We start from the raw sequence: 60,948 nt of genomic DNA, 5'->3' as shown, positions 1-60,948 counted from the left end.
GAACGAGATTTTAAAAATCTAACGAAAAAAACTTAGGCGAATACGGAAATAAACTGTTTTGATATATCACTTTGGAAATATGCTTTTTAGGAAATCTGGGCAATTAAGGTAAGTTTCAATTGATAATTTCGCTTTGAACAGCTTATCCAAGACAATGAAAATTATCCGTCACTAACAAAAACGTTAAAAAAGTGATCTCATTTGTGACAAACAAGTGACAAAATATACATCCATCATTTCATACAAAATTGGCTTAACATCCACTTCCGGTTCAAGACGCAGGACTTACAACCCTATCAGCCTCGTGTAGCCTAAACAGATAACTTAGTTGCTCCATTTAATGACACACACCCCTATACAAATATGTGTCTGAATTGTTACTTGACCTATCACTGTGATTGATTTGGCTTCTTTAATCCATTGAGACATAATTATTAGGAATGAGGAAAACTGTTACATAAGGCAGTTATTCTACATGGATTGATCGAGGATTAGAGATTTATTGTCTGGAAATGCTTGGATTAATCCTGCAAGCTTTGCCAGGACGCAACTGGTCAATGGAAAGTAGATTACCGTATAATGACAATCCGTTTTCTGTTTGTCTGTTACTATAACATATTATTATGTTAGTAGCATTATTGGGTTTTAAAATAACTTATTAAAATATCGCGATTAATTTCTGAATCATGTGTGGAATTCATTGTAAAGAATTCTAGTTAAGACAATTCAAGAAAAATACACTTTTGTAAGAGGAAATAACATCGTCGCAAAAAACAACAACGAATGATGCGGACAGAGTGTTCATTTGTGTTATAACACAATCAACACTTCTTCATTATTAACAGTTATGATCTATAGTTTCTCATTAATTCAAAGCACGATCGGTGACGCAAGATATAGAATAAAAAAATGAGATAATATTACATTTTGTTTGTGTTTTACCTTTCTTATGTTCATCATATATAAATAACGCCCAATTAATACCCATGTCATCTGCGACAGCTATACTTAACTGCGTTTATAGGTGTGATGAATCCAGTGACGTCCGAAATAATTATTTCCTGCTTAATATCGAAAATTACGTTAATTAGGAAATAAGGTCATTAAGACTATAAGTGTCGGTATTTTATCTTTATTATAAATGATAATTGCTTATATTTTTGGCGTGATCAAACTAAATGTGGATAAACAAGTAACTTTGTCATATAATGAAACAGTTGTTTATTATACAGTCGACTAGGGTGCAAGTGAAAATGATCTGATATCACCGACTGAAAAAAACAAACATAATGCCTTTCTACCAGTGGTTATCAAGTCATATCAAATGGATCTCTAGGGGAGTAGATAACCTGATAGACATTTTGAGACGATCGTCAAAACCACTTAGCACGTTTCAAAACAAATTGATTTCTCTGCGTAGGTCATAAATAATGGTGGATTAAAAGACAGAAATGCTGAACACGAAACGAATAGGATAAAACTATGTATTCAATTATATTTCAATGCGAAATTAATCTCTTTCAATACCTCTTTATAATCTTTTCTATTCCTATTTCAACTTTTTCATCAATCAGTGATCAAACCCGTTCCCTAGCGGACAACCGCGAATACGACGATGAATTCAAATTGTATTTTTTGTCGAAGTTTCGATGCCCATTTAACAGTATACTACAACCATAAACACCAATCAACCAACATGACACTTGTCTGTATCCTGACCGACCTAAGGATGAAATGACACACATTGTTAAGCACCGAAGTTTATTTTATTCAGGCGAAGGTTTATAGATTTCGTTTGATATTTATACCCCCGCATGTCGATAAGTTTAACCGTATTTTTATCAAAGAAGCCATTAAGATTAAATCAGATTTGCAACATAAAATAAATGCTATCCGATAAGTTGTATTACTTGTCTGCAATACTATTTGTAACATTATTTTTAGCATGATATGTCTGCAAACAAATTGCAACATTATATGTCTGCAGTAAGATGTGTAACATATGTCTGCATAAAATATTTGGAGTAAGATTTGTAAACAAACTTGAGTTTGCAGTTAAGGGAGTTATAAGGGTTACATTAAAATATGAAGATACCAAACACAGTATGATCTTTTGGAGCGTAATTACATTTAGACTGCTAACAGAAAACTAATACAAATCTAGCCTGTCCACCTACACATATTTTGGTCATATTTAAAGTGTACAAGTTACTATATTAATTATTGTCAGTGCGACCTTCTAGTTTATAAATCGTGGTTAATGTCAAATACGTCAAACCGTTTTTATTGCAGCGCATCGATCAGCGATAACATCGACAGATATCAACGCGCCATAAGTGTTTTTTCTTTTGTAGATCGTTTTCTGATCATTAATTGCCACTTGTCTTCAAATTTCTAACAATAACATTTGTCTGTGCACACTTTTATAACTATAAAATGCGTTTTCGTGTTTCAACATATTTTTTTGAAAAGTATGCTTTATTTGACTACTCAAATCGATAATTACACAAACTGTTCGTGAACTAAAAAGGTATACACCTTATTAAATATTATCAAAAGGTTTCTTATTGTATTATTTATGGCTTAAAAACACTTAAGTTACTGCAATACACATCATGTGCCGTTTTAAATAAGTGTACTAGGGTTTAGACAAAGTTGCAGGGTGCGTCATTATTTCACGAACCAATAGCCCCCCCCCCCTCAATTATCATAAGCAATAAGGGGGAAAACATACCTATATAATCTCAAAATGCTATTGAATATAATGGTGTTGCCATCGGGGTTATTCAAAGCGACGCAACGTTCCTTTAAAACAATTGGTCCATTGTTCAGAGCTTTGTTCAAGTAAAAAAAAACCTTGCTTACGTCAAGTTTATAATCACATAAATCCCTGGTCAACATAAGCTCACAAAATATAGACTTGGATAAACAGTCAATCAGCAGCACAGATGCATGCATATACAAGTAGGAATAAGTATAATTTCGGAATATTGTCACGGAAGAAAAAAAATGTTCGGAGGGGATAGAAATATTCGCAAAGTCCATATTCCGATCAACAGCAGGCACACTGATCCGTTATGACCTAGTTTAAATTTTTTGAGTAATCTGACCCCCGTTTTCATTTTAATGAAGATTTGCCAATAAACAATACAAAGGAAATTAAGAAGGACTCTCCTATGACACCAGAGCAAAACACAGAGACTGCCCAGCTGGGGATTAACAAGCCGGTAATCCGTTAGCCAGACCTTCACGTCACTAGCGGCATGCCGCGGAATAAAGCTGTATTGCAGCAGTCTAACGTTTGTGCTTAATCTCACACCGGAGTCTGATTGGCTACAGTTATATGAAACTATAATACATACACACTTCTGTTCATATGTTAATATGATTGACTTTCAGTATGAGGGAAAACACCAACGTTTAACAGACAAACAAAGTGCAAATCCCTTGCAGGAACATTTAATAATAACAGATCATTCCTTTGTCCAGACAAAGTCGTTTATCAAGAGTGAAAAGTCCTTGCTAAATCAAGCCTTGCTACTTTGATTGACGTTTTTGGGCTTCGACGATAGAAAGGAGATGAATAGCATCACAATAAACTTTAACCATCTTTCAAATTTAAAAAGTTACAATTAAAATGGCATAAATGGAGGATGAGAAGTTTTACCGAGTTGCAGAAAGAATGCCTTAAAGGTTATGATACGCACGGTTACATTTAATGATTTGTAAAAGCATTCCATTAAGTTTGTTTCCTTAAATAGAATCCGTAGTAAATTTTAGGTCATATAGGCTTGAAGCGAAAATGATTTATTCCATACATGTGTATGCAGTCCAGGAAAAGCCAAATAACCAAAGAAAATCCAACAAGAAAAATTTACGTTGATATTATCGATTATTAATGTGTGTTTGGAAATTGGCCTGCGAACGGTCACCAAAAACAGAGTTTGGGGAACGGTTGAGGTACTCAATCGATTGTGGAGCATTTAACGCAATAGTTATCTAAAAACGAATCATCAGACGAAAATATATCTACTAGTATAAAAATTATGTAGGTCGGTATGATTATTTACAAAAGTAACAAAAGTAAAATGAGTTTAATGAGTCATTTCGTATAAGATATATCATTGCAAAGTTTAAACACTCAGTTCAAATAGAGCACTAATAATCCAATATTGTTACTTACGTAAGAATATGTTACAGCTACAGACATACAGATAATGGATTGTCATTATAGGGTATTCTACATTCCATTGACCAGCCGCATTTTAGCGGCATTGCAAGATTAACCCAAACGTTTCCAGACGAGAAATCTCTAACCGTATATTAATAATATAACAAATACATACTTACTTACTCTAATTGCCTTATATAACAGTTTATTCAAGTGTAATACTCTAATAATTGAAACGACGTCGATCGTCAGTCAAATAGGCCATTCTATTCCGTGGGTTAACTTATTTACTGATGAAGACATAACGCCCAAACGGTAAAATAAAAATAAATAGATTAATAAACAAAATGTGTTGAGGTAATTTATATATATATTATTGTTATTTAGAGGTTAATACACGGCAAAGCCAGGCCGTTGAGAGTGGTAATTGGCCCGAGTGACTCATAATGGCCCGAGACGTAGTCGAGGGACATTATGAGCACGATGGCCAATTTTCAATCAACCGCCCGGCTACGCCCATTTTCAATCAACCGCCCGGCTACGCCGTTATTAATACATATATTTGTTTTTCTTATTTTGAAAGTTTAAAGTTTGCCTTTTAAAGTTTACCTGCAATCCAGTTGTGCATTCTCATTTCGCTCTGGATTGACTACGATGAGATAACTCACTCTCAAATTAAATTTACTTACTATTTATTACAGTTTTTGAGAGTGGGCAAAATAGGCAAACAACATTTTGTTGTCACATTTATGTTCCCATTCCAATTTCAATTGATCAATTTGAAAATTCTACAACACGTCTATCCGATCTTTTCTGTACGAATCACTGACATCTGTATGTTCATGTCCTGAATAACTGATTTCAATTCAATAAACATGAACAACGACGGTTTGTTCTTAAATAAACCAATACCTCGTATTAATGATGTCAACATGTATGCTGTTTTTCAAGTAAATTCTATTTTACGGCTTCCTTTTTTTTAATGTCAACGCAGAATAAAAAATGCCGCACTAACGATCCACACTTGTTATCAAACATTAGCTCATCTTCATAAACCGTGTTCGCGTTTGCCTCCCTTTAGGATTTTAATAATAAATATGTTCAAGCAGATCAATACAATTTTGATTAATTAGTCAAGACATTATTTTGCAGTCGCCAAATTGATTTTAGGCGAAAATGAATACACGTGCGAACGTTCTACGAAAATCGGCCCGGGCCGCAAAACAGATAATCGCTGAGTCATGCAAATAATCGCGAAATACCTGTACAAAAGTATTACTATATAAAGTAACATATGTATTAATAAATAATAACATATAATCCAATGGATTACATAGATCACCTCTTACAAACACACTTTGAACTTGCGGCGGAAAGCACTCAGTCATGTCATCTAAATTGATGTTCGCGTCACCCTAATTGACGACTGTTTAGGTTATATAAATGAATTTAAACATGAAGAAGATACGGCTATATTAAAGTCAGAATTATGTCCCTTTTAAAGACAATGAATATTCATAGTAATGATCTTGTAAATTGTTTGTGTGCACCTATAACAACTATATAAACGGTAACAAATTCAATCATGTAAATATTTTTATATATAACTCATTTTCTTGCAAATTCAATTGCATACTTATTACAGAATCGTTGTTATCATGTAGGTATGAATAATACTATCTGTCATGTGTAATAAATGATAAATGTATTATCTCAACGGCTAGATGAAGGGAAAAGATATGACATTTTAACACGCAACTTCATGGGTAATATCAATAATTTCTTGCCAAGCTTATCGTCTAGAAATAGAATATTAAGCTTTTTTGTATCGTTCCATCTATATTTTGAATCTTAATCAGAAGTAATGCGCTTGAAACCCAGACATAAAAATATACTTATTTCCATGTTAATCATCTTTGATACACTTTGGTCCAATCTGTTTCAATAAGGATGTTTACTTGGCTTTTTGTTTGCCTGATCTTAAACAAGTACAGGAATGCAGAAAAGATATGTTTGTAGTACATTTTACTACAACCGTAAATACCGTTTTGACTGGTATGTAACTGTTAATAGTAGGCCAACAACACTAAAACAAATTTTATTTCAACTTATGTCTGTTTGCCAGTAGTCGCTGGGCAAAAAGATTTATTTTCATTAAATCGCCCAAAAGTAACAGGTGGATTCAACTCGATGCCATAATAAATTGTTGAATTTCCGACGGTTGTTATAATACGCGAAAAGTTGCTCTGATACTTATGTCTCAAACACAATAAGTCTTTCAACAAGTGGAAGTCATTTTCTTTGAAAACTGCAATCAACGTTACCGGTTCATTATTTCATTAAATCTTTGACGTGCAGTGGTGACTATTTCTATAGCGTTTTTTTTTATTCTGCGTTATTGCAGTTTACTTGTAAATGCAATATTTACTAACTCCTTTGCATTGTTAATATATTCCTTACTTTATAACCGGTATTCAACTCGCCCAGGAATCCTTTAAGTGGAGAACATATGGGAGTAGTGTGATAAATCAACAGAGATCTTGAGCCCTTTTACATGAACCGTGTGTTTAGTACTATAAATGAACGGATTGCGTTTGGAAACTCGATACAAACACTGGTTAAATGCACGTCATATTGTTTAACACGCACATTTATATTCTAGTATTTAAGTTCACACTGCCATTGAGCCTAGTCAAGGATTGGCTCCAACAAAACAAATATGTTGCAGGGCGAATGTGAATAGCCACATATATTCAATATTGTATTCTATTCGACCTTTTAGACAACAAGCAATGAAACACACACACGCACGCACGCACGCACGCACGCACGCACGCACGCACACACACACACACACACACACACACACACTGATTCGCAGTGAACTTTGAAATGCGGAAAAATGCTCGAATTGTTTCCTGGAATGGGACTAGACACCACATTCCTCAAAACAAGCCTAGAAATGTCAATGCGAGCTAGTAGCAGCCCGATGATACATCAGTTAACATGATTAACGAATGGACGCAACAATCATGTCTCTCTCTCTCAGTTCAGTTTCCCCTTTTAAAAATAAGGCATAATGGTTTCCCAGTTTTAAAAAGCATGGAATGTTTTTTCCCCGAAAAAAACGTGCATGTTATGTAATGGTTTCACCCTCTAAACTGCGAAAAAGGATTTTAGCTATTGTTTGTCTTTTTTTCAGCCGAGTTAATAACATAATTTAAAGAAGTGACAGTACATTAATTGATATCGGGAAGTTCATAGGATGCAGATTAAGTGCTTATCAAATTGTGCTGATGAAAGCGTTATGAAAGTTGTAAAAAACACGGCTAACTAACGCTCTTATGCGAAAACTTTTATTTAGTCAATGTGAGATTGAATAATGTATACTTCGATGTTGTATGCATATGCTTGTAAAAGTAAAGGCATGTTTTGGATTTACACGCCAGAAAACAAATGCCACTTTAATGTGAAAATCAACTTTTTATCATAATTTGGAAATCAGTGATTCGCGCGAGGGTACGTCATGTAGGTACCGGTTATAATTATATTGATAAAATATAAAATGCTGATAAAAACTTATCAAATTTTTCAAGTATTCAACATTAATAATAAATCACATCAAAAGTGGCTTTCATAACACCAGCTAATTCAACCACGGGTCGTGACTGATCATAGATAACATTTGTTTCAAATCTTTCGTTAGTGGCGAGGAGTAATTGTATAGAGGACAGTGTTTACCTATTATATTAAGGAGCATCAAATGTCTGTTCAATGTTTTATTACTAGTGTTAAGCTTTAACGTACCGTGTACTATGAGCGCAATTGTAACCAGCCTCCGATTTATTATCTTTAATGTATAAGTGATAACTGCCGATAAGCTAATAAACACGGGCTTTTGTGACATTGTGAATGTATGCTAAGGGCGTTTAAAACTATGAATAGTGCATACTTGAAGTTGTTTACTTTTGAATTATTTATTTGTTTACTGGTTTTACAAATGAGGCCGTGGAGTTGATATGTAAATAAGTGCAGGTATACTTGCAAATCACCTGTGCAAAATTTACAGGCAAGCGTTAGGTGTACGGTGGAACATTTATTCAACAATGGATTATATATTTATATCTTTTTGATAGTGAAGCTTTAGAAAATTGTATCTAAATCAACAAACATGAACCGGTATGAAACAAATAGATGTACGTTTTTACGCGTTTCATCGCTAGTTCAAATGAAAACAAAGCACGGGTTATACAAACAAGATTATTCTTAAAGAACAATTTAAATATATATTGGATGTATTTTGTGGATCTGTACTGAACTGTTGGAAAAGGCATTGGGCTCATGAAGTGAATTTTCAAAGCTATTTCAAAAAAAGTAATTTTTAGATTGTGCTGATAGAGAATGGAGTTAGAGTATACAGACGGAATGTGCAGGGACAGGCTTTTTGAGCTACCAGTGAATATATTTAATGTATTTTCATGTTCAATGTGTTATAAATATCTTTTTCACACGGAGAAAAAATTAACTCCTCAAATTGAAAAACCGTGGATGCTTGTTCCAGCGGAAAGTGCGCGGACACATTACTCTGAAAACTTTTCCGTTTTAGCTGACGTTAAAGATGCCAATTATCGTGACGTCATATGCAACTCACTTAACCGTGACGACTGCACGCGCTGGGTGGACTGTTGCCAGGCAGCAATTAGATGCTGTCAAAAACAGTTAAGCACCCCGCTAAGTAACCTCACTTCCGGTGTGTTCTGTCCACGCACGTGGGACGGATACAGTTGCTTTGACGACGTCCTGCCCTCTACTCGAGTACAACTGTCCTGTCCAAGCTACATAGAACATGGATCAACAGCCGGTATGCTTCAGTTAATTTTTGTTTCTTTGCTAATTGTAAAGGTGTCTTTACCCTAAAACCTTCATACAATTGTATTTGGAAAATGCCTTATACCATGGTTTTCATAGCATTACATATTTGTAATTATAACTTCAAGTATTTTACACTTTAATAAAAATGGCTGTGTTTTATACCCTAAAATGTGTGTGCAATAATAACATGGTATAAACTTTATCAAGGTATATTTTTGACGAGTATGTATTCGCAATCACAACATTTAAATTAGCGTATAAGGTTCTTAATCATGACTGTATTACCAATATAATACTTACTGTCTGTAGTTCTGCTATTTTTCTCAAAGAGTACCTTTTGTAATAATATTACTGTCAATGTGTATAAGTGGCAATGGGTACAAATTGGTTTGCTTGACTAGTGATGTAAATATATTAAAGGGTAAGCAGAGGCTAAACAAAATTAGCATCAATAATGAAACAATGTTTAAATAAAATTTAGAAACAGATTTCATTAAAATATGAATCTGAACGATTTAATGAAGTTTTACAATTTGTGTTAAAAATATCAACTGAATAATAATTTGACCTGACCTAAATACTAATCTCTGATAATTATCGGACTATCAACCTTGAAACCTTGACCGCTGGCTACTGTGTCTGTATTATTAAATATTTAAATATTCGATACAACAATTGAACTGCATGAATATTTGTATCCGGTCAGAAGCGGTTAAATGTGTTGGGGCTCAAGCTTTAGTCAGTATTTCGGAAAAATACTCATACCTCTGGAATTTGAACCGAATACCGGCTATAAAAGTGGCAAATAAATCCAGACTGTAACATGTTAACTTTGTACCATACACCGATTAACAAACTTGAACGATGTTATTCTGGTCACGTATTTGAAACACTCTAAAATAACTTCAATAAAATATTTTGATGTAACCGCTAATTGAAAAGGCATGCCTCCTAGATTCTAATTGACAAGTTACTGTTTTAATTAGATATCGAAACAAGTTGCAGGAAGGCAGTTCAACAATATATACTTTATAAATAGAACCTGTTTAGTCAGACAAAATTGATATAAATTGGTCCATGGGTTAGTATCAGGCGCATTCAAATGGTGGCTCATTACATACTTACTGTTTATAATACGAGGTGTTCTCATATCAGTGTACTTATGATTAAAGAATAACTCTGCCAGCGACCTTTTGCGTGTAAAAAAGTTGCGACACCAATCTTTTAAACTATTTGTTTTTAAATGAGGATGTCTTCTTTGACTTTTGTGGATCCTTTTTCAAATTGATACTTAGTGTGTTTTTTTCTCTTGATAAAGAACGACCTGCTATCGTATTCGCATCAGCCCTTCAATTAAATACATCAACGCTTTATATCCTAGTAGATATGTGTATTCTTAAAGGAAAAATAAACAGCCTGTCATGATCTAACCAATTGAAATTTATCACAACAACATTAACATTATTATTATTTTAGGTTAAACAAATAAAAGTTGCATACATTTTAAACATTTTTTTTCCTGATTTCGTATTAAAATCATAATAATTCAAAAAACTTCTGCTTCATGTTGAACCTTAATAACATTTTTCTGTTTAATCGATGGCAGCACATGTCAGAGACAACATTTAATATGGCAAAATTGAACTAATATGTATAATAACCAATGTATAAATACAGGTTAAATTGCGATGAAGGCAGTAAAACAACCAGTGCATTCCATTGTTAAATTGATATACATGATAAAGCAATGTCAACTAAAAGCATTACAAGATGGTTACGCTAACTTCAATTATTAGCATTTCCTACAAGTGTTTGTATTAATTGTTATCTGTTTTCGTCTCATATTCAAAATGCTTTCCAATCCCTTATGTAAATTTCTTGATGAAATATGAATAGTCTACTTGTCCTTATTATTAATCTGAAATGTAAACCATCCTTCAGTAACAAAATATTAGCTAAACAGCCTAGTTTTTTTTTAAATCGGTGCTTTGCATTTTGATCGATACCACTATTGTGTATTTTGTCCGTTTTAGTCAAAACTTTTTCGTTTCATTTTAACTATACATACGTATGTAACATATCAGCACTGAGTACCATTATTTTCAAACCACTACCACACTTAATGTAAGAAATGTTTGATAAAAGCGCTGAAAGGATTGAAAGGCGCGAAAAGAGTGGTTGAACCTTTTTACAGTTTTGTTCACAATCGATTCCAAAACATATTTTCAGTGACCCCAAACTCTATTCGATAAGCGTCTTTTATTACCATGAATATTTAATACAATTAACTAGTTTTATAACAGTCATTGATGAACCTTAATGTACTTGGATATATGGACATTGCTTCCGTCTTTAGTTTCCTGTGTAAAGTTACTAAAATGAAACCTGGTATTGGCTGAAGACATTTTGACTATTTGCAAGTTAATAAAGGCAAGATCTTTAAGTCAGCGCATTTCAATGTTATGCGTTATTATCTTAAGGTATCTATTCACCGCGGTTCCTCACCAACATGCATGTAAGATTCGTCAAGCGATTCGTCGGCTTGCTTTCAAATTCACATTAACGTTGGATATTAATTTTATGAAATAACCAATTCCCTGAATAACAATATTGATTTAAATCGATATGGTTACACTGTAACCTATTCATGAACCAATTGTAAACTGCATAAAATGAGAGAACGTTCCACTATACTCGACAGAAACATAAACAAACATGTCGCGTGAAAATCGACCGGTGGACCATGGTCATATATAACTTTATTTCTTCAACTTTGCATTGGATTAAGCGGAAAAAGACGTTGTTTTCATGACGCAGTAAAATATCATTATCAATGGTTATTTAGAAGAAGTATTTTAGACAAATACATGATTGACATACTATAAACGATATGTTACATGTTTTATTAATTTCGCTACCTTCGTGTGTAGGAAATACGTCTATCTTATATTTTTGAAAAAGTTCTTGGTTCTTGCTATTGAAAACCGAAAATGGCGACATGAAAATTCAAAATATGCGTAACTGTTGGTAAAAGAAATTGCTATATTATAAGTATGTCCAGAAGGATTACGAATAAGCATATACGTAAAAAATGCATATGAAGATCTACATAACATCAACTGAAACAAAATGCCGAACTTTTTCATGAGACATGGGGAATCTTCTTATTCAAAGGAAACTAACAATGAATCGATTGTTTGTTGAAATTGTGTCTTTTATATATAAATCAGATGATTGAAAGGCTAAAAAGATCATAAATACCAATGAACAGCATGAATCTGCTTTTCTCTATACGGACGTCATTACATATCTATACAATCGGCTAGTGATATTTCAATAATGGTTTCTGAACATTTATGAAGCGTAACAAAAGTATAAAACTTTACGACACAAACTCAAGTTTTATAAATAGTTCAATGTTCAGCTATGAGAGCAGACATACGAGTCTTTTAACGTATGATGTTTGTGGAGTTTTGTGTTGTTCTTCCATGTTTCTTGTTTGTGATTTCTTTCTGATTTGTAATTTATATATTTTAGCACCAAAAAACCCCATTTCCAAACAAATACTTTTTCCGGGAGTTTGGTGGGTAAATGCGTAGGAGTTAAAGAAAATGGTTGATTGCTGTTAAATCCTCACCTTTAAGAATATCCAAACTAGCTGGAGACTCCACTAGAGTCGTGTTCCAGTGAACTTGTGTTTCATTGACAGCACCACGGCGGTAATACCATCATTTATTTTGTAAAGCTATTATGATGTATGTGTGGTCTCTTGGTGAGTTGGTGAGTTTTTTTGTCTGTATTTGTTAAACGTTTGTGTCTCGAGTTTAATGTTCTTTGGGTCCAATGCCATTTGACTCAGGAATTTCAAAAAGACGCAGTTTGATGGCCGGTTTATGTTTGTCCTTTTACTGCACGGATGAATCGATTCTTTCTTGAGTTTTGTACCAAATTGTTATATAACCGACTAGAAAGGTATACCTGTGTTTGTAGATAAAAGTCTATGAAGGTGATAGTATTTAATACATTTTGATAAGATTTTACGTAATTACAACCGAAATAGAATGGTCTAATAAACTTTGAAAAGGTTTATTCATGTTCCATTCATTTTCCTTAAAAGTTTATTCCTTAGTTGTTCTTTCACCAATAAAGCCCGTTATGTAATTTGTGTTTGTATACATCAACAATGGACACATATTTGAACAAAACACGTAATATTTGAGTTGTATTTGATACAATTACTCCATCCAAGTCTCTGAGAGTTCGTTGATTATTTTTCAGATAATCATAAAGTCCTTCACTACACAACTTTTCTCACCAAACGTTCTTGATGAAATACGGATATGCTATAAAATTATTTTAAACATTAAGCTATCACGCAGATATTGACCTTTCTTAAAGTTTATAACAATAACATTATTTGAAACAAAAGGGTTAATGATTCTGTAAATTTGATGAAAATTATAACAAAACACTATATAATTCAGTATGGGTAAATTTGATGAAAACACGCTTTAAAATCGAAATTGCATGTGATTCAGTTTGTATTTTTCGATATGATGTCTAATATACATCTACATATATATCATGGTTGTTTAAATTCCAACCACTATTTATCATTTATTTGATAAAATCTAAGCTGAGTTGAACACTATATGAAATAAACTACTGTAATTACTGTTTTTATTTATTGACTCCATTTCATTAATAGTCAATGCATTTATCAACAGTCTATGTCGTGTGCAATGTCGTTTTATAATATGACTAAGAGTAAAACAGACTTCAAGGATACAACAAAGACTATAATAACATGGTTTGATGAAAAACCACGGGGACACTGGGCTGAACGGTTAAACGACATATCATATGACACTTACTGTACAAAGAATGCTTAATTTCTTATCACAATTTTTTTATTAACCACATATGACATCGTATGAGCTATTGATTACGCAATGATCTCAATTAAATGTCATTTTATTATTCATATCGAACATAAAACGTCGAAAAGAAATGGATATGATTAAAATGTTTTAGCATGTCAAGAAACATAGTGCCACAAAACTACCAGAAGAATAAAAACTGACGTGAATGCGGTTCAAGTTTGTTCAACTTCTTTCATCGGTCAGACGCGTAATACAATAAGTTTATGTTTGATGCTTCAATGACTATAATATAACCATAACCTTTAAATAAGTTACGCTAATTAGACATATTTTATAATACCTCATATGACATTGTCGTTGTAAAATGACATACACAGTCATGGCTATGTGTTCCGTTATGTCTAATGCGACAATTTCTAATTGCAACCTCGCTTGCAGTCTATACATATAGCTGTAATTTTTCATGATCTTATGCTTACCAACATGTACTGATCAACAAATATCAGAGGCGTAATACAACTTAATGATCTAGATGCGCATGCATATTGCAAATTATATAAATAAATATCATAAAAATAAAAAACTCCCAATATTCTGTTAAATATATACTATTTATCATAAAAATGAATTTTCTCTCATATTATACTTAACGAAAAGGGTATTATGTTAATAAAGCTAACCTCGAACAAACAATGTTATTTTGTATATTTCTAGATCAATATTTCTTTTTTCTTTTGAACAGACGAAAATATATGACAAAATTAAAACTGTATTTGAATGTCGGGTTATAGTACAGCTTGCAATATGTGTAGACAAAGTGTCAGCCCAACTTCTTTGCAAAAGTATTGCGATTTTATGCTATTACTATCATTGAGAGGTAATTTTAATATATACTAATATATTTACCATGCAGACTTAGTTATACACTGTCTTTAAATGTTCAATAATAATTCAACGAGTTTTATCCAATCAGTTCTAAACGAACACAAACGCTGTAGGTACACATTACGCCTCTTACCTTATAAAGATGAAGATAAGACATCGTTGTTTTATCGGCGCACAGATGGGAAACTTTCTGGTATTGCAAGAAAAAATGTTATATATCAATGCTGTAACGTTTATGTAATAGAGAGTAAATATTATTTTTAATTGTGTTGTAGTGAATACAAAAAATAGTTTTAAATACTTCGGAAATATATATCATCAATCTTTTAAAGACATGTCAACAAACAAATACTTCAAAACTGAATAATTGTAAAAAAAACACCCATAAAATAATCTATGAAGTTAATAAATATCACAGTCATGTCTAAATAAAAAAAATGAATAATACAAATAAAAAAGGATAAAAAAATCAATGATGTTTTGTGATTTTTAGAACAATTATTGTTTATTTGTAATAATGTGTACATTCACTGCATGCTATATCAGGTAAGGAATGGGTGATAAAGTTTGTGTCCCTGATATAACCATCAACATAATTATAATCTAAATACCCTTTGGAAGACAGTTTATAATAAAGCAAGCATCTGAAGACTTTAAGGATGTTTTGTTTTCAATTGTAATCTGTATTTCTTCTAGAAATGGTTAATTTATATGCGCCCTTAAAATATGTACACTATGTACAGCAGTCTGCATTTCTTATGCAACAAGGAACATACATCGCTCCGCCTGAAATAATAACTAATTACCCATAAGACCAATATCTGATTTCGCTCTAGTCAACGAGACTATAATAGTTAACAATCCCTTGGAGATATCTTTTCATGGGACAAGACCATATTTCTCTGTCTGTCGTTAACATATTTTGTTTCCGTATTCGTTCGTTTTCTTATAAGGACAGCGATTGCCACGGACGTTCATAATTGCAGCAACGATACATTTTTAACATGATTCGCTGTCTTTGAATGTCTGATATGTATTGTACACGCTGTCCTCCCGCGTGAACCCATTCAAACACGTTGCTGTCATTATCTTGGTTGCATTTTCACTTTACAATTTGAACTTATAGGCTTGACCATTCTCGAATAAATCACATTTGCCTTGCTTTCATTCATGTCATTCTAAATTTGTAAAACAACGTACCTCGGTTACGACGTGCACAAAGTATCCCACACGCGCACCTATCTGAAGTATAGTTTCGCAACATTTCTAATGATCATACAAATCTGCAACTTAATACAAATTTTCCGTTGGCTGAATTCATTCGTTTGCAGTTTGTGTCTGGTCGTTGAAACTGAATGTTTAAATGCCATGTTAACTTTTCTATTGTTTGACAATGCTGGGACACGTGTCAAGTTGAATATCTTGAATCTAGTTCTTAAAACGAGCCAAATCTTGTTTGGCTGTCTGTCCCAAGTCGGTATTATAGTCATATATGTTGATGCATGCGTTGTCTGTCTGTGTCTTTTCAACGTTGTATGTTTCTCCTTCGGTTGTTGCTAGGTCTTAGCCTTGATCCTTGATCCTTTAAACATGTTTTTTTTTGTAAATTGTTGTGTACCGAGGTTGTCCGTGTAGTTCCATTGTAGTTTGATTGAGCGACGACCAGATTTAAACCTTTCCGGGACATTTTCGAAATTCAATCCATCAGTGCAAACTTACCCAAAAATGAACTTGATTAATCTTGTAATGATGTTTTCAAACAGTTAACGCCCCTGTACATTGGTTAAACCCGTATTGTGTTTAAGCGTACAATACTTCTGTATTATTAGATAATACGTAACTACAGTGTGGACAATAACAAGGGCGACTTTTAAAGCCACTCAACATCAATTAACGCTAATTGAAGAAAAATAAAAGTACATTCTTAAACAAAACATGTTTAATTGTTTATTGGATACATTTTAAAAGCCTGCCCTGGAACCATCGTATTAAGTGTTCCGACAGACATTACTTTCATTGTATGATAACCATTTCGATGCTTATGGCATCATACTTTAGATGACCTGCAAACAATATCGACCTGATTGATATATTCAATACAAACAATGTATATGAACGCAGAAACTTTCCATTAGCACCAATTGTTGTTAAACAGTAAACCCAATTAAGTTGCAGGTACCATGCCTGTAGCTTTGTCACAAAGTCCTATCCTCAGAGAATTGTCGTTTTGTTTGTGTTTTCATGTCAAGATACACTTATAACACTGTCACTGAATTGGCGCTTTTACTGCGTGACATATTACGTCGGAATTTCATGCCTTATAAAACATGGAAAACAGTTTGTGGCACGCACATGTCAGTAGCATCTTGCAGTTATATCGTCATGGCTATTTGAAATATATTGCACTACTTAATTGGAAGCCAAAATAACACTTTGGTGTCCTGGTCACTTAAATTTCACCGAAAATATTTGAAACTTGTTTGATGTCACTTGTTTAATAGCCAGTTACTGTAAAATTACTGGGACTGTTTATCATACCCGATCAAATGCCCTAATTGACATTTGACGCGTGTATAGTGTATTGTCATCACATTCACGCCTCTGGCATTAGGAGCAAAGTGTTGTGAAAACAAGACAAACGAATGTTAAACACAACAACAAAGGTGTAGGCAAAAGTGTATTAATTTATTTTTTCAACAATAAACAACAAATATTCCAATAACGATTTTGACAATCGAATACTAAACGTTCGATGGAATATTCGAATATCCGTTTGTTATCATACACCTTCTCTCGAGATTGAACATGTTGAAGTTCGGAAGGCAGTAGCAACGCTCGCAACACGAGACGCTTCAAATACAGCGGGTACAAAATTCTTCTTAAGGTGTATACACGGTCATGGCTAGTGTGAATTCATCGTCTACAACATTTCTATGGCGTGAACGATTAGGTAGTCGACATCCGATTAATAACCCTACAATACACATAGGAATCACGTAATCACAAATCACTGGCACACCTTCCATACCGCTTGTCGACAACCGAGCCAGGTCGGCGGCAACAACCAAACTGATATGAACTTGTTATATATATAAACTCCTGCGCGGAGCATCATGAGCGAGTTTGGAAGAGTCCAATATGTGGGGTCATTTCGATAGACTATATATATATTTAATCATTTAAATCAGTTAAATAAAACTACATGATGTGCAATTCTTCATATTTCAAATCATCAACGTACACAAGTATTTCGTAAGGAATTGTTATATTTTTCAGCATACGCGTACAAAGACTGTACAGAAAATGGTACATGGTGGGTGAACCCGTTAACAGGCTCGGAATGGACAAACTACACTACATGTGTACCGAAACAGGTATTGCCTTAGCTTTTACTATTGATCAAGCACTATGTTTACCAAAACAACTATTGCCTTAGCTTCTACTATTGATTAAGCACTATGTTTACGAAAACAGGTATTGCCTTATCTTCTTCTATGTATTAAGCACTATATGTACCGAAACAGGTATTGCCTTTGCCTCTACTTATGATTATGCACTATGTGTACCGAAACAAGTATTGCCTTATCTTCTTCTATGTATTAAGACTATGTGTACCGAAAAAAGTATTACCTTATCTTCTACTATGTATTAAGCACTATGTGTACCGAAACAGGTATTGCCTTTTCCTCTACTAATAGTTATGCTCTATGTGTACCGAAACAAGTATTGCCTTATCTTCTACTATGTATTAAGCACTATGTGAACCGAAACAGATATTGCCTTTTCCTCTACTAGTAGTTATGCTCTATGTGTACCGAAACAAGTATTGCCTTAACTTATACTATGTATTAAGCACTATGTGTACCAAAACAAGTGTTGGCTATTGACTCTACAATTGATTAAGCGCCATGTGTACCGGACCAGGTATTTCATTAACTTCTACTATTGATTAAGCACTATATTTACCGAAAAGGGTATTGCAATAGCTTCTACAATTGATTAAGCACTATGTGTACCGAAACAGGTATTGCCTTAGCTTCTGCTATTGATAAAGCACTATGTGTACCGAAACAAGTATCGCCTTTGTCTCTACAATTGATTACGCACTATGTTTACCAAAAACACAAGTATTGCCTGTGTCTCTACTATTGATTAAGCACTTTGTGTACCGAAACAAGTACTGCCTTTGTCTCTACAATTGATTACGCACTATTTGTACCGACACAGTTATTGTTTTAGTTTACAAAAATTTTTTTAGCACTATTTGTCCTGCGGACTCCACACACTTTAACCAGCCCAATTGCGTTCACACCCCCAAAAAGACATCAACCCCGCTACATGCTACATTAAGGACGTCTTTATAATACATTTGGACACCATATCTTTTATCAAAGCTAATATACTAGAATATACATTTTAACAGGACTACAATACGGTGGTTTATGTGGCGCTGGCGTGTAACATACTCAGTCTTCTTCTCCTCATACCAGCATGCGCCATCTTCCTCGGCATCAGGTATGTTATTATCCAAACCAGTTGCTGATGTATGTTGCATGAGCATGTCAAATGCTCTCAGACTGCTGTTCTTTATACCTGAATATGTTATCTTTCTCGACACTAGGTACATTAAGGTACATTAACACCCTTGATAAAATCCTGTTACAAACATTTACAGGGTATAGTTCGACAGCATGTTAACCAGCGTCAATGCATTTACCTGTATTATGTATTTAATAAATTTAACATCCGAAATTCTCGCTCCCCCAACCCTTGTTAAATGTATTACTGATCGCACGCTCGAAGGTGATAATAATAGTTTTTTTTCTTAAAATTCGAGTGATTTTCTCCAATATGCAGTATGCAAGAATTCCTGTATGCGCAGTGTTTGTTGTACTCGGTAAAATAAATTTTGTTTATGTTTACTATTGGACTCGAATATGTGCTATATTTTTTTTATTGAATTTGTTATCTAATTGGATATCAAATTTATAAAATTTACCCTCACAAGATCTGTCTATGACAAACAAGAGTATCAGCTGTATCATGCAAACGTTGTTGTATGCTTGTATCGTGTTTTGTTATGAATGAAGTACAGTTGCTCCGGTTTAGAGCTATTCTGGTACATGTTTTGTATGTTTGTATCGTTCTTTTGATGTGTAAAGTACTGTTGCTCCGGTTAAAAGCTATTCTGATACATGTGTTGTATGCTTGTATCGTGTTTTGGATTAGTGAAGTACTGTTTCTCCGGTTCAAAGCTATTCTGATACATGTGTTGTATGCTTGTAGTGTTTGTACTTTGCATGTTTTATTCGGAAAGTCTCTCGGTCATTGTATTTTTCGTGCATCTCAATATATACTTTAATTGTTACCACTAAGCTTGTCCCTGTAGATTAATTGATTCATTTGCAGGTGATTATGTTTCTTGCAGTTTGAAATCAATTTATGTGTATATTTACTTTATTTTACTTATCTTTGGAAGGAATATGTCAACGAAGACGCCTTGTCATTTACCCTTTTCTAGAAACATCTTGTGCCTCGATATATCAGCATTTTAATAACTGTTTGTGTAATAATCACGGCCCATCTATATTACAATTGGAATGTGCAAAATCAAATGTCATTGATCTAATCATCGCGTTTCTGTTTAATAAGTTTGTTGTTGATTCATTACCCAACATATTGCCCAGACATAAACGATTATTTTAGTTATTAGCAAAGATAACCGGAATCCAAGCGCTTATCGGAAGAAACAATATCAAATTGGAAAACTGTAATTGCCATTCAATAAACAGCGTTAAGGCTGAAAGGTGTAAATGCCATTTGTATGAAAGCTATCAAACACAAAGACGGCAAACTCAAACTGTTCTCGGATATATCCCAAATGCAAAATTATTTCACATTGGTTGACCGTGTTTGTTGTTCGAATGGGCAATTATACAAAAAAGGCACTGTCGTATAACTTCACTATTTTAAAGGATGGTCGACCAATTCAGTAAAAATGGGTTTTCACCTTGATATAAAAAGATATAAAGACAATTAAGAAATATTGACATATTACAACAGCTTAACCTGACATTTAAGGTTATTTAAATACAAACATGATTGAAAAACCAAACAATAATGTTATTTCCTATGATGATCGCACCCTTCTCTCAACTTCTAGGAGCTATTTTACGACAGCTAAACCTGACTTTTATGAGAAGTTACTACTAGGGTGATGCCATTATATACAGATTGATGGAATCATAGCACGTATTGGAGACGGATGAAACGTATTTAAAAGGAATTATTATATCAAAGTTCAAAGTTCAAAGTTTATTGGCAAAGATCGGCAAACACATGCCTATGGCCATTAAACACATAGTCATGGTGATAATATACACAAATAGAAACACACAAAGATTCAGTAGTACAGTACCGCTCATAATACAAAAAAGACACAAAAAACATAAAGCAAATAACAAACAAACAAACAAAAAAACATATAATAATACTTGATTTATACTTAACTATTTCAGTAAAGTTTAGAAACAGTTAAAGTTCCAGGGTAGATTTTCTTAATTCCATTGCAAATTTGATAAATCTTACAGTATTAAGTAACTTACTAGTTGATTTGTTTAGTAAAACAGATTTTAACATATTTATAGAAGGCCAGGAGGTGTTGCCTAAGTAAGTCTGACTCAATCTATTGTATAGTGTACAACATAACATAAAATGATACTCGTCTTCTATCATATTTGAAGAACAACATTTACATTTTCTGTCAGCTCTGGCAGTACCAATATATCTACCAGTTTCAATTTCAAGATTATGTGCTGATAATCTAAAACACGTCATATATTTTCTTAGCCTATCATTTTTAATTTGTAAAGGATAATTTTCAAAAGAAATTTTTTCTTTAAGTTTACAATACAATGAAAGTTTTGGCATACTATTTATAGAAGCATTCCATTCTTGAATAAACTGATCACGAATTCTACATTTAAGTAAAGGAAGATAATTGATGTTTACATCGAAGTTTAGTCTTATATCCATAAAACCAAGATGATCAATAATGGAATTTATTCTCTTTGCCCAAGAAGAATTATTTATATTAGCATTCAAATCATTATATACCATATGTATTGGTGAATTAACATTTTTCTTTACTTTTAACCAAAATTTAACAGATCGTTCCTTGCATAAAATGGATAAAGGAAATCTGCCAAGCTCACCATATACAGCAGCGTTAGGGGTTTGTTGCTTTACACCTAAAATATACTTAAGAAATCTAATGTGTAGCTTGTCAACTTCCTTAAAGTTATATACCCCCCATACCTCTGAACCGTACAGTAAGATTGGAACAACCATAGCGTCAAACAAAGACAATTTGGTTTTAATATCGAGATGAACTTTGTCAAACAATGACAAGAAACTATGGTAGGCCTTTAGAGCTTGATCATTTAGCATTTTTACTGCATGTGACATATTGCCTCTATAATGAAAGTTAACACCTAAATAAGTAAAGTTATCTACTATACTTACCAATTCATTGTTAATATAGAATTGTACATTTCTAGCTTGCTTCCGTTTTTCAAAAATACAAATTTTAGTTTTATTTACATTGATTTTTAAACCCCATTTAACAGAATAATGGTAAATAGCATCCATCTGGGCTTGTAAACTTGCTGGATCTGTGGTAAATAATACAATATCATCAGCGAATAAAATCATATACATTGATAAAAGTTCTAAATCCTTAGTAGTAAATGCTTGAAAATTTAAATTCTCAAAGATATCATTTATAAACAATATAAATAAAAGAGGAGAAAGAGGTTCTCCTTGTTTCAGACCGACTGTTACGTCGAAAAATTGGGAAAATTCCAACTCGCCAGCAGAGCATAGTTTAACACAGGACTGTACGTCAATATCTCAATAACTGCAGCGCGTTCCCCCACTGAAAAGAAGCAGCCTTGGTTTAATTGTACTGCTTAAACAATGAGCGAGAAGTATCTACCATGACTTATATCAGATATTTAGTCCAAAAAGTATGTTATTGTTTCCGGTCTTCTCGCAGAGGAAAATATAAAGGTATTCCAAATGATGTTTAAATACCTCAATGGTTTACGTTTTCTTATTATTGTACCGACAAAAGCATAATTATGTCTAATTTGCGTTCAAAACCCCATATAGAGAAAATAATCAACCTATTATATTATCTATTCTGATGCTCTCGAATGTTAAAATGCTATTATGTTTGGACTTGATAAATATGCAAATACGCGGAGCACGACATAAAGAGACGCACATGTAATTACTTGTATATTCCTGAGTTAAGCAATTATCGTGAATCTCTTTCTACTTGTAGACAACTGAGGGTGCAAAAAAGAATCAAGCTACATATCTGTCTCTTCCTGTCCTTTATATTCGCTTCATTGGTAACTGTCACGTGGGATGTCGCTGTTTACCTTGATCGATTGCAGAACGAACGGGCAAATACTGTTATGCACCGCAATTCTGTAAGTTATGTTTAGCTTAGTCTTTTCTGACCTATCATATATGCTTTCTTTAAATAATGGAACAATTTTGTCAACAAAACTCTAGAGATGAACTACAAAATTGTTGATGTCAAACAATTAAAGATAACTAATGTACCCTTTTACGACCTTAGGATGCCTGCTTTGAAAGAGTAAACTATATTAGGAAATACAATTCTGCATATCTAAATGCAAAAATGATAAGTTAAAGTCTATGTTGATCATGTAGAAATATGACGTCCAAAATCTTATGAGCTGCAAAATCATTGTATCGATATTTCTTTATTCTATCAAAAAGCGGTTAACAATCACCCTATTTCGTCATGGTTGTTAAAAATCCTCACCAGAGCAAGCATAATATTTAGGAGAGTGAAGAATGAAGTAAAAATAATATATGTACTGTTTAAGAAATATCAAGTACTTAACGACCGGATTCAATCAACAACTGTATAAATGCATCGAGAATGAACCAAACCGGTGCAAAAGTGCTATCTCATAAAATGAACGATACAGTCATTCAAAGACAATAATCCGAAATAGCTTTGCTTAAGGCTTACAACTGTGTCAACCCGGAAGAAATATATAACAAAACTAGAATGTATATAAATTATATCAACGTCGAATATGTTTGATATATGAAAAAGGAATTGATCGAACATTTTACAAACATTTTTATGAGGCAGCCTTGACTGCTGGTCTATTTAATAATTATGAATAACTTTGAAAAATTCCAACGAATATGCCTCATAAAATATCGATAAACGATAATACTGACAAATATGAACGACAACACACGTTTTAATTACCATAGCATGATAGTTTTCGGATATTTTGATTGTCATTTATTCAAAAATCTTAACAACATAGACTTCTGTCTTTAGTTTATGTATATTCATTTATGAACAAACTATTTGTGTTTATTCTTTTATAATTTATTGCCGTCTGCTTGACATTATTATTGCAGACTATTGAAAATGTTTCCATGAGAATTAGTTCACGTTCCTTTGTAAAACTGATATAAGATTTGCGCCATGAATACTTCAAAATGAGCAGTCGTATTATTATTATTTTTAAATTATCGTATGCATGTATTATACCAAGAAATGGCTACAAATGACAAGCAAATCAAGGAATGTTTTGACCATTTAGAGAATGCCTGTGATACAAGATTTGTATATATACAGTTTGGTCTGAACCATCGAAGTGGTTTATATACACTGTAGAACATTTTCAATCTAAATGTGTGCATGCAGCATTGATGACGTGTGTCGGTGGGTCCGCGCATTGTTGTTTACGACTGAAATGAAGACTCGTTAAGGATTATGACAATGGGTGTGGGAGGCCACAATGTCGTGTTTTGATACTTGGACAACAATAAACAGCATCGCGTACCGCTAATATCTTCATTGGCGAAACTATCAAGGCAGTTTCCACACATTGGTGGCCCTTAAGGGAGCTGTTTGTTTCAATATACATTCTACACAGCAGTTACTTTTCCAGAAGATTAGTCTTTATTTACATAATGATCTATGTTTGACTCTGCTATAAATATTCGATGAATGGGTTTCGTTCGAGGGCAAGCATAAATAATCTAACACCTCCACCTAATTTGTATACCTCCTTTATGTGAAAAGCAGCAATGGTCATTACTGTGCCTTTTTAGAATCTAAACTGTTCTTGTTTATACCTTTTAACGTTAAATGTAACCTCATTTTAACAAAGACTGCAGAACCTCAGGTTCACAGCTACACATACTCGTATCTACAAATCAGAATACCTCTATTCAGTTTATGGTGTGACATACTGTACAACATCTATTTACATGCCACGTTAACATCAGTAAATATTTAAAAGTTGTAGTAAGTTGGTTCAGTGATTCCATTCATCACATCGGCCACTTATTTTACAGACTGATGAAAATACACATATTCTACTCGTAAATTTTAAGTTTGATCTAATTTAGTAATGGAATAATGGCCCTTGGTGGCAAAACATATAATGAGCGGTAGATGATTTCATCTTTTTCAGGCAGGCTGTAAGTTACTGTACATACTGACACGGTACGTTAGCACGGCAAACTTCTTTTGGATGTTCTGTGAGGGTTTCTATCTCCATCGGCTAATCGTCCATGCCTTCTCGCCGCCTAAGACACTTATACCATACTACTTAATTGGTTGGGGTAAGCGGAAAACATAGAGCATACTATTTCGCATTGCGTAATATATATTGTCCTTATTGTTTAGCAAAGAAATAGCAAAATACATTATATACGTCTGGTGTTGATATTTTAATGTTCCTTAATATATACAATACAGTGCACTTGTTTTGAAAAACAACAAGTGAAAAATACCCCATTTTTTATTGATAATGAATAGGATAGTTGAATACGAAATACTATCGTACCTGTCTTTCTTCCTTAGTTGGTGCCTGGATTCCATCCCTGATCTACTCTGTAGTCAGAGCTACAAAACAGGAATATGATTCGAGGTAATGCTTTTAGAACAAGAAATATTGCAGAGCTAATATTTTTGCTGTCCTATTACGGCCAAAAACATTGCTAATTGATCGTTGAACTATTTCTATAAATCTTCTGTATTGGGGGCAGGACTTAATCCTAAGCAATTCTTACTATTTAAGAATACATCTTAATTAAATCGAGTAAGAATTATGCATCATAAGTATTAAGTCAAGTGGAAGCTGCTATAAAATAATACAGACCAATATATAATTATTGAAATAACCACATAGCCTAACTATGATTTATTTACATTTGTGTAGGTGTATGTGTGCGTGCGCGCGCGCGTGTGTGTGTGAGACCTATCTTCCTGTATATATTTTGTACATTAGTGTTTACATTTCTAGCCAGTATAATAGTAGGTGTATTGGCAACTCGGTTGGGCCATGTAGTCTAATAGCAACATAGTACTTGTTTCAGTTGCTGGGTACACAACATAGGCCCCTATGAATGGTTACTCTACACACCAAATCTTCTTTGTATTGGGGTAAGTAGAACTGAACAAGAAAACATCTACAAGTAATACACACATACTCTCTATTTGTAGACAGTTAAGCTTGTTGGCGCTCATGCCACATTTGCGTCTTACACTTAAATGAAAACTGGATAAAATTATGACTACTGTAATATTGTATTTACCAGTTAATTGTCAGTTTTTTTTCTTTTCCAGGCAAATGTTCTATTCCTGGCTAATATATTGAAAATCTTATGCTCTAAATTGCAAATGCATCCAAATGAGCCGAGTAATTACAGGTAACTACAGTGCTTTTTTATAAATAATTGTATTTTAATAAGAAGTTTGGACATTTTTTCAGTTTTTAATTTCTCATATAACTCCATCTCTATTATCTGCACTATTTTATTGGCCTCTACCTTTGTTGTTCTATAAAATATGCTAAATCCAACAGAAGAAAGTCATTTTTTATATCACTCGGCATTCATTTGAGAGTATATACGTTTTTATTAAATCAAGTGCGTTGCTGTCGTTAATAGCGGTGCATGAACCCTGAAACTACTGTACTTCATAGAAAGCGATAGCCCATACTTATTCTTTTATTGATGTCTGCATATCAATAGTTAGTTAAAATCTTTATAGTTTTACGAAGCTACAGAAGGGTTACATTCTCAAATTTTATAGTTAATGCAGTATGATTTTATTTCAATATAAAGATTATAAGAAAACGTAATGATTTTACAGATGAATGTTCTGCAAACTTAACATATTGGCTTAAGCATAGGAATTTAATAAAAATATATACAAAGTTTATAACCTGAAAATAGTTCCAAAAATTTAAAATTGTAAAGTTGTATTTAATGTATACATGTTCACACAGTAGTATTAATAATGAACGTGTTCTTCTTACAGGAAAGCCTTGAAAGCGACGTTTGTGTTAGTGCCTTTGTTTGGTCTCCAGCAGTTCCTTGTGATATACAGACCTCCACCGGGAACCACGCTATCGTTTACGTATGAGATACTGCAAAAGGTCATTCAGAATACACAGGTACACTTTCTTGTAACAAATAAGCCATTTTGTTTAATACATGTTAAATAACTGCTTTACATAGGTACGTTTCTTTGATGAGCATGGTGATTTGGAAAATATGGATCTACTTTGATTCCTTATAAAAGTAGTTATGTAACTGTATTACATTAAAAGGTATGTAGACAAACAAATAAGAAATGGTTTTTGAACAAATCTAAAACGAGTATAGATTTCTTCTGGGGATGGAATAATCAAGAGCAATAGCTTGGAAGTTTGTAAAAACTGCACAGTCATTGTGTTGCATTTTTACAATTAATTATGTTACGTTATTGGTAATAAAAATATATATTTGTAGCAGAATTGAAACAATAAACATTCTTATAAGTATATTTCAGTTTCATTTCCTTTAATAACAGGGGGCGACCGTGGCGCTAATTTTCTGCTTCTTCAACGGAGAGGTTTACACATACATGAGGAATTGCATAGGATCCCACATAAACATCGGATCGTCATCTAAACATCATAATCGAAAAAACAGTATGTCTTCTGCAACACAAATTACGTCATACACATCTTCTGCAAGACGAAACACGAAATGCCATAACAATTCTGATAAAAGTTATACGCCGCTCAGTGCTATTAGTACCACACAGGAGCTAACAATACCGACAAATGGTCATGTGACATTTTCTGTATGACGTCAGAAGTGATAAAACCGAAGTACAGTCATATACTGACAAGTGTTTAAGAAATCCTGGTAAAAAAAGCATGTGTGATTGTGTATTGTACAGTTAAGACTACTTTTATGGTAAAAAGTGCATTCACATGTTGAGAGTTATTTTCTAATTTTTGTTAGTGTTATGCACTTGTTTTTCTCATCAAAAGGTTAGTTAGACCTGTTTATTTCTACATTGAAAAGGAACAGATGAAAGTAACTTTTTTACTCTTTATTCGCTCAGATTGTCCTGTGTGTTCATTTAAATAAACAATGCAAATACTAACCACTTGTTTTAATGATATTGCAAATGATCATAATTTGACACGGACAAACCGAGACAAATGTAGATTGGTGAAATTAAATATCAGTCGAGTTTTATAACACAAATTTTACATCTATAAAAATCAATAAATTGGAGCACACGCAGCATAACCAAACAAAGTTATGTAATAGTTATTATGTGATAAAACTTCCTTAAGTTTACAAACCAGTACACCTTTATCAAGCCCTTTACAAAACAAGAAGACCTTCATACCAGATTTTCTTTGTAATAGGTCCTTGTCGTCGAAAATTCTTATAACTCATTACTCACTTTCCTTGTAAATTGATAAGCAACACAATATTAATCAACGTGTTTTGTGTATCACGACAATCCTACAGGCTTTAGATTGTATTATATTGACTAAATCAGGGTTTCCATAAGATCTCTCTAGGTAATATCGTGTCGCAGATAATTGTCTTCAGAACATTGAAAGTATGATTTATGGCTTTTCAAGGGCAATACTTTACAGGAATCATATCAATTTGAATTCAGCTTTATTTTTATTGTATTTTTTACACATTTTAGAGTTTCACTTTCTAAGTATTAAGAAAACGTTAAAATAATTTAAGTGTAGAAGTTAGAAGATGGAGTAGAACTAACTTTAAAAAACAGCCCCTTACTTTTCTTCCAGTTCAATGACCTTAGTAAAAGGTTTAAATTGCAGTCAAAAGAACTAGCAACAGTTGAATTGTTCAGGAAGAAACATGTAACAAATACATTGTGTTTTTCTCTTTGAAAGGTTATTAAATTCCCCTAGGGCTATTGGCTGCATTATGGCTTGACCTCTCTTCATCCCCAGATTAAAGTGGAATTAAGAATAAGAAAGCACGAATTAAATAACGGAAGCTTTTTATAATGTTCAACAGTACTATCCAATTATAAAAAATCAACTAAAATACTCTTAAAGTATTTTTCTTTAAACAGCCCTTGATAATTGCAATTGGAATAATAATCAGTTATTTTTTCCAATCAATGACTTCGTTGTTCTTTTTAGATAAAACTACAGATAAAGAATTGCATGCAATTTACCAGAGTTATGATAATTATAAGTGAAATGCCAAAGGCCACAACTCAAGTATGAACAATGAACGAGTTGTAAAACGTACATTTTCATATATTTTATATTATATTATTTTTATATCTGTAACGAAAATGTTAGTTTAAGATATATCGTGCTAAAACTTTTAAAGATTTATCTCCCCGACGTTCGAGACCTCATTTCCTACAGACATTGATTGTTTTACAAACGAACTCTGTTTTCGAACACTTGTTGTCGAATTATTAGTACAAAGTAAACTACAGGAAGAAGCATATTAGTCTAACAAATAAAGCAAAACATTTATAACGGTATTTAACAGCACTTTATACTTCCTTTAAACGAAAGATATGTTCCAATCCAAATAGTAACAGGTGAACCTTAGCAATTTTAAGAATTATATGTTCAGCTGCCACAGACAATTTCCTCACTTGAATGAAAAATGAATAACACCGCGTTATCATATCTATTAATTTCTTTAGTCTTTGTGATACACCGAAATAACTGTTTGCGCGTTTTGTCTATTTCTTTTTTGGTGCCTGATCTCAAATAGATACGTATCATGCTACCTTTTACACAGCTTGACAATATCAAAATAAGAATTGAGTAACAACTTTTGAAATTCAAGAACAGAACTGGAAGATATTAATATTTTCACTTTTGATCTGTCTGATTATCTATCAAATGATGTGCTACTTGGCTTGTCCCAAAAATTTACAGAGTATCCCTAACAGTTGTACGGCAGGAGCTAAACAGAATACACTTTTATGTTTGTATTATTCATCAAAAATAACTTAGTACTACGTGTATATTGTCGCTACCACTGTTTTCAATGCAAATATTTTCCATCAAAATGGTAGTTTCTTTTCTCGTTATAAACAAATGGATTCCATTTCACATATATTTAGTTTAAACAATATGTTATTACAAAAGTTTACAGACAAATAGTACAAAACATGAATATGATGATTAATTAATTGGAAAACAAGTTGAATAACTTATTTTAATTCCTTTCACAAATATTTTATTCTAAATAAGGTTTAGCATCCCCGTCTTTTAGCAAAAACATTGCATTGAAATATACTAAAATTGTCTGACACAAACGTTATAAGAGCTGATTCGGCACGTTCTTAGTATACACCAATTTCCATGCCTACGGATACATTCTTTTTTGCAAACAAGGGACATGTGATACACGCACGTTACGCACAACTGCTGAACAGAGTCCACGCGGTCGTAATATATATTGCAATGCTGTTAATGATAATTTTAACAGTTCATAAAATAAGATTGCGTGTAAGTGTTTTAGTGATTAATCATTGTTTACATTCGAATAATGCCACATAGCGCGGTAATGGAATGCACTTATGCATTATGAATCATTCTCCTTTTAACAGAAAAAAATGGAAATAGGCATCTATGAAATTATTGAATACTTAGAAACAGCTTTGTCACTGTTAATGAGAAACAGAAAGTCTAGGTATTATGAATTCTTGAAAATGAAAGAACTTTGCCACGTGACAGATACGAGATATTGGTTATATAAAATGTAAATACTTGAAGCAAAAGACAAATTGCATGTATTGTTAGGAATACATCCAGCTGTTAACGGTCCATCAAGTGGTCTAGACAATCTTATTTGTAATTCGACTAGGAGTGTTAAACATTTTACCGTGTTATTTTTAAATCATTACACATGTTGCTAACGTACGAAGCATCTTTTTTCCAACCTCAGATAAGTAGATACAATGATTTAACCATGCTAGAAATTCTTATCTTGCCCACGGGCGCCACATTATAATTACCTCCTTTGTTGAAGACTGTCGTCTGTAGCATCATTGAAACATTGTCTTGTGGCAGTAGAAAGAACGCTAATTAATTATTTCTTGCTTAAATGTCACCATAAAACAGGTTTCACGCACCTTTTAAGAAATAATGCTTCACTCTCCTTTGAACTATTTAAATACCAATTTGACTATTAACATAATCTTAATCACTGCGCGCATATCCATGACATTAATTTCACTAAGCACAAAAGAGTTCCATAAAAAACCATTAATTTCTTTTACTTAATTTTGTTTAACTGAGGTGGGAGAGACCTCGTTTCCACAAAACAACCTACGCTCTGGTCGGAATGAACCTATCTTACACTCTCGGCCATGGAAGATACTTATAATCTTTAAGATATGTGACAATTGACCTCGACATTGATATATTAACCTATTTGAACGTCTTATTGATAATATGAGCTCGATTATTTAGTTATGCCGGAAAACATATCATTATAATACTGTAGAGCGGATATTAAAATTCGTGTTTTGATTTTCTATTGAATAAGTTGATTTTATAATTAAAGACAAATTGCTATTTAACCAGTTTATTAATATCCGACTAGCTGATGAAGAGTTGTTGAACGGATACAAAAACCAAAATGATGCGGCCGATACGTTTGGCCGTGATAGTTAGACAAGACGGCACTAACATATATAATTTGTTGGGATGCTGTAGTCTTAGATTATAATAACTTATTTCAATTAAACACAAATGTACAACAATGCGTGGTTATGAAGTATGGTACTTTGAAAAAAAGTGAAGGACAAACAAACATGACATATCTTAATAATAACATTACTATAGTAAAGGGTAAAGTGCCAGGCAAACATATCTCAATTGGTACAATAACCATAGAAATACATGTAACAACAATAAAAAAATCACAAGGTGAATTACGGTTTGATCGACGTTATTTGTTTGCCTGATCGCTTCCATTTCTCCATAAATACAATATATCTGCTGATCTTTAACATTGATCAACTAATTATCTTACTGTTGTTTATTAATTTAAAAATAGCTCACGTAATGTTGAGTAGAATAAGACCATATTGCACGACAGTAGTTTGAAAACAGAAATACTTTTCCATGTGAAATGTATTGGCGGAGCCTTCATTATGCTTCATGTAACATGTCGATGCCCTACATTTTCAAAAACAAGAACAAAACTTTAAAAGGTATGTTGCGCTGGCGTGAAACATCTTTAGTCTACTTTATAACTGTATGTCTGAAAGTCAAGGCCTGAGAAAAGGCAAATATCATCGATCGTAGCATTAGGCTGATTGAAAAAAAAGTATGTTGTATTTTCATTAATGATTAGATTAACCAGACAAAGACGAAACGTTTTAACACCTGCAATCTGAACCTAAGCAATGATTGTAATCAATACCGATTGATAATAATAACTGATTAATGGGTTTAACATTCATATGCAAGAGATCTCTTCTAAGAGTGAATAGAGTAAATGCCTTTTAGTTTAAATCTTTCAAACGTAAAAAAACGACAAACACTAACTGTACTATTCAATACTCCAAATTGCAATAGGTATTGGTAATATCTATTTGATTTCTTGTGAAATCGAACAGATATTACAGAAACATTCTCGTAATATATTAAAACTTGAATGTCATTTGCGATAATGTTCGCATCATTTAATAAAAGATTCCTTTATTATCATGGTTATGACAGCGAGAGTATGTGATAAGGACACATTTCACCATACTTTTCAACCCTGATATTTGAAATTACATTAAGTTTAGGAAAATACAAAATAGCACACTTTAAGATCATGGGTTTTAGTGGTTGCGTACTTAACACAGATTGAGTCTACGTCATTAATATCAATTGCGACTAGTCACCGGAGAACCTTTACGACAGCTATACCTTTATGATCGAATTAGTATTAGATTATGTTTTCAATTTTATAGAAACACTACGCTCTGTAGAAGCCGTGAAAACATAAAAAGAACAACTATTTCATATAATACAGCTTATATTACCTATTACCTCTATTGTAGGCGTTGAAAACGAGTTCTTGTTTGTTGCAATGTGTTTAAAATAATTGTAAAGAATTTATTTTCTTGTTAGATTCATGGAATGTCACTTAATGCAGTTTGATTCCTAAGTAGGACATATCCATTGGCCTAACTCATAAAAAACGCCCTTTTAAAAATGAATAAACAATAGCCGTTTATCTCCTTAAACATATAGACAGATGAGGGTTCAGAAAACAATCAAGCTACTTTTTTCTTGTGGCTTTAATGGTAATGCCCACATGGTATGTCAATATTTTACCTGGTGCGACTAAAGAACAAACAGAAACACTGTTATCAACATAAACTGAATGATAAACGCCACTATTATACATAGAGTATGTTTTTAAATATATAACGAGATAAAATTGTGTATAATGTCAAACAAGCTTATCCGAGTTGTGTAATTATCTGGTGACTTCTGAATAAATGTTCATAATAACAACTCGGCGTCGACTTATATGCTTCGAAGTAAAAATGCATGCTTACTTCGTAGTGGTAAGAGCGAAATGCCTCTGTAATAACTAGTGCGCATGCGTTATCTTCTAAATTTTCCACTTAATAATACAAATGAATGACTCAAATGAAACTTTATGGTTATAATTTTCGTTATGAAATTTGGTTTTCAGATCTATTATAAATGATTGAATATGAATATGTCCGGAGATCCCAATGTTGGATGCATGAGAATAATCATTAATATAAGGGTGCTATTAGAGAAGGATGTTCCATAGTAACATAATATTTACTTACGAAGCATATCAATTTTAAGGGAATGGTCATCTTGGTATTCTTTATAAAAATGTAAGAACGTCTTATGTTTCAATATTTATTACCAGAAAGTCTGTCAATTTGTCTTGTTTATGCTCATGGATAGCTATATATGTCAAATTATTCTGCATCATATACTATTGATAAGCGATACTATTGACAGACATTGGCGACATTAAACGTCCATTAATCACCACAGATGGAGTTCGTTGAGTATGTGATTGTCATATTATCGCGAAAATCTTAATAATATAGGATTATGTCTGTAAAATATGAATCAATTTACGTTTTTTATCAATGTAATCGTTATTGATTGCCTCCTTGAAATATTTATTGCAGGCGGGAATTTTTAAACAGTTCCCATACAAAATAATTCACGGTTTTTGTTAAAATGCGTATAAATAGTTCTTGAAGATAAATGTCTGTTTAAGTAGCCGTTTGATTGTTTTATATTGAAAATGATACAAAAAGAAGCAGATTTAGGATTGCCTTTGACTGCCTTTAAATTATAATTGAATATCGCTTCTATATTAATATGCATTTCCTTTAAACTGCCAGCATTAAACCGTACTGCAAAACATTTTCAGGCAATAGTAAAACGTCTTGTTATATAGACAGAACTAAGAAAGCCTGTATAATGGTCAGCGTTGATAGAAGTAACAACTACTTTATACTGTTGATCGTTTGAAGGGTGAAATGCAAATATGTATAAATATAGATGTTTTATACTGAGTTGGTCTGGTTTCGCTGTATTGTAACGGTATGTGCCGTTGTAAGGTGTCCTTTAGGCATTGAAACCATCTACCTCTATCAGGTTTTGCTTTGAATTTATGACAACTAGGTTCGCCTTTGAAGATCTTCATTGTTTATGTTGTTTAACATTTGTTTCGAAAAAATATGAATTAATAAAATGGTATGCGTTTCAACTTGAAAAACAAACTTTGTTTTTACAAGATCTTTTTGTCCAAAAGTTTTGCAGAACAATTTCATGGTTCGGAAACGTTTCCATACTATAAGCATTTAACGAAAATACATTTAAAATCATTATTTATGGCTTTGCTTTATTGGTTATATATTGAAAACATTTACAAAAGAATGGTATTCGGGAGTATTTAAGCTTACACAAAGCAGAATTAAAATAACCATGACGACGCCATGTTTTTCATTGTTGACAATGTAAACAGATAACTTTTCTTACGATTATGTGTGCATGTGTTCTTTTGTGGAGAACATTTGCCCGGACACAATTATTTTGAGAATGGAGTTTGTAAATAAAATGTTAGCATTCTAAAGGGCACCTCATTTAACATAACATCTCCCATTGTAAAGCTTTTGTCACACAGTGCTGAAATTGACCGGTGTCATGTTTTATATTACCTGTGTCGTTGGTCATGCTTTCCTTCTTCATGAACTGTTATATGTATATTTGCTACGTACATGTTTTTGCTAATGTCATCGCCATATATAAATCCTTAACCATGATTGAACTTAACGGAAAACATGCGTTATAAATTTGTCGATTGTATATGCAACAAAAGGTTATGACAAGAGAAAACAAAGTTACATATCATACATTAGTAATATAATACAGTTGAAGCCCATGCGCTCGAAATAGCCGGGCTCGAATGTTTCGTTGGTTCGAACTGGATGTAAAGGACCGATTACTTTAGAGTGAAGGTAAACATTCCCGCTTGGTTCGAATATTCCGAGGTTCAATGTATTTTGCCGGTCCCTGGGAGTTCGAGCTAATGGAGTTCGACTATTTACAGAATTACTGCTGTACACATCTCCTGGTACAAAATCCTATAAAACTTAATGGAACGAACATCAGATATTCTCTTTCACTTTCTAAGTATATAAATTCTCAAAAATCCCTATTCCCTTTGTACTGAAAACAATCAAATAGTTATTTAAAAAAAATCGAAGAAGAAAATAATTGAACTACACGTGACGTCTTAGCAAATAAGTTCAACTGGTCGCAATCCACATTTACCAGGCATACCACGTAAAAAATGATAAAAATCATATGACGTCATTCGAAAAGTATGCTTTTTTATTTTCTCTAATTTGAAATAAAAACAATAATTTTAACAGCGTTATTTAATGGAACTTAAAATATTGCATCAATGATTACGTTGAGAACCAATATAAAATTATTTTAACTTTAAATGACATTATTAGTACATTATAAATAAAATACATCGACATTGTTATGATCTTTACACTATGACATATATTTAAAATTCATTTAAAAGCTCGTCTGGTTGTCATCGTCAGCGATAATTCTTTAGCCCAACATCTGATCAGAGTATTCAAATCTCATACATATGTTCTCAAGGGCCGATCGCTTCGAGGAGCTCTTGTTTTTTATCATAGGTATTGCATTAAATTATATGATAAGCATGCATCCACTGTAGAATCAGAATTTACACGTGAAATTATGCAAAATAAGTTTTTTTTTTCGGTTGAAATTGAAATAAAGATTATTGTTCTCGTTGTAAGAAGAGATCTTTAACGGTAACATCAGCACACACATTATGTTACCAGATACAAATACTTCCTTATCATTATGCACGAATATCCAGACAACGATGTGAGTGGCATTGGCGTGTTACATCCTCAGTCAGCTTCTAATTATACTAGTATACACCATCAGGTTTGCTATTAAATGTGTTGTGAACATATATAGTGGACTACTCCAGCTGTCGGTGATTCAATAGGCATCTATCGTTTTTGACATCTAAATGTTAGGAACATATCAATAACAAATTCCTGCAATGACGGTAATGGCGGATAGCAGACGATCAGACTAACATAACAGCAGACGATTACACTGCGTGTGAATACAATAATGCACACAATAAACTTGGTGCATTGCTCATAGGAAACGTCTCAGATTGACACAGTAAAATAATGCTGTTAATGGAAGACATCAGGTGATCGCAACAACAGTCAAAAAACAACAACATCGTAAGCATTTCGTGCTCAAGGAATCTCGTAACCACAGGCAGGTCTGAATACGAGTAAAGTTTATTCACTAAAAGCAGTTGATACAACAATACACACAACAAACAAGGCAAATGTCTGATAAGTATCGATTCGAACTGAAAAAGACGCAACAAGCATAGAAATAACAGTATAAATGAATCTATATTAAACATCTACGATTATATATAAGGCACAATGATTATGATTGATTTCTAATTCTAATTATTTCGCAAGGAAATATTGTATAAACGAACATTGAAATTATTTAGGTAGCTTTCAAATACCAAAAAAAATCCTATCTTTATTTGGTAAAATTGTTCCATTTTTAGTTTGTTATTTTTTCAATATGAACTATAAGGGTAATATGAATGGCATTTTGATTGCTATGCTGAATTATTTAAACTCATCGCCATCATTTCAACTTTCGAAATAAATATTCAATAAGTAAAAAAATACTAATTAGTTATTCATGACATTTATATCGAATTATTTTTTACATTAGTCTAAGCGCTGTCTGGTAAAAACAATAAAATACAGTAGAAATAATAATAATATAACTCTATTTAAAAACTAGTATCAATTGATAAAGCATGATAAAAACAATGCAGTTCCAGAACGTTTTCATTAATATTTGTTCAAAGCGTATATGCAAAACGAGGTTTTCGGATAGATATAAAACAATTGATAATTTATTCACACCTTGTGCATATTTTTCCAATATTAACTCAATAACACCACATATATATAATGCCGTGGTTCAAGTTTTCTCTCAGACTTGATTTTGTTTTAGAATATTAGAAAATTAAAAAAATACATTAAATTTTAATGGAAATATAAACCAAGTCACACACTTATTTCAAAGCGGATGTACATATTACTAGTGTAGTGCCGTTTTTTCTTGGAAACTTTAATGTGTATGTATGTAAACAATACAACGACATTCTTCCTGCAATAACAAAAAGGTTCCAAAATAAATATTTCACTTTATATCTAACCTGTTTTCTTCAACATCATGTAACAGAAGACACAGCATTATTTGCATTTGGTCTAGTTTCCTACAAGTTCTAGTACCCGTCCACTATTACATGACAATTCTTATTGCAAACTGTTTATTACTCGGCGTTTATAAGCCAGCATCGCAGCAATCATTGAGACTTCCATCAAAATGATGACCACTAGTCCTCCAACGCGGGTCCAGAACTCAACACTATAGAAGCAGGGGTTATCAACAATCGTGGCATCTGAAAGAAACATAGGCAAATATGTTTCACACTGTCAGTTTGATTCAGAGCAAATATTTCAGTATATCTTTACATTATTTTAAATTGTTTTTTAATGAATTTGTTCCAGTTGACATATTCTTAATAGAAAAATATCAGTGAGTTTTCCGCATCCAATACTGATTGTTTATATTTTCTTACTAAATTTTTTGGTAACATTTTTCAGAAGAAATTGCTTCTTAAGAAAAGTTTATGTCCATTGTATGCCTTCTGATTTGATATGCTATAAGAAAGAAAGTACCTGAATGAATTGTAAGAAATCATAAATATAGGGTAGAATTCAGAAAAGACAGTGGATTCGGCAGCGTCACACACATTCACAGTTTAAAACAGCAGTCTCGGTTCATTTAAGACTTTTGCTCTGTACTGGTTTATTTCAGTGGTTGAGGTAAGCAGACAAAAACTAAATCTACGAAAATAAGGCAAGGCAAAATGACGTACTGCGAAAAAAAAACTTGTTTTAATCGATGCCTGGCTTATCATATCAGCGTAATGAACAACTGCAATTTATCGCTGTATTTACACCTACTAGTAGACTGATTTTTGCAGATAAACTCATATTGTTTATAATATTTTAATTATGTTAAATATCAAAAACAAGTTCAACCAATGTTTTTGTAGGAATTTTCACTTGTAGTTTCTATTCATAACAACTCGAACAATACTAATTTAAACAATTAACGCCTTGAATATAGAGGCTAGTTAACACAATATACTTTCATGCAATATACATGAATTCTAAATAAAAAGAAACCGGGCGTATAGATCGTTTCGTTTCTTTTTGTGAAAAACGTTGTATAAAAAAATACTAAGCCACTTTGTTGTTTTGTGGGAAAGAGACCCTGTAGGAAACTTATTTGACAAACCTTGTGACCACAAACCAAACCCACATACACATTGACCGGGAGTCGAACCCGGGACGTCTTAGTAAAAAGCGAGTGTGCAAACCCCTGCACCTACCGGACAACCCAAACATAATGCTTAACTTTCTCCCATAAAAAACGAGGATAAAAGCATGCGCCTTGAATACCAAAAGCATTCTGGTCGAGTCAGCAGAGCTGATGTGAAACAGGAAATGTTATTATTGTCATTAAAATATTTCTTCTTTTACCTTTCAACATTTCCGGTTTTTGTCCTAGAACCTCATCTTTATTGTCGCTCGAAACGTTTCGATGAAGCTTCAAGTGTGCGAACGCCTTTCCTGCTGGTTCTTCCTTCTGTTCCAATGAGCGACGTATTACGATTTGAGGTGTGCACTAAACGGAAAATAGATATTGCATAGCTTTAAACAATTGCGTTGTATTAGAAACATGTAGTATTTTGAAGAAAAAATATATTACAAAAACTTCGACGTAGACAGTAAATTTGACGTCATTGTTTTGTTTGACTAAAAACAGAACTTTTCGGCATCATGGTTCATTGTCACAAAGGATGGTTTGAAGATGAGACTAAAAGGGTTGACAACAAAACGAACGACTGTCTTTGCAGATCTCCTTATTTGGCACGCGTATGATAATAAAACGACTTCCTCCAAAACAACTAATTATATGTCAAATGCAACTTCGCTGTTGTTGCTTGGTAGTTTTTTGGCATAATGCACAGACATGTCATTACCCCTTGCTCTTGTACGCGCATCGTTGTACTACTTTTACTGTTGCGGATGCTTCTACTGCTTCTACCGCTAGAGCTACTGCTTCTGCTACTAATTCCAATACTTTTGGTACTGCAGATGTTTTTTTTTTCAAAGAATTGAAATAATACGTATCGTACATATCGGAGACCGAAAAGCGTCGAAAACCGAAAACGTAAGACTGTTGATATGCACTTGGGATATTACTTAAACACCCATTATAAATGCTTATTCTTGAGCACGAAGTATGTGAGAAGATTTTTTTGTATACCTATGCATGCAGAAACATTCCGCAAATTTAGTTTAGGTCATTGTTTCAGAACAATTAATTCTGCGAAATAACAAAGACGCTGGAAAGCGACCAAACTCACCTTTGTTTTATAGTTATGTTACATGTGAAAATGACGCTTTATGTACAATTCGTATTTATAAATTTCTGTTATAAATACTTCATATGATTTTGTGCTAGCTGTTTGAAATCATTCGGTTTGAGATTGAGGTTCATGCGTTTTAATTTATTTAATGCATTACTTCAATTATCACCTAGGACATGGTTTAAAAAAATACCTTTGCGCAATCAGTTGTCAAATCACCATCAAAGCATACGTCGTATTCAACTTGAAAATGCACCTCCGACTCAGATGTGATCTTAAAGGCGTTAAATGTCTTCGAATCTAGAACCCAATAGTCATCGAACAGACTGCTTAATTCAGAGTTCAGTGTAAATGTGCCAATATCAGTGTAGAATTTGTCGTCATTGTTACAACTGAAAATATAATTAAGTCATGATTCGTTAAGGACAAACACATAAATTATTAGTTAAATATATCGTATTACCGTAATAATGTAGTAATATAAAGTGGAAATATTCATAACCCAAGCAATTACTCATGCACGTATAAGAAGCAGATCAAGTTTAACCATCAAATATTTTCATGCAAACAAATGTTAGTGCATTTGAAAAGTAAACATGGAGTTTATTTTTATGTTTCATTTAAGAATAATGATTAACCAAAACATTATTTTTGTATGGTTAACATTTTTGAACATCACCATAATAACGGTGATATTTTTTTATGATGTTATATAAAATGTTAAGGAAATACAATACAAATTAATTATGATAATATAGGAATTTTATTCTTATATAGCAGAATGCCTATGTAAAGAAATTTCTCGATGAAAACTTTGAAAAAGACGTATTTAACATTTTGTAACCTAAAATTACACTAACCAGTTACAATTATTTGTATTCAAGGGACTAGACACCAGATACCATTGCAAGAAAAAATGTCAAAAACTTACATTGAATTCATATCGTTGTGAACAACGCATTGAATCTTTCTTACTGAATTATCAGCGAGCGATTCATGTATCTTTCGAAGTGTTTGAGTATTGTTCCAATTCGAACTTTATTGGGTTTGTCAACCACGTAAATCCCAGTGACTTTAAAAATATAAATAGCGTCCGTATATGTATCTGTACTGTTCACGTGACTTTATGACTTCACATGCTAAATATATGCACTATAAACTGGGAAACTACTATGCATTATTTTTAAGTGTTTACACTCAGCGAGGATAGCGACAAACTATTATTTTAATTTTGTAAATTATGTACTATCGGCTTTATACTAGTTCGTATTGATAATCCTGGGCTTGTAAAAAGTAAATACTGTGTCTGCCGATTTAGTGACCATCTCGTGTCTAGTTCTTGTAATGAAAGATGGATGAACTTAATATAAAACAAACTCAATATTGCGGAGGAGATATTTTTTGAAAGTCTAGATAGCAATTTCGAGTTGGCCATCACTGCATTTGAAAGCAAACATGCCACTCAAACATGAAAATAGCAATCTCGAATTAACTAACACTGTGATGAGATCCTTTCTAAGTGTAACATGATAATAAATCAATAATATAAAATATCGATATGACTGACAGTGTTGAAATTTATCACAGAGAACTACCACAGTCTTGCAGAAACGTGTTGTATGATGAGGTTATTTTCAGTTTTGTGGCTATACATAAAGGTATTTAGATGTCATACACACCGGGCCACCTCTGGTTTAGCACAAACATGTTGTTTGTTGAGCTTATTGTCAGTTGTTTGTCTTTGATTACAGTATTATACGTCATACACACCGGGCCAACCCTGGTTTTGTTCAAACATGTTGTATGTTGAGCTAATTGTCAGTTGTTTGTCTTTGATTACAGTATTAAACGTCATACACACCGGGCCACCTCTGGTTTTGTACAAACATGTTGTATGTTGAGCTAATTGTCAGTTGTTTGTCTTTGATTACAGTATTAAACGTCATACACACCGGGCCACCTCTGGTTTTGTACAAACATGTTGTATGTTGAGCTAATTGTCAGTTGTTTGTCTTTGATTACAATATTATACGTCATACACACCGGGCCACCTCTGGTTTTGTACAAACATGTTGTATATTGAGCTAATTGTCAGTTGTTTGTCTTTGATTACAGTATTAAACGTCATACACACCGGGCCACCTCTGGTTTTGTACAAACATGTTGTATGTTGAGCTAATTGTCAGTTGTTTGTATTTGATTACAGTATTAAACGTCATACACACTGGGCCACCTCTGGTTTTGTACAAACATGTTGTATGTTGAGCTAATTGTCAGTTGTTTGTTTTTGATTACAGTATTAAACGTCATACACACCGGGCCAACCCTGGTTTTGTACAAACATGTTGTATGTTGAGCTAATTGTCAGCTGTATGTTTATTGATAACAGTTTTGGACGTCATAACTTTGTGGTTAATGCTCTAAATTAAAATGTAATATTTGTTAGATATTCAATCAATAAACAAATCGGAATCAAACTTCCTGAAAAACAAGCTTGTATTTCTGAAATGGGTGATAACATTGTTGACGTCAGATTGCAAACACCACAGCAATTTTTACTATTTGTTTCGTAAAATTCCATTTCTGATAAAATTCCATTTCTGAACAGAAATTCTAGTTATATAATTGCTTATTGCTCAAGTATGACATCAGCATAATGTTTTCTTGCGTCTCTAGCCCATTAAGTGCACAAAAACAAAAGAAATCGCAACGTGCTGTTCTTAATGTGCGAACATTCTATTTAAAAAAAGGAACTGATTAATTGATGCGATCTCTATTAGTATTTAGAACAAAACATTAGCTAGAAAAAAAAACGAAAACCTATTTAATAGACTGAAATATGCGCATTATAAAGATAATCACATAGAAAGTATTTCTATGTTTGAACTGGTATATTGTGCAAATACAAGTGTTCCTAATGCGTTCAATGCACATACTGATATAAAAATCCAGAAATTGTAGTTACCATTGCCCAGGGCGCATGCTCATGCTTCTTATGTCTACTAAATGTAGCTATAGTGAATATAGATTTTGTAACTGAGAAATATCCTGAACATAAAAATACATAGAGGATATTGGTTTATTTCAGTGTAAGATCGTATATTATTTCACGAGTGTCATAGAAAAACATATTTTCACGAGTGGCGAAGCTTATTAATCGCTCGTTTTTTAGTGCAAAGCTTTTACAGTAAACAATGAAGTTTTATAAGTGCACGTATGTTCAAAAAAATAAATAATGAAAACACTTTTATTTTATGTTGGGCATGAATACATAACCAAATTACTACGCTGCTATTTAATGAATGAAAATGAATGAAGGTCAAATGTATTAGCAAAACAAATGCGGATACTCAATGGATTTTAAACATTCTTCTTAGTTTAAGACTGCATATGTTTCGTAGTAAATTAATATTCAGTCATCTTACTGTCAGAGACCAATCTGTGACGCTTGAAAACAGGTTTGTTTTCCAGATAAAGAGTGAATGTCACGCTAGTTTGTTGACAAATTTTGAGGTGTGGATGGGGTAAAAAATATCGGATTATCTGTAAATTGTTGTTTGCATTTTCCAGGAAGCTCATTTTACGTACTACATCGGCAAACAGTTCAAAATACATTTGAACGATGATATAAAATTTAATTTATGTTCGAACGGCTATTTTTTTCTGTAATTTGTTTGGTAAGAAAGCAAATGTTCGAACATTCAGCTTCAAAGATCAGGAAAATGTTTGAAAAACGGAATAACCGGTAATAAACGGTAAGTTGTTTATTTCCAAATATATATTTATCTAAATTTATAAAACATTTCTTTAATTTTTAAACATTTTTTGACAACATTTACTGGTTCAAGGTCCAGTGTTCTGTTTTGATTAAGGCAAGTTACTACAAAGGACTTTAAAAGTAGTTCAGAAAAATGATATTTTCACTCCTTATTTTGCAGTGAAAATATCAAACTGATATTTTCACAGTTGTTATTTCACTGTTTAAACCCCATATTTCATCGTAAAGCATGAAAGATTTTTTTTTGTTTTATATTCCAAGCCGTTTTAACAGATTTATTACGTAAATTATTGTTCTTATGAACAATCATAACAATCAGCGACATGGAGGCAATGATGGAGAAATACGTAATAACAGGAACACAAAAAGAACATTATGCATCACACACTACACAACATATAATTTTGGGTTTGCTTCAACGAATGTATGTATTATTGTTTGAATAATGTTGTAGATTACATATATGAAAATAGCTTATATTGTTTTGAACAACAATGATAATTTTCACAGACCTAAAGACGGTACCAACATATCGGGAAGGTACCAATTACCCTAGTCTTTTTTACCATGTTTTAATTATCATTTTGTTTTTGTTTCCTCCAGCACAAGTTTACATAAATGTTTGAAACAAAATAAAAAAATAAATGTTTGCGTTTATTCCGTCAAGTTCAATCGTCCACTAATAAATTAAACGTCTACATTGCTTATTTTTTAACATTTTGCTTTGTAACAAACCTACCCGTCAGTGATAACCTCCACTTTTTTAGATGAATCAAACGTACCGATAACGTCGAAAAACATCGTATTGACTTCGATGCCTCGTTCTGAAAATAGCAATCATTATTGCAGCAGGTCATTGGCACAGAATAAATTATCAAAGCCTTTACAAAAGTGTTATTGTTAACTAATGGTGACGTGGTCACACATTTCCTAGTAGATAAAAGTTTTCATAATATAGATATTGTGAGAGCCCAAAATACTGCAACAGTTATTGGATCATTATACATATGATCGATGCACCTGATTCGATGACACAAACACAGACATACATACACTGTTATTTGTTCAACTCCGTGTTCGTTGTGTTTCTACATTTTCCTGTCTATAGGCTTTCTTGCCTACGTATGTCGTTACAATATCTTTCGCCCAAAGCCAACTTATTCGAAAAACATTTCACTTGTTTCCCACAAACAACACATATATACATGACATTCTAGATATATTTTCATAGCCAACTTATTCGTAGGATATACCATATATTTCCCGCAAAGCCAAGTCCTCGTCTACAAGTCCGTCGCCATCATCGTCTGAAAGAAACCACAATGTTGCTGAACGAAAACTTTGGACAGGTTTATTTGTTAATATCAATATTCCTCATAGTTATCTTAATAATCTAATATTTACGCGTTGAACGAGGCTTCTGGTCAATATTTAACAATTGTTAACGATTAATTAAATTATGATATATTATTCTAATTTCACTAAAACATAACATGAAAAACGTGTAACAAACTTTTAACCAAACAACATTCATAGACAACAAAAATGATTTACAAAATGTGTAATGTTAAGTATTCTTTAAAGGTACTCAACAAAACTTTAACAATAGTTGAATCAGAAGAACATGGCAGTATACCAGTAATGCACTTTCAAACATGTTCGTAGGTGATACATTTATTATTATTAATATATAACCGTACAGCAGTTCATTTTTCTCATTCAAAACGGACTCCAATGGATTTCATCACACAGCAGTACCATTAAGTAGAAGTTAAACCTAACGCTTGATATCGAACACATTAATTTATTGTGAAATGTGTAGAAAATACTTGATTTAATGATAAAACAGCATCGAAAGTTCAAATTAAACCTCTTTTGTTTATAATGTTATACATCTAAATAAAATGTTCTATTTTACGGAGGAGCATTAGTGACGATACTGAAAATAAGACTATTAAAATTTGGAATTACAACATTCTTATCAAGTATAACTAATTTTGAAAACAAATGACTCAATTTTAACAGAATAAAATCATTCACAACATAAGATAAGTGAAAAGATCAAGCCTACCTATTCCGTTGTTTAATTCTTCGTCGACGAGCCCATCACAATCAGAATCAATGAGATCGCCTGGGTTTGTTCCAAAGGAGGCACCAAATTCCGGTGAAAACGTGCGGTCACTTAGGGTGTTAGTGCACTGCAACAAAAATATGGACAAAAGGCATTCATCATGATAGTAAATCCGTGTGTATATTACAGTGTTTTTTTAACTGTTTGCACAGCTGTAACATACAATTTGCTCTATTTTATTGCTCGGCAAATCAATTGCTACACTTGTTTATAAACAATCTATATTAACTATTTTGTGCTAACTTGGTAACACTCCCGCCTTACCTTACTTTATAGTGTTTTTGTTTCTATTCAATCTTTTCTTAAAGGGACTTATTAATTTCGATTGAAATAATAAGAAGAAAGTAATGATATTGCCTCTTCTTTTAAATTGGTCAGGGCTTTACTTTTTATATGAATGACACAAAAACATAATTGCAGTCATTAAAATTGTTGTATTGAAGTGTTTAAGGTTGGAGAGAAAGTTTGGTAAAGCAATAGGGGACAGTCATGTAAAAGGATTTTTTAAATCAGAAAAGAAGTCGGGGTTCCCGATTTAAGTAATATCGCGGGGCTTGTTAAAATGGTTTTAAAATCGTTATGTACGTGGTAATTTAAAACTAATGATTATGTTATGTTTAATCAATGCATACGTAAACAATACATACGATCGTATACTGTATGTTTTTTTTAAATATATAAATGAAAAAAACAACAACATAAGAGACGACTTTAGGTATTGAATTAACTCATTTACTGATGGCATAAACTTCACAATTCTAAAAGAATGTTTAACACGTGAGCTAACATTATTATACATTGACTTTATTGTATTGAAAATGTTCCATTAATACTTCGTCTAAATATCTCTTGCAAGACAATTCACCTTACAATATACTCGAATGCCTTGGAGTGATTCAGAAATAAACAACATAGTTTTTAATTTTATTTTATGTAATAGTTGCATAAATGATTTTTAACATTTTAAGTCAATACATAATTATTTCTAGACAATCGATCCTGTCAACAGCCTCTAAACAGCGGCTTAAGCACTAACGTCAGGTGCGGATCCAGGAAAGGATTTTAGAAGGAAAGGATTTTAGAGTGGGCGTAACTTGTGGGCGTAACCTTTTGGCATGAGCCCCTTCTGCAGCACCAAAAGTATTTGGATTTTAATGTATTGGCATAGGGGTAGAGTGTATTTCATCAATTTCTTGTCCGGAATGGCTCATTTTGGGCTTATTGATTGTATTTTTGTCCATTATATTGAAATAAAAAGTAAACTTGGACGTTTTGAGGGAGGGGGTGGCGCCGGTGCGACCCCCTGGATCCGCTAGTGTCGTAATAAATACTACTTACTAGATTCGTTGTTGGAAACCTTGTGCCTAACGAGGAATATGCTTGTCTTAGTTTGCCATCTGATGTTTTCTCAATGATCACCAGCATAAATGGTCTATGGTTTGTACTTGCTCGCCATTCAACGAGCCCAGATTCAATTTCGTATGCGTTGGAATCCATCACCTCAAAGTCCGACAAGACAAAATACTCAAACCGCGATGGCTTTTCTGACTCATCTTTAAGATAAAATAATATTTGATAAGGACGTTAATAAAGCGGTTAACCTAAGTGTTTGAACCAACTACATGACATTGTAATGAAATTCATAATTAATTCGAATTACCTTCAACAGGATATACCAGTATTACAGATAACCATTTTCTTTCTAAAAACAACAACACGAATTAAAAATGCGACAGCAATTGTATTTATTCTGCTTTAAATACATGTTATGTGCATATTAATTTCAACAGAATCGGCACTAGGAGCGGTAATATTTGTTCTGTTATTTGCGCTATATTCAATTAAGTAAATGTGAATGTAAGACCAATCTTTTATATTTGATAGCAAAGGTTGGGGCTAGAAAAACGATGTGCCTCTTTTAGTTTTTATCTGTTCCAAGTATTATCAATAATGGTGTCTAATCTTTTAAGTTTTACACAGCAGTATCCTAGTGCACTGGCATGACCTACACTTACATTTTAATTACACTCCATTTAGCAGTATTTCTACTTTTTCAGGCGATGCAATTATATTCGCACCGTTTAGTAGTGCGAACTGAAAGTACAACTTTGTCTTAGGCGTACCCGGGACAAGCGACCGCCTAAATGTATTGTAAACAGGATCGTCTAGAATATGTTTCGTTATTTCGCAAGTTTGACAATTATACAATGGCAATCATAAGGATGAAATTGTCGACGAATGTAACGCTATATTGTATTACCTGAAACCCTGGGAACTTCAACTAAATTAGTAGAAAAGTCTGTGACATCCCCCAATGTTGCTTCAGCAAAACTTGTCCTTATTGTCCCGAGTTTCAACTGGAAAAAAAGAATCTCGTCTCATCACTGATGCTGTGCTGACAACAGGTTTTTTATTCATTTTGTAGACGTGCTATATCACTGTCAAGACTAAGCGCATCTTGTATCGCTTAATGGCGACTCTTTCTTTGGACAATTTGGATCGGGACTTTGTTTGAAGCCAAGGCGAACTCGATTATATTTACAACAAACTACATCTCTGCACGCCATCTGTACCCAAGCTTAAAAGTGTGTTATGCATCGGTACTGTGTTCAATTTAATGACTTCATATATAACACTGTGATGTAAATAAATATCATGTTATTGCATAGGAATAAGTTTCAATTCTCGTTCATATCATGTTCCTACTTTTTCAATCCAATAAATGACGGTAATTTGATAAGGACAGGGATAACGATAAAATGAGATATTAAAACATAAATACAATTCCTTTGTGTCGATAACCTTTAAAAACCCAAAACGATATGTTTATGATATTTGTGTATGTTTTCGGATTTCTAATTGAGGAACTTGTTAGTTCTACAAAGTGTTCTTTTTATCAGTTCTTTTCAACTATTTGTTAAGTGTGCTAGCATTTAGAATAAGTATCACCGCATTATAAATCTTGTAGCAGAATTATCTATACTGCATAGTTAGTTATACAAAGGATAATTTGTTAAAATGAAGGCACCTTATTTCACGAGTGTCCCATACAATATAGTTTTCCTTTTATCATGCGTGAAATAAAATACGAACTCACTGATATCATCATTTTTCTGTTCCTTTTATGCTTATTTTCAGACCGATTTTGATATTTTTTTTTTTTTTCTTAAGAGCTCATATTGTATATCCTTTTTCTACCCGGGTATGGGTGGCACGCCCCGTACGCATCTGATGAACACCAGATTGAGGTGAATTAATTGTCCAACATTGCGTTTAAATTTAATGATTTTCTCGTGCTTTAGGTCAAATTTGTCATCAAGATTTATCAATATTAACATTCACCATGGTCTTTGTTTAAAAAAAATTGACGTTCATAATATATAACCCGCAAGGTATTCTGATGTCATTATTTATTTCAATTATGCGCTGCGATTGGATTAGCATGACGTTTTTTAATCAATGATAAACAACGTTACACATATAGGCTATGATTTTATACAAATGTATGTTGTCGGCTACGTAATAGTCAACTGAAGAAGATACTGCTAATCTTTTATTGTAACAAAGAATATTTTATTTTATAAAAAATAAATACATGTTTAAGTATTGATCGCATTTCATGGAATTTACTCGCATGCTCTATTACGTTAATACAGCATAACACAAGAAAAAAAATGCGATCACCCCTTAAAGAATCATTAACTAACGCGTTAAATTGAACGAGACAAGGTTAACTTAACACCGCATGACTTATACCGGTAGCCCTTTTCTGTTTGAAATATTTGGAAGGTGTACAAAATGCTCTTATCCAATACGTTACCGATATAAAACTACATTATTTCATTTCCTAGTCACCAGCTTATTTTTTAAAGTTTGTTATGTTATGAATGTTTTCTATTCGTGTCGGAAAAAAACCCCATTGAGCCAATATCTCTTTTTATCATATACCCGACTTAAAGATAAAGATTATTGTTTCCTGTTGCTTGAAAGATAACAGTGTTGACATAATAAAATCATGTGGAATTACAGTTGTATGGTTATTTTCAGAGATAACTCTGATAACCTTGTTGACGGGTCGTTTTTCTAACTGAGGAGTGAAAAGAACACTTACCTGAGTACAATTAATGAGCAGTTCGTATTACAAAGCCAGCCAGTTCATGATTGATATGTCATCCATTGATTGATCGAGCGTTTGTTTGTATTTGTATTTGTACAAGAGCATCTGCACAAGCATTCATAAACGGTAAGTTATGTTTATTTACAACACAACAACGCAATCTCTGTTCTTATATGAAATTAATTTTATACATACATATTCAGTTTTGATCAAAGGTAAAGAAAATTCAATTGATTAAAACAAATATATTCATTAAGAAGTCATATTTTTCATTGAAAGGGTTTTCACTGTTGTTATTTCACGAATAAGATACCCTGCAATATTAGTCTTAGTGCTTAAGTTATATTGAAATATATGTTTTCTGACAATTTATTTCAATAATGCGTTCAGGTACATGCACTTAAATACCATAGTATATACGAACCAAACTACAAATGAAGAACATATATATTTCCGTCGAATTTAAAATGTGAACATCTATATTAATAAAATACATACGTTAATCAATTCAACATTGTATTATTCAAGAAAAAACGTATACATGAATATATGTAAGTATACTATCTACCTGTATTTTTGCCATGTCGTTCTTGTATGAAACGAAATATAGGTCGTATTTTCTCCCTTCCGTGGCATAGAAGTACTGACGAACTCCCCATTGGGAGATTGAGGGAAGGGTGAATGTCGATCTGTCATCTCCAGGACCTTCTTCATCATTAACTGTCCAATAAATAAAATAAAACTAATGTAAATATACCTATCCAAATAGTATTGTTCTTATAATATGTTTGGATTGATTTCATCATGCCATTTGGTGCAATGTCTTTAATTATATTGCATGGAGTTCGGCAATCATGTACAATTCCCTTGATAGTTGGTTAGATGTTTAAAAACAAACAAAAAAAATGGTTTTACCTTTTAACAAGTGGGATAAAACGATAAAAGACGCTATGATGCTTTCAATTTAAAAGGTAATTGTTGATAATCTAACAATTGTCAAAAGAAATTATTAGGCTCAACATATTTTTGTTCGAATACTGATGTCGTTGCGATATATATATCAATAATTTACTAAATTGATATCACTCGGGGCATTTTAGTTTATACTAATTAGATTGTGTAGAAAGTTAACATATTATTTTAAACTCTATCGAGTCCGCTTCCTGGGTCAAACTGACAAGTACCATGTGAGAAGCAACACAAACGTTCCCCGACAAGGGATCAAACCAGGGGCACCTTGGGCCTATTCGTCGAGAGGCGGACACTTTCCCCTTTGAGCAATCCCGACCCCAACAACGACTGTTTTTTATGTATGCATCAAGCGAGAGAACTACTCTGCCACCATGTTTTCAACAAACGAATTAATAGCTCGGGAAATAATGATTTGTAAGGTAAACGAAGTTTATTTGATTTGGCCATTTTTAATTTTTCATTTGTTGCATTCACAAACATTAAATGGTTTTATATCTTACGGTATTTTGTTTCACTTTCGTCCAAGAAATAACCAGTATAAGTACAACATAACAAAGCAATTGAGTTGAGTTGAGTTGTGAAAGTGTGTTGTGATTCACATTATTTCCCGCGATATCGCAGATAATAGCTGTTTCAAATTATTTGTAGAGACAAGATAATAATAATCTATTAGATTCAATAAGCACATGATTACATTTTCTTACCTACGATCACATTTACATATCAGCATTATCCCCGATTAGTAATAATTTATCATTCGAAACACATCAAAGTGTGCGTTTGTTTTTTGGTCACCAAGTCGGACAATATTTTTTCGGCTGCCATGCTATTGTCGACATAGACATATTATAAACTAGCGTACGAAAAAAGTATCATTATATCAGAAAAAACTCAATTGAATACTTAGCTAGTGTGAGAAATCGAATTAAGATATAAACTCGTAAATTCGAATGGTTCATATTTCATAAACGTTTTAACTTTATTTAAGAGTGTTGGGATAACTGTGAGGATGTGGACATACACTAGTTTAACCCCACAATCAATTTTCATTTTCCTGACCGTACCAATGTTGTACCCAACAGTCCATCAGAAACACCGTCCTATCGATATGTTGAGATTTGTTTGTGGAGTTTTATGTTATTGTTCCTTATTTTTGGCGTTGGCACTGTACCATTGAACAGGGTTTCGGTTTTAAGCTTATGACTGCTGGACTTGTTTCTGTATTTTTTTCATACATTTTGATATTTCCAGTCTAAGCAATTTACTTCAAATAACGAAAAATAAAACACAATTCAAAAAGGAATGTACATAATACCATCGCACAATAGTCCAATATATTAAATGATCTTTATATTTACCATTATATATCAATGTAATTATCTTATAGTTCGCTATCTTGTTAGAGTCTTAAGTTAAAATAAATTGTATACTACTTGGTTTATTTATTGCATGTAATGAAAGCGTATGCTTGTGAATGATTTTTTTTTTTAATTTAAGATACATATAAGGCATATTCACTTGCAGGTATTTGAATGATATGTATAGGGCTAAATAATTGATTTTTTAAATGAACAATAATGCTACATGTATAACACCTATTGAGTGGATAAACAATTTCGATTATTTCAAATTAAGATAATTGATCTTTGATTAAAGATTATACAACTTGTCTACGAGCAGCAATGAATACAATACTCTTAACAATAAATGGCAGTGCATTCAACAAATAGTAACTTCATTCTTACGTGGAAAAATTCCGTATACAGCTATTGGTTCGGTGGACAGGATTTCAAACGCCTCTGCATTAACCCCATTGTAATTAGAATATTTTCTTCTCAAATTATCCCTACTTCCCGTCACATCATCTCCCGGTGTTGCAAAGTCAATCGGTTGATCGTCGACTGGGTCCACAAATCTATATGAGTTGCCAAAGCCGGTCGGGTAGAACAACACATACCTTTTACTGTTGATGTGTTTAGGGCTGAGCTTAAACGACAGATAAGTTCGTGAGTAGGTTCTTTGTGTAATGTACGGCCTTTTCATGGGCTGCCTTCTATTCAAAAACTCATAGTTATCTGTTTCATACGATGTCATTTTTTAAGCAAAATACACAGCAACCCAAAATAGTTGATGCATTAAACGTGATGTGGGATCAGGGTCAATTTAACATCTTTAAACACTAGTTCTTGATCGCACAGATTACAATGTTATCGCGTGCTATTCCTTGTTTTCGGTTGTATATAACCAACACGTCTTTTTCTGTATAACACAAACGTAAAATAACAATTTTTCCTAGCAAGTTTGTAAAGCTTAATTGGAAACAAGAATACTTAATAAATTGGTTAAACATTCTTTAGGATTAAACTGGATTAAACCCCCAGTAAATTTACATTTTACTGACCGTTCCAAGGCGGTACCTAACAATTCTTAAGAAACATACCAATTATTTTTATATATATATATAATATTTAGGCACTGTGCTGTTTGTAGAGTTTTGTGCTGTTCTATATTTCTTGTTTGTGATTTTTTTGTTCTATGCCTTTGGCGTTTGCCCATTGCCACTAAACCGGGTTAATGTTTAAACTTTTTGCTACTGAGCATGTTTCTGTAGCTTTTTGCATAAATATTATGTTTTTTATAAAGATAAAATTGAATAAAATAGTTCCTATTCCAATTAAATCATAAGAGGAAAACGAGATTGTTACTTTTTATTTTATAAACAATCTAGGCGGTATATTGCTTTCTGTATTTAAATAGGGAATGGCGTCGTAAAAACATGAAACAAATTTGATGTCATCTTCCCAAGTTGAAATCACTATTCAACAATGAAAACGATGAAAATTTCGTTCAAAAGATATTGTTAAAGTCAAGATTCTAAATTCAATGTTTAAACTTTTAATCTGCTGTATTTAAAACAAGAGTAAAGACAACTTTGATAACTGTAATACGTAATATTTGAATATGTGATCACCAAATAGTATACGTTTAAAAAAAACAACGATGTCGTTAATCATGTAGTTATTTTTATTTATTTTTTAAGTTATCGCCCCTTTGTTTACAAATGTTTATGTACTAATTGCACTTATTATTTTTACCCTTGAGAAAAGGAAGCGAGCTGCTTTTATTCTTTTAATATGATAAAGAAAAATTAACATGCGCGTACTACATATATGATATGTACACAAGCGCATACTATATAGATCTTAATGTGTGATAAAAATGAATACAAATGTACCATGGTCGCCATGTTTTGGTCGAAAGTAGCTTGGCTCCCCGTTTGGCTAGACACTAGGACAACAAACGGACCTACAATATGCATTTACATGTAGTTAATCACCGAACTGCTTCACTTCTTAAATTGACGCCGTCAATAAATGCAATTTTATAGAAATTGAAACACTTTTAAAAGGAAATACATGTTTGAGAGGTGATGATATAATAACTATATTTTCGATATCATAGAATCTCAATATAAGTGTATATCATTCAACACATTGAAGGGACTACACACCAGATGGTTCCGAAATCGGAAAACATACAGAACTTCCTTAAAACAAGACTACTATTGTCAATACTTGGTAGTATGAGGCCGATGTTACATCACTTTACATAATTAAAATAATATTTAGTCGCTGTCTCAGGTGCGTTGATCTGTTTAAAATAGCGCATTCTGGTATGCATATCTAGCATGTGAAAGTCACTTGTTAGTACAGATACAAATACCGACGTTATTATTTCATGAACTAATTTGTAGACAGACCGAGTAAAACAAATCTTGCATTTGTATCATCTGGTGTGTAGTCCCTTAAAAATCATACAGTAAAGGATGATACACACATATATATCCGGTTATGCGTGATTATAATCACTTAGTTATCAAATATAAATATAAATTCAAGTATGCATATGATGAAGGGAATAACATTTTTTTACCAGTTGATATAAGGTCAATATTATGACAATCATCGTTATTGTTACACCGTAATACAAACAATTCGAATTCTGTAAGTGAAACGTCAAAACTACTGCCCGTGACCGCTACTCCATCAATAGTCTGAAGCGAGATACGAGACAATTAATGAGACAACCAGTTTTGATGTCTAAATTTCAAATGAAAAGACTACTATGTATCTAAATCTATGTTCGATCCATTTTATTTCCAATACTTAGATGCATTTTGTTCTTGTATTACTAATGAGCAGGACGGTGCATCACCAATCGGACTACTCTCTACGGAACACTCACTTGCTAATTGTAAGCTCTGACAACTATATAAATACACATGTAACTGTAAATGATCTCTTGTTTTATAGCTCAGCTGTACTTTTGTTTAATACAACTGATGGTCTTTGTTAATTTTGTGTAATATTTACACAGTTAAACATAATACACATGTTGACTGACAAATGAATCGCGTTAGTGGTTTATGATTTATTTTCAAAAGGTATAATTGATGAGGACAGTGGGGAAGCGTGGCTCGAACTTACGTCAGGTTCTTTTGTGCTCTACCTCCCGAGCTATTTTGGCTTGTTAGCACAACTGTATGTAATATTCGACTTCGTAACTGTGAGATCTATAATAACCCATAACTTAAATGCCCGATGAATTTCTTCACTATCTTCTGATGTAATTCTTCGAAGAAAACGTCCCCGTTTGTACTAATCAATAATAAATTTAAATCGTATTTCTTTACGTTTGCCGAGGCCATATTCCTATTTTAAAATAATCATGCGTCTAAACAAGGCATTTTGGTGCTTGGCTTTTCCGTTTATTTCTAAGCGATTTTGGCATCAGTGCTTTAAATGCAGAAACATATATTTAGATATGTCACAATAGAACATATCTCAATTGTTTGGTAAACTGCCGAAAATGTCATTGTAGTTTAAACATAAGCAACGCTTTAAGCCATTCAACATCGATTTTCGAACGTAAATATGAAAACTGCAAAATGCTTTTTTGTCAGCTGTTTTAGATCACTGGTTTCCAGACATTTGCGCAAAAATAGGATCATTCCAAGACGAAATCTAAAACAGTTGGCCTATCAAATAATCTGTGAGAGTGGAGCTTTGATATACTAATCCTAATATAAACCTGAAAGGTGTTTGCGAAAAATACTTCATTTGATGCTACATAGTATGAATATTTACAAACATGTTGACGCGAAATGCGTGACACGTTGCGACTAAAAAGTAAAGCTTGAACAAGCCAACATTACATTCCGAGAAGATATCTTCCTGACGAGCAGTCTATATCTATATCAGTTTCTGTTGTGTTTAAACTGCTCATTGGAAATTACGTAAGTGTAATACTGTCATCGTCCCATAGTATCTTCCAAACTAGAGGCCTATAATTTCATGTTGCATTTAATTTATTCAATGATCCAGAAATGGTATTTTTTTAAGATATTAAAAAAATCACGTATAATTATAATAAAAACTGCTTAACCTCTGCACATACATGCTGATAAGAGTCAGCCACGCAGTTTGTGCGGCACACATACCTTATGAGATAAGAATGATACAGTCCAATGGTACTTGATTATTCTTATTATAAAATCAAAACTTACAACGCCTCTAGATGCAGCATCGAATTCATTAAATTGTATAGTCATCGTGGTTTCTGAGAATGGTATAACCACCACCTGTACAACGCTTGCTGCAAATGAAAACCAAAGTAGAGTCATATACTGGTTATTACCAATGTTGCATTATGACAATATATCACGCCTCAAACATGAATAACACAACGCCATTTAACTTGTCCCACGGCGACACAATATTTTCACAATATGTCGACATGATTTATACCGTACGGGGTAAGTAGGTGACCCGATATGGGATATACGGGGCAAAGGAAACCATATCGATTGAGTGCGAAGCTCGAATCCGAATATGTTTTCCTGCGCCCCGTCACTTGTTGTATAAACAGTGTGTGTATACCACGTGATAAATTGCGTCATATATGCTTTGTCGGAAGGCAATATTGTGCTTAAAATAAAGACTTAAATCAAAGATTACTTTTCGCTTACTTCACCATTTTTAATGAAACAAAGGCCAGTCTATGCAGCTTAAAGAGCCCACCTTTGTTTTATAACCGGAGTATGATAAGGTGATCAATTTCATCAAACACTTCGACAAACCTTTTTCCCAAACAATGTTTTGACAGTGCTCCGTCAGACGGCCGTGAAAAGGTTTGTCGAGGTGTTATAAGAAAGTAAACTATCAATCAAAATTTGGTAAAAGACCGAAGGCAGGGCTCCGTAAGCTGCATAGACTGCGCTATGTTTCATTTAAAATGGTATAGAAAATGAAAAGTTATCATTGTTTTAAGTCTTCAATCGAAGCAAAATATTGCCTTCCGACGTAGCATTAATGACGCAATTAATCACGTGGTAAACATACACTGATAAAGCTACGTTCCCGTTTATTTAGTTCCACAAGCCAAACATATTTTAATATTAGCCAATAACATGTACACTTGTATTAAATGCTCCATGCACACATAATAAATGATAGATTAAGTGCCTCATTATCTAAGTAAATGTATATTTATTTCAAGATGCACTCTTACTCCCAAATAGGATTTACCACAATGAATACAATTCTTTTAACTCGCCAAAAAGATGAATACATATCGAAAACAATGGTTCTAACGAAGGATACCGAGTTAAATTTGAAATAAAGGTGCAGAAAACACGGAATTTCTACCTGATGAGAAGATAGTAGATGGCAGTAATTTTTTTAGCATTCACCAATCATTTTATATTTTTGCGTTTTCAGCTACTCAATAAACGGCTAAAATCTTGTTATCAGTTATTAATAATTTCGATAAATTCAGATTTTAGTAAGTAGATGAGGTAAATCACTCAAAATTATGTTTGTCATACATGTGTATGTATTGATTCTGAGTAAGAGTGTCACTTAAAGCAAGTAAACAGCGCTGATTATTCGTGGTTAATGTGTGTTCATATACTTGGTACCTTATTAAAATGTTGAGTGATACTATGAATGTATCAAGAGGTTTAACATTGAATGTTGATAACATTGATATGATATTAAACTGATAATTAGTCCGACGCAACGATCGAATATGTAAAAATACTCATTAGATAAGTAAAATGCGCAAAGTGGCGTGGAGAAATGAAAAGTAATTAAAGCGGTGTAGTTTGTGTCCACCCTTTTGTGCATTTTTGCCCCACCACTTTGCCCAGTATCACATTTTTGCCCTTCGGTATGTATTTGCGAAACCGTATGAAGGCAAATCATACCGCTGCATTGCCATGCCTATTGTAAGGTTAAAACTGGCCCGGTTAAAAATGCAAAAACAAAAAAACATTTCTTGACAACTTTAAATGTCTCGGAAAAATCCCATTATGTGTTCGTAAAAGGGCAACCTAAACTTAAAATAGATGTTCACAGCATAATCAATGCTATTGAACATTTTAGATTGAAGTTACAACTATTGTGCGCCTCAATTCTTATCAAAATATTAAGGGGACTTGACATCAGATTGTTCTTAAATCGCAAAATAAAATATTTCCTCAAGATAAGCCTAAAGGTTTTAATACGAGGTAGTATGAGGCCGATTATGCATCATTTTACATAAATAAAGGAATATTTCGAATCGGAAAATATACACAAATACTTCTAAAGGTACATGTGTCTTTTGTGATGAGATACATCAGTTATTAAGATTCAATACGTTGTAAATAACTGTATCAATTTTTTTTGCAGTTGTACTATCTGGTGTCTAGTCTCTTTAAAAGAGCAAATCTTACTGTATGTGAATTTAAAAAAAAAAATAATTACCGTCGACATTGGTGACACTGTATTCATAATTTCCATCAAAAGAAACAGCATCGTCCGGTATAGCAATGAACGATCTTTCCAGCATGGATCCTCTTGAAATGACCTTGACTCCAATCCGATCATGTAAAGCGGTTATTTTTAGGGCCCTCTTGTCAGTTATCCAACGATAGCGAGCAGCACCATTGCCGACGCCATAGTATTCATCGGGTAGAATGATCTCAACCTAAAATTAATTTCTTATCTTATGAACAAATTGATTTTTTGTCATAACAGTTTGTATATTAGAATGATATATTTACATAATGGTTTTAAAACGTTAAAGATCTATTTCAAATTAGTTCGTTGAAAAAGCTTTTATTCTCAGATGAGTCTTATTTAAACTAAATGTGTTTTTACAACAAAATATGAAAATATGCAAGAAAAATATCCAAATAATTAAGACATATGAATAAATTTGAACATGTAGAGAGTATTTAAAAGATTCGTTTGTTAACAATTCGACATATTTAATATTTTTACTAATAAGTATCATGATTTTGGCCAACAAGTACTTACTCCACTGAGAACATAAGGGCACAATTATTAAACCGTATGAACGGTCCGACGACTGACACATAAATATATCCGCGGACCTAAATAACTTCTAGCCGCTCCAGTGGTCATATCGTTTCTCATTAGGAAATCAAGTTTAAAGATGTAATAACAACAACAAACAAAAGCAATAAATCCTACACCTCAAAATGTTGGTCGAGTAAGGCCAAGCACAGTAGTTCTAATTAAGACTACCGTAGTGGACTACAATAGAAAAGATTACGACTCAAACGTTTCCGCCATTAGACTAAATTACTGGTCGCTATTAGACAAAACACTGACCGCTAGTAGACTAAATATTTACCAATATTAGACAGACCACTGACCGCTGTTACACTAAGTATTTACCAATATTAGACAAAACACTGACCGCTAGTAGACTAAACATTTACCAATATTAGACAAAATATTAGACAGACCACTGACCGCTGTTAGACTAAGTATTTACCAATATTAGACAAAACACTGACCGCTAGTAGACTAAACATTTACCAATATTAGACAAAACACTGACCGCTAGTAGATTAAAACACTAACCGCTAATAGACAAAACACTGACCGCTAGTAGATTAATATTTACCAATATTAGACAATACACTGACCGCAAGTAGACTAAGTATTTACCAAAATTAGACAAAACACTGACCGCTAATAGACTAAACATTTACCAATATAAGACAAAACAATAACCGCTAGTAGACTAAACATTTACCAATATAAGACAAAGCACTGACTGCTAGTAGAATAACCATTTACCCATATTAGACAAAACACTGACCGCTAGGTTACAAAAGACACATAACAATTTTACTCTACAATATAAGCATCATTTAGATTGAAACTTAACAGCTTTAAGACTAACCACTATTAGAATAAAACTCTAACCACAGAGTTGACTAAAGCACTCACTGTTATAAAAAGAAAGGCTTAGCGATACCAGACTAAAACACCCATCGCTTTTAGAAATAAAATACTCAACATATTTAGCCTAAAACAATAACCCCTATTAAACTAAAGCAAAGCCGCTATTCGGGTGAAACTCCAACTAGTATTTGACTATAACACTGACCGTTGTTTGCCTTAAACATAACAGCTATAAGGCTAAAACACAAACAACTTTTAAACTAGAACATAACCGATATTTACCCTTAACTCTAGCCGCTATAAGTTGAAAACACTTACCTCTTATATACTTAACTATAAACGACAATTACAATAAAACCTTTCCTCTATAAGATTGAAC

General features: G+C 32.9%; 1 protein-coding gene across 1 annotated transcript; it reads left to right on the top strand.

Moving 5' to 3' along the window:
- The first annotated feature begins 8,361 nt into the window (after nt 1-8,361).
- Nucleotides 8,362-28,145, top strand: LOC128239840 (calcitonin gene-related peptide type 1 receptor-like). Its single transcript, XM_052956285.1, has 10 exons — nt 8,362-9,032; nt 18,088-18,185; nt 19,235-19,326; nt 23,159-23,309; nt 25,356-25,506; nt 25,748-25,814; nt 26,263-26,329; nt 26,513-26,595; nt 27,209-27,344; nt 27,743-28,145. The coding sequence occupies exons 1-10, from the start codon at nt 8,573-8,575 to the stop codon at nt 28,022-28,024; spliced, it is 1,587 nt and encodes a 528-aa protein (XP_052812245.1). The 5' UTR covers nt 8,362-8,572; the 3' UTR covers nt 28,025-28,145.
- Nucleotides 28,146-60,948: the final 32,803 nt, after the last annotated feature.

Source organism: Mya arenaria, chromosome 1 (assembly GCF_026914265.1).
Source record: "Mya arenaria isolate MELC-2E11 chromosome 1, ASM2691426v1".
Taxonomy (NCBI): Eukaryota; Metazoa; Mollusca; class Bivalvia; order Myida; family Myidae; genus Mya; species Mya arenaria.
This window is presented reverse-complemented; position numbering and strand designations above follow the sequence as displayed.

Excerpts from the sequence above, each read along its gene's own strand:
- LOC128239840 (XM_052956285.1), top strand. The coding sequence starts at position 8,573 with ATGGAGTTAGAGTATACAGACGGAATGTGCAGGGACAGGCTTTTTGAG. Across the intron at positions 18,186-19,234 it reads CTACATGTGTACCGAAACAG|GACTACAATACGGTGGTTTA; the intron begins GTATTGCCTTAG and ends ACATTTTAACAG. Across the intron at positions 25,815-26,262 it reads AAACAGGAATATGATTCGAG|TTGCTGGGTACACAACATAG; the intron begins GTAATGCTTTTA and ends TACTTGTTTCAG.